The 72,089-nt window shown below is 35.0% G+C and overlaps 1 pseudogene; it reads right to left on the bottom strand.

Annotated features, from left to right (window-relative positions):
• Nucleotides 1–39,449: 39,449 nt before the first annotated feature.
• On the bottom strand, nucleotides 39,450–40,913 carry LOC147398279 (uncharacterized; annotated as a pseudogene).
• Between the last annotated feature and the right edge of the window lie 31,176 nt (nucleotides 40,914–72,089).

The following is a 72,089-nucleotide window of genomic DNA, read 5'->3' as shown; positions in this document are numbered from 1 at the left end:
CGTGAAGTTTCTTTTTGGTCTGCAAGATGATGATTTATATGTTTCTGGGGTCGTATTTTCCTAGCATAGCGTGGTTTCTAAGGTTTTGTCAATTCGAGATACCTCATCCGGATTTCTGAAACATATCTGATAACAAAATAAAGCAATGGAATACACATCCATCATTGGGAATCATTGCAATCGAATTGACGAGTTGATTAATCAGGCGAGTGTAAAAATGGGGTGTCTACAGATGCCCCTCTTTGGCAGAGGGTTGAAGCAAACTAGATAGCAAATCTATTTTGGTAGATAGTGCGATATCTGAATGCCAAAGCTAGTGACAGTTCATTTTGCAGCCTGATTTAGCAATTCGTCGGGGTGTTCGGATCCTTGAGGGTAAAGCTCTCCCCGAACTAAAAGGTTGTCAGGTCCTTGAGCGAGAGCTCTCACTGACAGTGTCAGATCCTTGAATTTTAGAGAATTCTCCCTGACTAAAAAGTGCAAGTGTGTGCACTGTGTGAAATTGAGTAAAATCTGAACAAAACTCGAGAAAATTTGAATGATATTAGAGACAAATCTGATCAAAAGTTGGGAGAAAGTTAAATGTCCTACTCTAGGTGAAAGAGTAATAAATTTATATTTTTTTGAGAGTCTTATTCTACCTACTCAGAGTGAAAGAGTAATGCACTAAATTTTTTTTGGGAAGTTCTACTCTACCTACCTGGAGTGAAAGAGTAATGAACTATTTTTGTTTTGTTTTTTATTTTTTTTTGGAAGTTCTACTCTACCTACTCGGAGTGAAAGAGTAATGAACTAAGCTTTTTAGAAGTCCTACTCTACCTGCCCAGGGTGAAAGAGTAATGAACTAATTTTTTAGGAGTCCTACTCTACCTGCCCAGGGTGAAAGAGTAATGAACTAATTTTTTTTTTGGAAAGTTCTACTCTACTCTACCTACTCGAAGTGAAAGAGTAATGAACTAAATTTTTTTTGGGAAGTTCTACTCTACCTACCCGGAGTGAAAGAGTAATGAACTAAGTTTTTTAGAAGTCCTACTCTACCTGCCCAGGGTGAAAGAGTAATGAACTAATTTTTTTGGGAAGTTCTACTCTACCTACTCGGAGTGAAAGAGTAATGAACTAATTTTTTAGGAGTCCTATTTACCTTCCCAGGGTGAAAGAGTAATGAACTAATTTTTTTTGGAAAGTTCTACTCTACCTACTCGGAGTGAAAGAGTAATGAACCAAGCTTTTTGAGAGTCCTACTTTACCTGCCCAGGGTGAAAGAGTAATGAACTAATTATTTTGGGAAGTTCTACTCTACCTACTCGGAGTGAAAGAGTAATGAACTAATTGTTTTGGGAATCCTACTCTACCTGCCCAGGGTGAAAGAGTAATGAATTAATTATTTTGGGAAGTTCTACTCTACCTACTCGGAGTGAAAGAGTAATGAACTAATTATTTTGGGAGTCCTACTCTACCTGCCCAGGGTGAAAGAGTAATGAACTAAAATTTTTTTTGGAAGTTCTACTCTACCTACTCGGAGTGAAAGAATAATGAACTAAGCTTTGAGGGAACAAACGGGGGATTAACCTCGCATTTGACTTTTTTTTAATAAAAAGTTGGATTTTATGAAGGTCTGGTAAATATTTTAACTCTCTTTGAATCTGAGGAGTTTTCAAAATTGCTATCAAGAGGGTAACCTTTAATGCAAAGTTAACCTTATCCTTTGGGGTTGAAATTGACCAGGCATCAGAACAAAAATTCCCCTAGTTTGACAAGGAACATTGCACTAGGGATAATTGAATATAATTTGAAAATAAATGCCCCTAGTGTAAGGGGGGAAACTGTACTCTTTAGAAAAAAGGAAGTGCCCTTGTTATGAAAGTTTGAAATCCTTGATTACCGCAAGCGCAATAAAGGTTTAACTTTTAATTTTGACTTTTTATATTGAAGATTTTGAGTCAGGCTCAAAGATATTGGAACAAAATATTTCTTTCTGAAATTCATCATAGAATTTGTTCTTTCTCCCCGTCGGTTCTCTTAGGGACATGAAACTCTTCAGATCAATCATAGACGAGATACTTGTATCCACTGAGTCTATATTTGGTTCAAACTGGGTATTGAAACTTGATCATTCGGACTTCTGATATTTCGGCTCGGGCTACCTTTTCAGCTTCTCAACTCAACGATGATTTTCTTTTATTTTTTGATAGCTCTAAGTTTTGCCTAGATTGCCTATCCAGGTTTTCAATCTAGCGAGCATGCTCTAGCTTTTGCCTAGATCGCCTTTTTAGGTTTTCGATCTAGCGAGCTTACAATTTTTTCTTTTTTCCTTGCTTTGATTGTTGCCAAGGTCATCCTTTCAGATCTTCAACCTTGCGAGCTTACCTTAATTTTTGCCTAAGCCGCCCTTTTTGGATTTTCAACTTAGCAGATTTTTTTCTTCTTCTTCCCTTTTGAACTTCTGGAGTTACTGTTTGATCATGCTTTGCTATCTTCCTTGACTTCTCGCACGGTACTTAGGAGGACTTTCATGGGTAAGCTTAGGACTAGGTATAAAAAGAAAGGGATTTTGAGGCTCAAAAACCCAAATGCCCTTTGTGTGACATTTCCTTTTAAATTATTTTCTTTTTCCTTGAATTTTCTTCCCCACTTTGACAATTTTTTTCTTTTTTTTAGATTTTTTCTTTGTCGGGGAATCTATTTTTATTTTTTTGATGTGGTCGGGCCTGAAGTAACTTCTCAGGTTGCCTACCTACCCCAGAATTTTGGGATCATACCAAAACGTAGTTCGAATATTTTTGCCTCCCTTAGGTTAGGTGATCGGGCTAAGAAAGAAGAAGGCATAATTTTTTTTCTTTTTGAAAAGGCTGCGAAAGGGTTGAGAAAGGATATATTGAACTGGGTAATAAGATAATTGATTCGGCCAAAGATGGCCTCCTTAAATGTAGTACCGTTTGATTTGGTCAAGGTTGGTTGATTCTGGTAATTCGATTCCATCATGATCTTGAAGTCTAACAGTTTTTCCAGATAATATTTCCTTAATGATTGAATCTCTCCAATTGAGTTCAAACTTTCTATGATCGAGAAGAATACTCAAAAAATTTTTTGGGTAGTTTGATGCTTAGATCTTTGACTTATAAGTGATGAACTTTGACTTTCTTGTCAAACATGCAAGTGACTCCTCTCCATTGACAGACCCAATCTGTTTCTAACAATTAACTTCTATCAAGACCTTGAGATACAGGATTTTCCCTTTTAACCGGTAAGATTGCTTCCATATCATACTAGAGTGACTCTAGTAGAAGACTGTATTGAAGTGTAATATGTCCATAATGCGAATGGTAACTTTTCTGGCCAATCCCGGTGTGATATGTGATTGACACATTTTCACGATGATTGTCTTGAGATTTTTACTGGCTGCTTCAACTATTCCATCGATTTTAAAATTCAGCACTGATACATTTTATAATCCCTCCTCTGACTATGTTAGTCAATTCTGATTTGTATATGTGGTGTTCTCATAGGATGGGTATATATTTCATGTTGAACAACACTCCAAATTTAACTGACATATCCTCATAGGACCATGTAAGCAAGTCTTTTGAATTTTCTGAATAAATTCATCATCTCTTTGTGATCCTCTGGGGATAAGTTAGTTCCAAATATGAATTTCTTGGGAATTATTTTTGTTCCAAGGTCAATGACCTTTAGTTCTTCGAGCAAGACATTTATCTTCTCATTCAAGAGGGGGTTCCTTATTAGAGGAATTTCTCTTTGAAGCCAGTTATTAGTTAACTCGTTAATGCGCTCAAGGTATTCAAAATTTTTTTTTCAATTAAATTTAGATGGGGCGACTGACACCATTGCAGACTCAACAAACTAACTTGACTAGAACAAAATAAGAAATAAAAAGACAGATTTGATTACTAACTTGATAGAAAGAACCGGACTCAAGACTCATAAACAACTAAAGACAATTACCCACAACGGGCTTGATTACAGACTGAGAATTCGAGAAACTATTTCCAAGCGGTTAGACTGAGTTTTCTTCTTCAGATTCTTTGCATTCTTCAGACTTACTTCTTCTCTCTTGGCCAAGACTGCATTTGGTGGTGAAAACCTCATTAAGGACCGTCACTTTGGTAAAAGGAGGGCTAGGAGGTTTATGATTGACTGATCGGATGAGAAGGATTGGGTCAAACAAGAGTTGAGTATTGGATACCATGTTCAAAGTCTGAGGAGGTTGGTAACTGGGTAGAGGGTTGGTAGTAACATTCGGTTGCTCAGGGGCAGGGACAGTAATTTTTTTGGCGTCGATGAGGTCTTGAACTGTATGACGAAGAGCGACACAACGATCAGTAAGATGACCGGGATTTTGGTGAAACTCACAAAATAGGTTGGGATTGTGAGAAGTGGGGAGTGGATTTGGTAAAGGTCGAGGTTGGAGAGGTGCAATGAGCCCTTTACTTAATAGTTTTTGAAGGACAATGCTCAAAGGCATCCCAAGATTGGTGAATTTCCTACGCGGTCGAGGTTGATTAGGGTTAACTTGGTTACTAGGCAAGATAGTAGATTGGACGGGTGTAGTAGACGTATTGGCTACATAGGCGTGATCAGTACTAGACTTAGAATTGGTAAAAGGCTTTTTGAACTTGTTGTCAGAAGGATTGGAAAGGATTCCGAAGCGAAAGCATCTTCCAATTGGCTACCAGCTTGCAATAGAGACTCGAATGTAGGAAGGTATTGGGAAACTAGATGTCGGGCATACCCTTGCGAGAGGTTTTTTAAGATAATAGCACTTGTTCTTTCTCTGAAGGTCTATCCCACATTTGTGCAGCCTTGGCCCTCCAGCGACCAATGAAATCAGTGAATGTCTCCCCATTTTTCTGTTTAGTTGCTTCCAAATCCCTTCTTGAGGTCTCAATCTCAGTACTGTATTTATACTGATGCCAGAAGGCCTTTGACATGTTTTCCCATGTACCCACAGTAACTGGATCTTGAGACATTAACCAACGTAGTGCTGATCCCGATAGAGTTCTTTGAAACAATAATGTCATTTGTTCGTCGCTGAGCCCCATAGTGCGCATGTTGGTAACATACACCTTAAGATGTGTTTTTGCACACCCTGTCCCACTGAACTTGTCCATTTCAGGCATCACAAACTTCTCTGGCAAATGGATTCTAGGGATGCGATTTAAAGCTTCAATGCCTGCTGCAATTTCATCAATACCCTTTATACTTTTCATCGCTAACTCCAATTGAGACATTCTATTAGATAATACGGATTCTCATCAACATATTCTTCATCTCCGTCGAGCTCGAAGACTTCACTTGGACGTTTCTCTTCAACCTTTTTCCCATTTAGGTCATCTAGGGGAATTCCCGTTGATTCCGAGGTCTGTTCTAATATTTCCACTTTGCCTTTTATATTGCTGATATCATTGGCAAAGGCTGCCAAGATCTTACGGATCTCTGTGAGCTCAGATTCTGAAGCCATCTCTGCTTGTTGACTTGGTACTGTGGTTCTTTCTAACCGACTGGACTTACGACTCTAACTAGGAGGTGGACGCTTGAGTTTGGGCGCAATGATAATCCTATATGACCCCATCAAAGGTAGATTTAGTCAATTTCGGTATTAACCCCTTGATAACATTTTTAAGAATCCTGAGATTTTATTGAATATATCATTTGTAAATCATTTTTCCTTCATTCTCTTTTCTTCTAGAAAACATTTTTTTTTTTAAAAATCTTGTTCTTATGGAAAACATTTTTTCTGAAAAATATATATATATTTTTTAGAGAACATTTCTTCTAGAAAATAGTTTCCTTTTGTAAACCATTTCTCTTCTTTAAAAATGGGTTGAAACCCGAATTTAGAAAAGAATTTGATTTCCATTTTGATCTAAATGGCCCGACCCATCATGATTATTGGATCGAGATGGAATGGGTCATTATAAATTATTGCAAAAAATGGATTCTTTATTGGGTCGGTGCACCCATTTTAATTTTCAAAAAGAAAATTTTTTATCCTTGAGGACAACTATACATTCTTGATCTCATCATTCACATCACTCACATACATTCATCAATCATATGCATTCATTCAATAAACAACCCGGGAACACCCACGATAAGTTCGAGTCGTGACCTACTGGGAAGGTTTCTAGACTCTAAGCTTACTACGTGCAATGCATTTTTATCTGGCCACCCTTGCCCAAGCACACCTATATACCTTTCGATACGTGGTGACTTGGTTTGATATACCGTATAGGTGATAATCTAAAACCTCAATTCACTTCTCTGAAGTGAAAAACAGTCAGTTTGATCTCCAGTTGAGAGGTGGCGCACAATGCTGAGCAATGGCCCACTTAAATACCTCTCGTCTAGAATAGACGTAGTCTATCCCCCTCGTACAGTAGGGTACAGCGGGGCAAGATCTTGCTTAGGCACCGGTTTTGACCAAGAAGTGCAATTGATATACTTAGACTATCTTTTATACCTACGGGTACGAGTCAAGAGTTGTAGCTTTCATAAATGGTTTGGCATCCCACGAGGGGACCGACCACGTACTAGTACTACGTTGGCAATCGGGACATGTGACTGTGTGGCTTACAATAGGTCAAAGGCTCAGGTCGTTCCAGCCTGGGTGCATCAACATACTTCTCAGAATCACCTGATCAGATGGTATTGATGCCCCCAGTTTGATATACCCTAAGGTACGTGACTGGAGTTGTGGGTTTCATGAATGACGTCGCATCTCCGAAGAGACCGGGCCACGCACTAGTGCCACGTTGGCTAAATGGGACGTGTAAGTGAGTAAAACAGTAAACGTGCATGTGGTGTGTGCAAAACAGGGTGGGGTGTGCCCGGGACCTTTTTCAAACAAATGGGCCCATGGATCCAATCAAACCAATCATACATTTAATCAAAACCAAAATCATTCAAATCATATGAATATTCAATTAAGATCACATTATTCCCATCACATAAGCACATTAACATTACGATCAACATCAATCATGTATTTCAAGCAAGATCATGGTAAATTAATCAATAAATATGGCATATGATAATGATCAAACAAACATTGCAATAGGCATAATTTTTATAATTTTTAAGGTCCAATCAATGATCACTTTTGGGTGATCCAAAATAAATCGAGATTCCAATAGGTGTTACATTGATGATAGAATGACAATGGTTGAGATGAGCTCACTCTCAAGAACATTAATTGTGCCAACATTAGATAAATTCAGATTTTCTGTGAATTAGAAAAATATAATCTGAACTTGCATCGATGATATCTAAGGCTCCCGATAACGAAATCGAGTGAACTCAAGTTCTAAATTAATCTACTCGATGAGATCTACATTTTATTAATAGGTGTCCAAACTTAGTTCTCAACAGAATGTTCTGTAAAAATTTTTTAACGTTGCTGTCCCAACTTTCATTCAGAAATAATTCCAGATTTACAGATTGAACTTGCATCGATGATATCTAAGGCTTCCGATAATGAAATTGAGTGAACTCAAATTCTAAATTAATCTACTCTACGAGATATATGTTTTATTAAGAGGCTCCCAGACTTAATTCTCACTAGAATATTCTCTAAAAAAGTTTTAACATTGCTGTCCCAACTTTCATTCAGAAATAATTCCAGATTTACAGATTGAACTTGCATCGATGATATCTAAGGCTTCCGATAACTAAATTGAGTGAACTCAGATTCTAAATTAATCTACTCGAAGAGATCTATGTTTTATTAAGAGGCTTCCAGACTTAATTCTCACGAAAATATTTTCTAAAAAAGTTTTAATATTTCTGTCCAACCTTCATCATTCCATCATTTTCATAGGTCAATTTGAATCTTTCATTATTTAGGGGTCATCAAAAAGTGATCCTTAATTGGAAAAAAAAATGCAATACCCAAAATCATCTACAATCAAGACAAAAAATAAATAAAATAAATCCAACTAAATAATAAAAAAATCTAGGTCATCTTGGCAATGCTCCCATACTTGGGGTTTTTCAAGTTTGATCCTCAATAGTCCCCAGTGGAGTCGCCACTGAAAGCGCCCTCGATCCGCGGGGTGCGCGGATCCGCTTTTGACTCTTGAGGTTTGGGAGTCGCCACCTAGTTATTGTGGTCTAGGAACCAAACTGACTCTAACATTGATAAAAAGAACTAATCTACAACAAAAAATCTGAATTCGGGGATCATGTTACGGGGTTGGAAGGTGTTAGGCACCAACCCCGCCCGGCCAAAGCCGGTCTCTACTAACTTCCCAAATATATCACATTGCTAAAAACCTAGATAAAAATAAAAAAATTACATACCTTTCCGATAGCAAGGATTTTGCTCCCTCAGATCTGACAAAAAGAGCTCCTTGTATTGTACTCCCTTGCTTCGTTCTGTCTCCGGATTTGACTTCGGATCTTCTAGATCAAGGTATCTCCTTATTTTTGGATCTGAACTCTTCAAGTTTGTTGCGGATTTGGGGGTGTTTTTGGAGGGATTTTAGGTGTTTTCTAGACTAAAATTGAAGGAGGGATGTTAGGTAAGGAGTTGGGGCTCCAAAACTAGGGTTTATGGGGGGCTAGGGGAGCTTCTAGACCTACTTCTCTTAGGGTTTATCATTTGATACGAAAATAGGGTGTGAGCACCTCTATTTATAGAATTTTTTTAAGGTTGATTTGGATAGAGTTAGTGTTTAATTAGAGATCTTTTAATTAGAGTTGTGTTTTAGTTAAAATTATTTTAGGTAGAAGTGTATTTTAATTAGAATTGTTTTAGGTAGAATTGTTTTTAGGTTAGAAGTCTATTAGATAGAGTTATTATTTAATTAGAATTCTATTATGACTTTTGGTCTTATTTGATTGACTTTTAATGTTTTGACTTTAGTCTTAATTGATTGACTTTTAATATTTTGACTTCAGTCTTGCTTAATTGACTTTAATTTTGACTTTAGTCTCACTTGATTGACTTTAATACTTTGACTACAGTCTTGCTTGATTGAATTTAATTTTGGAGAACCCCCTTCCATTATTTCTTTAATTCTTTGGACCCCCAAATGGAGGGGTCCTTAAAGAAATATCCCACGAACCCTCAACAATTTTACCCGAAAGTCCAATTGATCGATTTTTTAAATTCAAAATTTTAAATTAATTTCATCAATGTTTCACTTTAATTATTTAATATTTTATTTATTAATTTCGGAATTTTTTAATTATGAAAATTGTGAAATTACCGTTTTACCCCCAGAGAGGACTTTTCACGTTTTAAGTCGGTTTTTAATGTTCTACGATGTTTTAGAATCGGTTTTTCGTAAGGAATTCAATGAGAATGTTGGTTTGTGTCATTTATGAAAATTTTTTATGTGAAATGATTGTGAACTTTATGAGGGGCATTTTCGTAATTTTGTCAAATTCTGTTAAAATTGGTGAAATGATTTATTTGGTTCCGATTTGTTATTTTATGTGTTCGAGAGAGTTTTTCTAAGCGTAACGTAGGCTCTAGGGTTGTTTTGAGGTTAGGGGTATTTTGGTAATTTGATAATTTTTTAGTGATTTTTATCGTGAAGTTTCTTTTTGGTCTGCAAGATGATGATTTCTATGTTTCTGGGGTCGTATTTTCCTAGCGTAGCGTGGTTTCTAAGGTTTTGTCAATTCGAGATACCTCATCCGGATTTCTGAAACATATCTGGTAACAAAATAAAGCAATGGAATACACATCCATCATTGGGAATCATTGCAATCGGATTAACGAGTTGATTAATCAGGCGAGTGCAAAAATGGGGTGTCTACAGGTATTTGATCAAAATCCGAGAAATCCTCGGCGATATCTGAGCAAAATCCAAGAAAACCCTCGGTGGTGACATCTGACCAAAATCCGAGATAACCCTTGGCGGCATCTGAGTAAAATTCAAGAAAACCCTCGACGACAACTGATCAAAATCACAGAAAATCCTCGGCGGCATTAGAGAAAAATTCGAGATAGCCCTCGACGGCATCTGAGCAAAATCCGAGACAACCCTCGACACTATCTGGGAAAGAATGAATAAATCTGGGAAAGAATGGATGAATCTGATAAAGAATGAATAAATTTGGGAAAAGAATAGATGAATCTGAGAAACAATGAATAAATCTAGGAAGAAATCAATGGATTAGGAAAGAAAGAATGCCCTATCTCCTATTCTATGTGAAAAGGGTAATGAGTTAATCAATAGACAAAATCAAATATGAGATTAGAAACGCTTCTGTTTGAACCACAAAGTTTTTCAAAAATTTTATGAATTTTTTAACTTCTTTGTACCTCAGGGGTTTTCAACAAATTGCTATTAAGAGGGTAACCTTAAATTCGGGGTTCCCATTATCCTTTAGGATTAACATTGATCAAGCTTGAGAACAAAATGCCCCTAGTTTAATAGGAAACATTGTACTGAGATAACTGAACACAATTTTTTTTTTATAAAAATACCCCTAGTATAAGGGGGAAAATTACATACTATAAAAAAAATAGAAGTGCCCCTTGTTATGAAGGTTTGAAATATTTGATTACAACAAGCGCAATAACGATTTAACTTTTGATTTTGACTTTTATATCGAAGTTGTTGAGTCAGGCTCAAGAAAGAAAAATATTTCCTTTTGAAATTCATTAGAGAATCTACCCTTCTCCCTTTTGGTCACTTGGGGAAGCAAACATTTTCAGATCAATCATAAACAAGATACTCGTGACTTCCGAGTCTTTGCATGGTTTAAGCTGGGTACTTAGACTTGGTCATTCAGACTTTTGATGTTTCAACTTTTCAACTCAATGGAGATCCTTTTTTTTTGTCACTCTAACTTTTTCCTAGATCGCCTTTTCAAATTTTTGAGCTTTATATGTTTTATCTTTTACTCTGATTGTTGCCAAGGCCGTCCTTTCAGATTTTGAACATTGATCAAGCTTGAGAACAAAATGCCCCTAGTTTAATAGGAAACATTGTACTGAGATAACTGAACACAATTTTTTTTTATAAAAAATACCCCTAGTATAAGGGGAAAATTCATACTATAAAAAAAATAGAAGTGCCCCTTGTTATGAAGGTTTGAAATATTTGATTACAACAAGCGCAATAACGATTTAACTTTGATTTTGACTTTTATATCGAAGTTGAGTGCAGGCTCTAGAAAGAAATATGTTCCTTTTGAAATTCATTAGAGAATCTACCCTTCTCCCTTTTTGGTCACTTGGGGAAGCAAACATTTTCAGATCAATCATAAACAAGATACTCGTGACTTCCGAGTCTTTGCATGGTTTTAAGCTGGGGGTACTGGGACTTTGTCATTCAGACTTTTGATGTTTCAACTTTTCAACTCAACGGAGATCCTTTTTTTTTGTCACTCTAACTTTTTCCTAGATCGCCTTTTCAAATTTTTGAGCTTTATATGTTTTATATTTTGCTCTGATTGTTGCCAAGGCCGTCCTTTCAGATTTTTAACCTTGCGAGCTTACCTTAATTTTTACTTAAGTCATCCTTTTAGGTTTTCAACTTAGCAGGCTTTTCTCCTTTGCTCTAATTGTTGCCAAGACCATCCTTTCAGATTTTCAACCTTGCAAGCTTGCCTTAATTTTTGCATAAGTCGCCCTTTCGGATTTTCAACCTAGTAGGCCCCAATTTTATTTTTTTTCATTTTTAAATTTTTGGAGTTACTGTCTGATCATGATTTACTACCTTCCTTGAATTTTTCACACAGTACTTAGGAGGACTTTCATGGGTAAGCTTAGGGTTGGTCATAAAAAGAAAGAAATTTTGAAGCTCAAAACCCAAATGCCCCTTGTGTGGCATTATTTTCTTTTTCTTCAAATTTTCTTCCCCATTCTGATAATATTTCTTTTTCTTTTAAATTTTTTCTCTTTAGATTTTTTTTGGGTTTATTTTTTTATTTTGATGTGATCGGACTTAAAGTAACTTCTCAGGTTGCCTACGTACCCCAGAATTTTGGGATCAGACCAAAGTATAGTTCAAATTTTTCCTCCCCTGGGTTGGGTGATTGGGATGAGAAAGAAAACGATATTATTTTTTAAAAAAGGCTGCAAAAGGCTGAGAAATAAGATATTAAACTGGGTAACAGGAAATTGATTGGGCCGAAGATGGCATCCTTAAATGTAGTACCACTTTGATCTGGTCAAGGTTTATTGATTCTGGTAGTTCAATTCCATCATGATCTTGAAATCTGATAACTTTTCCAAGTAATATTTCTTTGATGATGAAAGGACCTCCCCAATTTGGTTTGAATTTCCATCTAGGGTCAAAAAAAGTGCTCGATTATCTCTGAGTACTAAATCCCTGATTTGCAAATAACGAGCTTTGATCTTTTTATCAAATGCACGAGTGACTCTTCTTTGATAAGCCTGTACATGGTACAGAGCTCTAAATCATTTTTTTCGATCAAATTTAGTTTTCATACCGTTGAAAAACTAAATCTGCTTCGAACAACTGACTTTCTATCAAAATCCTGAGTGACGGAATTTTCATTTCAGCTAGCAAGACTGCTTTCATACCATACATTAAGGAATAGGGAGTGTCCCTAGTAGAAGATGAAATTGAAATGTGATATGCCCATAGCATAAATGATAACTTCTCTAATCAATCCTGATGCGATTGACACCTTTTCCTGATGATTGTCTTGAGTTTTTTTTGTTGGCTGCTTCAACCTCTTCATTAGTCTGAAAATGTAGAGAGATGATTTGTGATGTTGGATCTTGAAATTTGAACACAGAGTAATTCTCGACTTTGAAATGTGACCCATCATCAGAGACTAATTCCAAAGGTACCTTGTATCGTCTTATGGCATTTGCTTTGATGAACTTTGTAACTTGAGATGCAGTGAGGACAACATTGACATGTTTTGTAACATATTCTTTGATTTTATTGGTATTTCCATTCTATCGAGTGAGTATCTATTCCATGTCAGATAACACCCAAGCTTGCACCTAACATATCTTCATCGGATCACATAAACATGTCTTTTGAAATTTCTGAATAAATTCATTATTCCCTCTTGTTCCTTTAGGGATAGGATGGTTTCTATTTGAATTTCTCTAGGAATTATTTTCTATTCTAAGGTCAATGACCTTTACTTTCTTGATTAAAAGTTGAGTCCGACTCTTATCTTCTTGTTTAGGAGAGAAATCTATCCTTGAAGCCAGATTAGTAGTTAATTCGTTAATGCGCTTGAAGTATTCAAAAATTTCATTTATTCAGATAGTACGATAGACGCAATTGTAAACTTGACAAACTAACTCAACTCAACAGAAAAAGAGTAGACTCGATCTAAAGAAAACATGACATTGATAAATTGATAAAAGAAAATTGGACTCGAACTAACCCAAATGACTCATGAAAACTCAAGATGAGTACCCACAACAGGCTTGATTAGGACTGAGGACTAACACATTGCTTATAACCGGCAAGACTAAGGCACTGTGATCTTTTGGGAATAACTGTGTAATTTTGAGAGATTTTGGGGTCAATTTTGACGATTTACTTGGTGTTGACATTCGTTCTAGCTGACCAGACTAGTGACCCTAGTAAAACGGTAAACGATTGAGCTTAGGTACAATGATAACCTTGTAATCCCATCAAAAGTGGATTACTAATTTCAGTGTTACCCCCTTAATAATATTTTAATGAAACCTAAGAATTTATTGAATTATGTGCACCAATCCATTAAAAAATTTATTTATACAATGATTATTCAGAAGGAAAATAATTTTATTGTATTCTTGAAAATTATTGACAAATAATGTTTTCATTGAATAAAAGCTTTCACAAATTTGAATATTTTTTGCAATCATTTTCCTAAATATTTGAAAAGTCCATTTCTAAAAAAACAACCCGGGAACACCCACGGTAAGTTTGAGTCGTGACCTATAGGGAGGTTTCTAGACTCTAGGTTTACTACGTGCAATGCAATTTATCTGGCCACCCTTGCCCAAGTACACTTATATACCTCTTGAACATACTCAATCAGACGGTACGTGGTGACTTGGTTTGATATACTGTATAGGTGATAATCTAAGACTCCAACTCAAATCTTTGAAGTCAAAAAGTAGCCAGTTTAATCCTTAGTTGAAAGGTGGTGCACGATACTGAGCAAGAACATTCTTAAGTCACCTCTTGTCTAGAATAGACGTAGTCTATCCCACTTGTACGGTAGTATATCTGGGTAGTATCTCGCTTAGGCACTGATTTTAACTAAGAAGTACAGTTGGTGACCCTAAGATACGTGACTGGAGTTGTGGTTTCAGAATGACGTATCTCCGAAGAGACCGGCCCACGCACTATTACCACGTTGGCTATAAGGGATATGCAAGCGTGCAATGCAATAAAGTAAACGTGCTAGTGGTGTGTTCCAAATAGGATGGGGTGTACCCGGGGCATATTTTCAGATAAATGGGCCCATGGGCCGGATCAAATCATCAATGTACCACAATCATAGTGAATACAAACATTAGAAAAAATCATAGCATGCTAATCAGAAGAAATTAAAATTAATCGATCGATCCAAGTCAACCAAATAATCAGAATCAAGCAATCAACATGTTAGACTTAAGGTTCCATCAATCAAGATATCCATAGGGTATGATCAATCAATCAGGTATCAAAAAGGAAACCATGCACTCTAATCTATCATATAACCTACTCAAACATGGACTTATTGCATTAATTCTTCTCATAGCATTCAACATCATACAACATGGAAAAATATCACATGGAAACATTAACATGAAGCATAAAAGGAATGCATCGAGAATAAATATTGAATTGCATGAGATCTATAATCCAACCGAGTCGACCCGACTCATCACATTCAAAATCGGGGTATTAAAGCAACGCATATTGTGAAAACACATAAAACAATATGTTAAGACCAAACTGCGCATATTGAGCACAAGTAGTATGTTGCATGATACAACACTAGTTCAACTGAGTTGTCTTGACCAATATTTTCCCCAATGGTTGATTTTCGAAATCCATCCCCCTATTTTTTATGGTCCAATCAAAGATCACTTTGGACGAACTCAAAATAATTTGAGATTTCAATGATCATTGAATTGAAAATAAAATGAAAGTTGTAGGGATAAGGAACAATGAACCATTTTTTTTAACATGAACAAAAGAAAAGGATTATTAATTTTTTTTATTTAAAAAAAAAATTTATTTTATTAAATCAAACCAAATACTTTTTTTTTTATTTTTTATAATGAAACAAAAATAGAAAAAATATCTTTTTTTTTTTTACGGGAACTCACATTTTACACCTCATTCAATTTCTCCCCTCTTAAAGTCCATCATATTCAGCTCAACCCAAGGCACACTTTTTATTTTAACTGACAACATGTCTCTTGACTGTAGTCTTCTATTTCACAACTTAGGAAGTAAATCACTAAAATGCCCTGGCCATTAAAACCCCAAGAAGAAGTGAAACTTCGTTAAAAAAAGAAAACTCTCTCTGTACACACCTTCCTGAGAGCGAAAATGTAAATAGAGACCCCCACCTCATACTAAAGTTGCCTGAGAGCGAAAATGTAAATAGAGACCCCCACCTCATACTAAAGTTGGAAGGATCAGCCATGATGGAAGTCGCGGGAAATTGTTTGTGATTGGGAGAGATGATTCTTGAAGTTAACAGTAGCAGCTTGGTAGACCTGATCATCAACAGATGGCTCGACTATGAGATGAAAGAGGCTACGCTTCCAAGGATCTCGCCAATGATTTGATTGTCTTAGATCACAACATCATGGCGGTAATTTCCAATTACAAAACCTCACTGATTCGAAATCTCTAGATCTTATTCTCGGACCATAGCTAGTTTGATTGAGAATCAAGATTAGGATATTTGAGGTTCCATGAATGGAACCCCATTTACAGTTGCAGGTTTGTTTAAATGTGGTTGATGGAGAATCGAAAATCAGGTATGGCCTCCCATGAAATTCTTGATTTATTTATTTTTCCATTCGCTGTTGCTACCAGCACACATTAAGGACCCATAAACGCTTTTCTCTCTTTCTTGTACGACAGCAAGGTCTTTAGGAGCTACTGCCACACATTTTTTTTATATTATTTATTGTTTCTTTTCTATTTTTTCCTTTCTCTTCTAATATCACGGCCAGCTAGCCCTCTACTCTCTTCTCTTTCTCTCTTATTTTTTCTTCCATGGATCTATGTCTCCAATAAATCTGATTTGAATCTCTGTTTCATGCTACTCAAAGAGGGATTTAAATTGAATTTTAGTTTCTCAAATAAATTTCTCTTCGAGAACAACTATTTGATCAATTTAGAGAGAGCGTAAGAGGTGTTTGGTGTGGAGAGAGAGAGAGAGGAAAGACGTTTCTCTCTCTTATTTTTTGTTGCTGTATTTTGTCATCTTCTTTCTCATTGGAAAAGAAGATAGAAATATGAAAAATACGTTTTCACTATTGGCACCCCGTGCAAAAAAAATATTTTTTTTTTTGAATTTTTTTTTGGAATCCTCTCCTCATCGAGAACAACATTAAAAAAAAGTAATTTTTTTTGTTTCTTAGCGCATCACTCACAAATAATTTATTTGAGAAAAAGATGAAAAATAAAAAATAATTTTCTACTAACGGCACACCACGCATAAAAATACTTTTTGTTTTATTTTTATTTTTTTACAATTTTTTTTCTTTGAATTCTCTCCTCATCACAAACAACATTAAAAAAACAATTTTTTATTATTTCTTAGCACATCAGTCACAAATAATTTATTTTCACAACTTAACCCACTTGAAATCCTGCATTATTTAGGATCATTCCGAGTGACCCTAGATTGAACCATAAAAAAAATGTGACAAAACAAAATATTCACCATTCAAACAAGTAATCAATAATCGAGCAAAAAAGAAATAAAAAATAAACAAAGAAACAAACAACTAAAAATAAAATAAAAAATTAAGTCGTTTTGACAATGCTTCCCATACTTGGGGCTTTTCAAGTCTGATCCTCAATAATCCCTAGTGGAGTCGCCACAGAAAGTGTCCTCGATCCCCAGGGTGTATGAATCTGTTTTTGATTTTCGAGATTTGGGAGTCGCCACCTAGTTATTACAATCTAGGAACCGAATATTGACTCTAACAGATAAAATGCTAATCTATAAAGAGAACAAGTTCGGGGATCATGTTACGAGGTTGGAAGGTGTTAGGCACCAACTCCTCCCGACAAATATTGGTCTCTACTTTTTTCCAAATAACACTGCATTGCAAAATAACCTAAAATTAATAAAAAAAAGAAATAAAAAATAATTACCGAGTGGATTACGATGGTTTTCTCAGTACTGGCGGAGAGTATCCTTGTATGAGTTTTCTTACTATTCCTTTGTTTCTGGATCTGTTTCTAATCTCTAAGTTGAAGTATATTTCTTCTAGATCTGACTATTTTTTATGTTTTCTAAAGCATTTGTACATGTTTTCGAAAGGTTTCTAGGAGTTTTGTGAACAAAAGCTAGGGTTTAGATGATAGGTAGGGAGTTAGGGCTTCAAAATTAAGATTTGGAGAAGGCTATGAGGACTTTTTGACCTATTTTTTTTAGGATTTATTTTGACATGTGAAATTTGATTGTGGATATTCGTATTCATAGATTTTTGTAGAAGAATTAGGGTTTGACTAGGTTTCCTTTTAGAGAAGGTGAATTAGGGTTTTGACTTAAGCTTTATTTGATTGACTAGGTTTCTTTAGATTAGGGTTTTAACTTAAGTCTTATGAGATTGACTTGGTCTTTTAAATTAGGTTTTCTAATCTTGCGTACAATGAAATAATATATTTTTAAGTTTTGTGGAGAACCCCCTAATTATAACTTTAATTATTTGGACCCCCAAATGGAAGGGTCTTTTAATAAATATCATGGGGTTCCATTTAAATAAGTGGGCAACCATCAACAATTTTGCATGAAGGCTTGATTGATTAATTTTCTTGGTTCAAATTTTTAAATTAATTTTATTAAGGTTTCACTTTACGTTAATGAATGTTTTATTTATTAATTTCAAAATTTTAAATTGTTAAAATTGAAAAATTACCGTTTTACCTCTAAAGAGAACTTTTGCGTTTCAAGTCGTTTTTCAATGTTCTGGATATTTTGGAATCAGTTTTTTGTAAGGAATTCAATGGGATTATGGGTTTGTGTTATTTACAAAAAAATTTCATGAAACAATTGTGAACCCTATGAGGGGTATTTTCATAATTTTCTCAAATTTGGTGAAAATTTGCGGAATGATTTATTTGATTTCAATTTATTATTTTATGTATTCGAAAGATTTTCCTAAGCGTAAGGAGGCTCTAAGGATGTTTTGATGTTAGGGGTATTTTGATAATTTGATCATTTTTAGTGATTTTTATCGTAAAACTTCTTTTTCTCTACAAAATGATAATTTCTATGTTTTTCGGGTTATATTTTCCTAGCGTAACGTGGTTTCTACAGTTTTGTTAGTTTGAGATACCTCATCCGAATTTCTGAAACATATCTAGTAATAAATAAAATCATTGAAATATTCATCCATCATTGGGAACCGTTGCGATCGAGTTGATGAGTTGATTAATAAGGCGAGTGCAAAAATGGGGTATCTATAGATGGCTGTGAGGATGGCTAATAGGATGGTTGATAGAATAGCAGTATTGATGGAAAATAGATCATTCCTTAGAAGAGACGTTCCAAGTTATATGAATGCCGATGAACCACAATGCAATAAAGGTCTTCTATAAAGAGAAAGACTAAGTATTTTATTAAACTTTATAAAATACATTCCGATCTAATGTCAAAGGGGGCTTTTTGATATTGTATATAATACATTATGAGCTAATGTCAGAATGAGCCTTTTGACATTGAATGATATAGATTCTGAACTAATGTCAAAATGATCCTTCTAACATTGTTTAATTGTTCGATAAATTACTTCAAATTTATATTGCCTCACCAATTTTTTCTCAAACTTATCATAAATTTTTTTGGAATATTTGATTATAAAAATCTTGTTTAATTTAATTTGGCTCTTGTTTAATTTAATTTGGCCACAATTTTAAAAGAAAACTTAAATCTCTCAAAACTTTGTTGTAGATAGTTGTGTGGATGGCTGATAGGATGGCTGTGTCGATTAATTTATACATTTGATCTTATAGACACTTGATTACAATGAAAAAACTCGATGTCAGAAGACTCCTTCTGACATTGTATGAAATTATGATCTAATGTTATGATAGGACTATTGTTGTTTTTCCCATCGGAGTTAATATTAATCTTACTTTCACCTTACTTGTGGGGCAAGTAGCGGATCGAACCCAAGAGAAAGGAGGAGTAGAGTTAAGTTAAGAGGATAAAATTCGAATTAACCAAAAGAAATTAAAACTGTTTTTCTTTGTATTTTTGAATTTATCAAAAAGATTTAAAGTTGCTAGAAAATTGACCAAAGTAAATGAAGTTAAAAAACAAGAAAACTTATGAAATTAAAGCACCCACTAGAGGTGGATTTACCTAGAACATGTTAATGAGCAATTCCTAGTCTCTAGCCTTTTTATAAATTAATCTTACTTTCACCTTACTTGTGGGGCAAGTAGCGGATCGAACCCAAGAGAAAGGAGGAGTAGAGTTAAGTTAAGAGGATAAAATTCGAATTAACCAAAAGAAATTAAAACTGTTTTTCTTTGTATTTTTGAATTTATCAAAAAGATTTAAAGTTGCTAGAAAATTGACCAAAGTAAATGAAGTTAAAAACAAGAAAACTTATGAAATTAAAGCACCAATAGAGGTGGATTTACCTAGAACATGTTAATGAGCAATTCCTAGTCTCTAGCCTTTTTATAACTCAATCGTAAGGGCTTGGTGTTAGCTCCTTAGATTGAAAAGTTTAACAAATGAGGGAATAAAATAAAGTAGAATTCCTTGAACTTCCTACTATCAATTATCTAGTTTGAACATACTTTATCTTGATCTAATCTAAGCATAAAATATTTATATTAAGAATAAAAAGTGCAAGAAATGTTAAAAAGATCTCACGAGCATTTTAGATGAAAGAAAGGCATGAAATTAGAAACAACACAAAAACTTGCTCTAAGCTTTTCCACTCTCTAATGGAAGGGAGTTTAGCCTAATGTCATTGCAAGAAAGGAAAGATAAGAGATGAAAGAACTTTTTTTCATTTCATGGAGAAGCTTACAAATTCTTCTTCTTCTACTTCTTACAAGACTATTTAGCTAAAAAGAAAATAACTAGAAGATTAAAATACAAAAAGTAAGAGAATAGGCTAAGTGTCTTAGATTAAAGGAGTCTTGGATAAGAGAACCAAGAGGGAGGAAGAGCTTCTCTAGAGATTGAAGCTCTATTTATAGAGAAAAATGTGTGTAGAAGAGTCTAAAAGTAGCTTCCACTTTTCTTTGTACAAAAAGACAAAAGATTAGAACATGAGTTAAGGATTAGGGCATTTCAAAGTGGGCCCAAATGCTTTTGCCTTGAGATTTTGATTCCAAAATATTGATTTTCTGCACAAGAAACACACGTAATTAGATTTATCTAGTAAATGAATTTATGTATGTGTAATTAAGCTTAATTAACATGCAACATGATGTTTTGAGGCTTATCATGATTATTACCTTAATACGGAGAAATAGGGACAATAATAAAGATGAATGTCAGGGAAATGTGCATATAATTTAGTATTTTGAGACACTCATCGCACCCCCAACTTACCTTTTTTCTAGTCCCTAGAAAATAAAACTGTCACTTTTGCAGGCACCTCGACTGTATTTAGCGAATGCAACAAGCCCTTGAACCGCTGGATTATCCCTAATGGACGAGTTTGACTCGTCAAGGTCTACAGAGAATATACCCACAAAATTCCAACACTTTATAGAAATATCAAAATCAAAATCAAAATATGTATGGCGAACGTAATGATATTCTACAAATCAGTCAAAAGTCATTTACATTTGAACAAAGTTCTAAATTTTTATTCCTTATTTTAGAAAAAATTCAAAGATAACTTGAGTGTCTGTGTGATTTTTTGACTTTTTTCTTTTTAAAATAACATCTTTTTTAGAAACAAGATTTTACCTCCTAATTGTTAATAATGGTCAGTTAGACCTAAGTTTTAAATCGAAACTACGCATATTGTCTGGGATTATAAGAGGTGTGGATGGATGTTCACTTTAATATCTCTAAGGGGCTTTATCTATGATATTCCAATTTACTCACATTTTTAACATTGACGGCTTTCACCCTACTAAACTAATTGGTCTCATTGGATTCTTTTAATTTTTGTATTTTTTCAGGTCTAATATTTTTGCTTTACTTTGGTCTTTCTCACATCTTTCTACTTTTTATTTTCTCAACTTTTTCATACTTCACCACTTTCTGGTGTTCTTTTTACAAAAAACAAGCAGCCCTTTTCACGGTATCCAGTCTAATCTTATGGTTGCTGTCCAAGTCATATGAACCCCAGTTTTATTTTTCTTTTAACCAGCCAACCAAAGGACAAAGAAGTCATAGTTAACTAGACCTGGTTTCCCCTAACACTCTAGACAAAAAAGAGGGTCAACTCTTATTCCACAAAATCTTATTTTTTCAAGTACTTAATCAAAAGTAAAATTTTCAAATTAATTTTTTTCATTATTTTTTTAATAAGGAACAACCAAAAAGAACTTATGATCAAAAGTTAGGACATGAGCCAGATATTTGAAATTCATATGTAAAAAGTACATACAAAGATTTTGAAGAAAATATTTTGAAAGTGTTAAATATTTTTGAATTTTTTTTCCTGAAAACATGAAACTAAGGTAGAATGAAACATGAAACTAAACTAGAATGTTATGTAATGCAATTGTGAGCTAATTTAATACCCCCAAACCTAAATGAAATACTATCCTCAATATACACGTAGTAAGGAAAGAGAGAAAAATGTTAGATCACACCTGAAACAGATTGGGCATTAATATGCAAAATCTTGTTACAACTTATATGAAAAAATTGAAAGTTATAACAATTATAAATTATGAAATAGTTTTATATAAATAAAATCCGACCTAAGAATTAAGAAGCAACCTAAAAACGTCCTAATCTAAAAATGAAATCCATCATAATCTGAATTTGAATTTTCAGTGACCTGTGCCTTCTTCTCCTCAATATAAGCCAACATCTATCTGCTATTACTCAATACTCAACAACAATTGTTTTGACCAGTCTGTAGTTCTATTACGACTTCTTACCCCAAATGATAGGCAGACAAATTTTTACCATCATTAGGACATAAAAATAATTTTTTTAAATGATCATCATTCCTCGTTTATCCTTAATTCTTAGTATCATTACCTTTTCGAAATAGTTCTCAACCATTGTATTTCCTAAGATAATGGAAGTTGTAAGATAGGCAGGGTCTTTACAATCTTGTGAAAGGATATGCTGGATGGGGTACAAGGTTAGATCAGTAGTGGTCGAAATTGGTGTGACTAAGAAATTAAAATTCATCCTTGGTTTTTCCTGAACAACAGTTTTCTCTGATGGTGGATCAGTTTTCTTAGTCAAATTTGTATAATTGGTTAGCTCATTGGAAATTTAAAACATTGGTTGGCTCTTGGGGGTTATCTCATTTGAAAATTGATCATTCTTTTTTTCTTTTAAGGGCATAGTAAGCTGACCTAGTTGGACTTCCATCATTGTTTCGATTGGAACTGTAACCTCATTGGTTTGAATTTGAACTTCAATTGAGACGGGGTTATCAATTATTGATGAACAATCATCGAAATCTTCAAAAGAGTAAAAGTTGTCACTAAGGTTATTTTGAAAGAATGATGAATTTTCTTGGATGGAGATATCCTCATTTTTGAATTTATCAAAATTTGTTTCTTCTAAAGATAGCGTAAGGTGACTCAATTGAGTTCCTATGCTGGCTAAGGCTTGACCTATGTCCTGTTGTTGTTGGTGGATGAACTGTTGTTGATTTAACAACTCAATCATAGAGGACTCTAATGATGAAGTTGGAGGAGAGGAAAAAAATGAGTCATTGAATGTTGACTCTAGCTCTATGTCCATAGAAATGTTGAGAATCATAAGATTGTTGGGGAGTTATAGTTGAATTCATCATCGAGGTGTTGTGCATATAAAAATCCTCATGATTACCAAAATGACTACCTTGAGTAAACTCGTTCTACCACGGTATGGTATCCAATGGAAACCAATTATCTATGTGGTATACTTGGTTCGAACGAACTAGATGCCGGCATCCAATAAGAATTTGGAGAATGATGCATATTTGCTTTCGTAGCACGAAACATTGGTAGACTCGGACAACACTCGGGAGGAAGACCATAATTATCACATAGGACGCATGGGATCCAAGATTCTCTCCTAAACTTTATAACAATGTAAATCTGCTCGAGGTTCTATATCTATATATTGTTCGATATCAGGATCAAATGGTTCTAATACGTTGCTCTGTGAAGCAAATCACACAGCCGATCAAACAATCACGAAAAGAAAAGACTGGACCTAGATAGGTTGCCTAAAGCTAGACAACTCCTAATGGGGTAGAAATAGCGCAACTAGTCTTCCAACTCGGCTCTATGAAGTCAATTTTAAATCATTCGGATCTCCAAATCGAAGGTGGCGCATAATGCAAAGTAAGGGCACTCTTAAATCACCTTCCTTTCTTGAATAGATTGAGTCTACCCCCTCAAAGGGCAAGATCTTACTAGATATAAAAGATGACCAAGAACACAATTGGCACAACTTGAAGTGGAATTTCTCTTATTGAGCTCGTAGCCCTATAGTCAAGTCTAATAGATTTTATTTAATTTGATTAGATGACTAGTGAGTTGATTATCCTAATTAGAGCAACAAATTGGTAATGACTTCTAATCCTTATCTTATCATGCCATCTCTAGGATAGGGGTGCTCTTTACTACTTAATTAACTATTCCAAGTGTGTGCAAATTGGAAAAATAACACACAAAGGCAAGGAGTAACCCATTGGCATAGAGAGGCGTGGGTGTTTCGGGATTACCTCCCATGCTAGACGGGGTAGGGGTGAAGACGGTTTGAGTCGACTTAGGCTACCAATTCCAATTTTGATGTGCGAACCTAAGGAGTCGTGATGGTATTGTCCACCCGTCGTCCTTCCTTAGTCTATTACAATCCAAGCCTTCTTGGATAACTAAAAAAAGTTACAAGGAATCCTATACAAGAGTTTTTAAAATAGAAAAATAAACCTAGCTAAAGATTAAAGGAAATTGAAAGAAAAGAAGAAAAAAAAATATTCACCTACAAGGAGCAAAACAGAAATATTAGTAGAAATGATAGTAAACGGACTCAAAAATAGAATCTGACTTTTCAAAATCTTACTAACTAGGTCACATTTTATAGAAAATTTTATTCTACCCCAAATCGATATACTATAATAGTTAATCGGAGATCGGAGCAGAAAGTTACAGTTAGTTTAAGTTCTACTTTCTAGGGTGCAAAAAATGGGAATGACTTTTTTTTCCAATTTTTTCTCTTCTTTTTTCTCTCTTAAACCTTTAAAAACATTTGAACTTACAGCAAGAAACCAAAAGAGATAAAAAAAAATTGAAAAAACTGAATTTTAATTGATTTTATTCTACCCCCAATCGATATACTATAATAGTTAATCGGAGATCGGAGCAAAAGTTACAGTTAGTTTAAGTTCTACTTTCTAGGGTGCAAAAAATGGGAATGACTTTTTTTTCCAATTTTTTCTCTTCTTTTTTCTCTCTTAAACCTTTAAAAACATTTGAACTTACAGCAAGAAACCAAAAGAGATAAAAAAAATTGAAAAAACTGAATTTTAATTGAAAACTTACCACACTACCTTTACCTTTCCCCGGCAGCGGCGCCAAAATTCTGATGGGACTATTGTTGTTCTTCCCACTGGAGTTAATATTAATCTTACCTTTACCTTACTTATTGGGCAAGTAGGGGATTGAACCCAAGAGAAAGAAAGAGTAGAGTTAAGTTAAGTAGATAAAATTCGAATTAACCAAAAGAAATTAAAATTATTTTTCTTTGTATTTTTGAATTTATTAAGAAGATTTAAAGTTGCTAGAAAATTAACCAAAGTAAATGAAGTTAAAAACAAGTAAACTTATGAAATTAAAGAACCATTTGAGGTGGACCTACCTAGAATATGTTGATGAGCAATTCCTAGTCTCTAACCTTTTTATAACTCAATCGTAAAGGGTTGGTGTTAGCTCCTTAGATCGAAAAGTTTAACAAATGAGGGAATAAAAACAAAGTAGAATTCTTTGAACTTCCTATTACCAATTATCTAGTTTAATCATACTTTATCTTGATCTAATCTTAGCATAAAGTATCTATATTAAGAATAAAAAGTGCAAGAAATATTAAACAGAACTCATGACCATTTTAGATAAAAGAAATGCATGAAATTAGAAACAATACAAGAACTTGCTCTAAGCTTTTCCACTCTCCAATAGAGGGGAGGTTAGCCTAATGTCATTGTAAGAAAGGGAAGATAAGAGATGAAATAACTTTTTTTCATTTCATGGAGAAACTTACAAATTCTTTTTCTACTACTTCTTATAAGACTATTTAACCAAAAATAAAATAACTAGAAGATAAAAATACAAAAAATAAGAGAATAGACTAAGAACCTTAGATTAAAGGAGTCTTGGATGAGATAACCAAGAGGGAGGAAGAGCTTCTCTAGAGATTGAAGCTCTATTTATAGATAAAATTGTGTGTAGAAGAGTCTAAAAGTAGCCTACACTTTTCTTTGCACAAAAAGACAAAAGATAAGAACATGAGTTAAGGATTAGGGCATTCCAAAGTGGGTCCAAATACTTTTGCCTTGAGATTTTGATTCCAAAATGTTTATTTTCTTCACAAGAAACACACGTAATTAGATTTATCTAGTAAATAAATTTATGTATATATAATTAAGCCTAATTAACAATGCCACATGATGTTTTGAGGCTTATCCTTATTATTACCTTAATACGGAGAAATAGGGACAAAAATAAAGATAAATGTCCACGAAATGTGCATATAATTCAGTGTTTTGAAACACTCACCATGTTAGAAGGATGCTTATGACATTGTTTAATTATTCTGAAAATCACTTTACATGATTGATTATCGAAAGTTTTATCAAATTTCTTCATGCTTTAGGTGCATGTTAAAAGCACCGTGAATAGTGCACGGCGACATATGGTAGCACCGTGACAGGAGCATGGTGGCACTGTTAGAACATTGGAAATTCACGAATTTTTCTATATTTTTCTTCGTTTTTCACTCGTTTTGGATTCTAATAACCCACCCATGGATCCAATAATTAAATCACGATAGAATACATCAAATACCTTAGGTCTAGCATGAATTTGAAGCAACTACAACAACATTCTATGATTTTTAAAACACAACAAAAGTTTTGGAAAGATCCCTAAATGCAATTTTTTCGAAATCTATGGTTATTAATAAGAGTTGAGAGTCCCCTACTTGGTTTATGGTTGCCAATGACGATGAAATAATACAAATGGTCAATTTTCGGTGGCTCGAAGTTCCGATAGTGGTTGAATTCGGGTGCCAATGGTCGAGTTGATTCTAAAACCCTCTTTGAAGGTGTTCTTCCCCTTTTCAATGATGATGAACAACTCTCCTTTGGTTTTGATGAGACTCTAAGTGGGTATAGATGAACCTACTTGTTGATTTTTGTGAGAGAACAAGAGAAAGAAAGGAAAATGAAGGTTAAACGGGTTGAAGACGTCAAGTTCGTCGATGCTGACAACTTTCTCTTCTTCGCCGATGATCAACTCGGGTCGCTTGCGATATAACTTGATGGGAAGGGTTGAAACCCTAGGGTTGGAGAATGGGCTGATTCTTTGTGAGTTGGAGAGGAGAAAATGAATAAAAGAATTTTCGGTGGCTCGAAGTTCCGATAGTGGTTGAATTCGGGTGCCAATGGTCGAGTTGATTCTAAAACCCTCTTGAAGGTGTTCTTCCCCTTTTCAATGATGATGAACAATCCTTTGGTTTTGATGAGACTCTAAGTGGGTATAGATGAACCTACTTGTTGATTTTTGTGAGAGAACAAGAGAAAGAAAGGAAAATGAAGGTTAAACGGGTTGAAGACGTCAAGTTCGTCGATGCTGACAACTTTCTCTTCTTCGCCGATGATCAACTCGGGTCGCTTGCGATATAACTTGATGGGAAGGGTTGAAACCCTAGGGTTGGAGAATGGGCTGATTCTTTGTGAGTTGGAGAGGAGAAAATGAATAAAAGAATAAGTTGGTTCTTTTTATAATAAAAGTTGATGGCATTTTTGTATTTTTCTTTTATTTATATTTTCGACAAAATCTTGACCATTCGAACTCGAAAAATGACATATGAGTATTCCATCTTGAATAATTTTTCGTTGTGGACCTCATGGTGTGGTTAAAATTTTTTTGATTCTTTATTTATCAAAAATTCACTATTTTGAGTCCCACTTAATACGGAATTCAAAAATTTTATAGCTTTCTCATCCAAACTCGAATTTGAACGTTCTTACAGGCTAAAGTATATATTTCGATCATTTTAAACCTAATGGTGAAGTCAAAATTCATTAAAAATAAATAAAATAAAATTTGAATATTCTACTAAAAATGCCCTCGATCCGCGGGCTACTCGGATCCACTTTTGACCCTTGAGGTTTGGGAGCCGCCACCTAGTTATTACGGTCTAGGAACAGAATATAGACTCGAACAGATAAAAATGACTAATCTACTAATGAAAAACTGAGTCCGGGGATCACATTACAGGGTTGGAAGGTGTTAGGCACCAACTCCGCCCGGCCAATGCCGGTCTCTACTTATCCAAAATAATACTACATTGCTAACAAAAAACCTAGATAAAATAAAAGAAATTTTACCTTCAAACGCAACGATTCTATTCCCTTAGACCTGATAAAACCGCTCATTATACCGTACTCCTTGCTTCGTTCTGTCTCCAGATCTGATTTCTGATCTCCGAGGTAAGGTATCTCTTTCTTAGATCTGGATTCTTCAAATTTTTTTTATAGATTTTGGGTGATTTTGAAGGGCTTTTAGGTATTTTTCAAGCTAAAATAGAAGTATGGGTGTTAGGTAAGGAGTTGGGACTTCGAAATTAGGGTTTATGGGAGGTTAGGGAAGCTTTTTGACCTACTTCTCTTAGGATTTATCATTTGATACGAAAATAGGGTGTGAGGAGTCCTATTTATAGATTTTTTTTAAGGGTTTGTTTAGATAGAGTTAGTGTTTGATTATAATTCTTTTAGTTAGAGATATATTTTAATTAGAATTGTTTTAGGTATAGTTATATTTTAGTTAAAATTCTATTAAATAGAGTTATTATTTAATTAGGATTGTTAAATAGAATTATTATTTAAGTAGAACTCTATTAGGGTTTTGACTTTTGGTCTTATTTGATTGACTTTAGTCTTACTTGGTTGACTTTTAATATCTTGACTTTAGTCTTACTTGATTGACTTTAATTTTGACTTTAGTCTTACTTGATTGACTTTAATATCTTGAACTTAGTCTTACTTGATTGACTTTAAGTTTTTGGAGAACCCCCCTCTATTATATCTTTAATTCTTTGGACCACCAAATGGAGGGGTCTTTGAATAAATATCTTGGCAACCATCAACAATTTTGCCTAAGAGCCTAATTGATCGATTTTTTTGGATCAAATTTTTAAATTAATTTTATTAATGTTTCACTTTAATTATTTAATATTTTATTTATTAATTTCAAAATTTTTAATTATAAAAATTGTAAAATTACCGTTTTGCCCTCAAAAACTACTTTTTGTGTTTCAAGTCGATTTTTGATATTCTAGGATGTTTTAGAATCGATTTTTCATAAGGAATTTAATGAAAATATTGGTTTTTGTAATTTATGAAATTTTTTGTGTGGAATGGTCGTGAACTTCATGAGGGGCATTTTCGTAATTTTGTTGAATTTTGTGAAAATTGGCAAAGTGATTTATTTTGTTTCGATTTATTATTTTATGGGTTTGAATAGGTTTTCCTAAGCGTAACGTAGGCTTTAGGGATATTTTAAGGTTAGGGGTATTTCGGTAATTTGGTCATTTTTAGTGATTTTTATCGTGAAGCTTTTTTTTGTCTGAAAAATGATGATTTCTAAGCTTTTAGGGTTATATTTTCCTAGCGTAGCGTGGTTTCTATAGTTTTGTCAATTCGAGATACCTCATCCGGATTTCTGAAACATTTCGAGTAACAAAATAAAGCTTTGGGATAAACATCCATCATTGGGAATCGTTGCGATCGGGCTGACGAGTTGATTAATCAGGCAGATGCAAAAATGGGGTGTCTACAGATGCCCCTCTTTGGCAGAGGGTTGAAGTAAACTAGATAGCAAATTTATTTTGATAGATAGTGCGATATCCGAATGCCAAAGCTAGTGACAGTTCATTTTGCTGCCTGATTTAGTAATTCGTCGGGATGTTCAGATCCTTGAGCGTAAAACTCTCCCCGAATTAAAAGGTTGTCTGGTCATCGAGCGAGAACTCTCACTGATAGTGTCAAATCCTTGAATTTTAGAAAATTCTCCTTGACTAATTTAACAACTGTGCAAGTGTGTGCACTTAAAATCTGAGATAAATTTCAAAGAGTTTAAGTTGGAACTGAGTAAAATCTGAGCACAAAGTGAATATAAATTGAGCATAAACTGAGCATAATTTGAGCATAATCTGAGCATAGACTGAGCATAAACTGATCATAACTGAGCATAATCTGAGCATAATTTGAGCATATTTTGAGCATAAATTGAGCATAATTCTAAGAAAATCCTCGGCGGTAACTGAACATAATTTCGAGAATACCCTCGACGATTACTGAGCATAATTCCCTGAAAACCCTCAGCCGTAATTGAGCATAATTCTGAGAAACCCTCAGCGGTAACTGAGCATAATTTCGAGAAAACCCTCTGCGGTAACTGAGCATAATTTCGAGAAAGCCCTCGGCGGCATCTGAGCATAGTTCCGAGAAAACCCTCGACGGCATCTGAGCATAGTTTCGAGAAAGTCCTCGGCGGCAACTGAGCATAATTTCGAGAAAGCCCTCGGCGACAACTAAGCATAATTCTGAGAAAATCCTCGACAGCAACTGAGCATAATTTCAAGAAAGCCCTCGACGGCAACTGAGCATAATTCCAAGAAAACCCTCGGCGGCATCTGAGCATAGTTTCGAGAAAGCCCTCGGTGGTATCTGAGCATAGTTTCGAGAAAGGCCTCGGCGGCATCTGAGCATAATTCCGAGAAAGCCCTCGGCGGCAACTGAGCATAATTCCGAGAAAGCCCTCGGCGGCAACTGAACATAATTCTGAGAAAGCCCTCTGTGATATCTGACTGAGTAAAACTGAGAACGAAGGAATAAATTTGGGAAAGAATGATTGAAAATGAATCTAGAAAAAAGTGGTTGAATCTGGGAATGAATAGATCTGGGACAGAATGAATGCCCTATCTCCTATGTGAGATCCAAAATACGTTTGTTTGAACCTCAAGGTTTTATCCAAAAGTTTTATGAATTTGAAACCTGAGTTTTTATTTCTTTTGAACCTCAAGGGTTTTTCGAAAAACTGCTATCAAGAGGGTAACCTTAAGTTTGGGGTTCCCATTATCTTTTAGGATTAACATTGCTTAAAAATAAAATGCCCCTAGTTTGACAATAAACATGGCATTGAAGATAATTGAACACATCATGCAAAAATTAAAAAAAAAATTCCCCTAGTATAAGGGGGGAAACTACATATTTAGAGGAAAAATAAAATGCCCCTTGTATGAAGGTTTGAAATATTTGATTACTTCAAGCGCAGTGAAGATCCAACTTTTAATTTTGATTAATTTTATTGAAGATTTTGAGTCAAGCTCTAGAGAACAAAATATTTCCTTCTGAGGTTCATTGTAGAATCTACCATTTTCCCTCTTGGTTCACTTGAGAAAGTAAAAAAATTTCAGATCAATCATAGACAAGATACTTGTGGCTTCTGAGTCTATGCCTGGTTTAAGCTAAATATTGGACTTGATTATTCAGACTTCAAATGTTTCGACTCGAACCTCCTGAGATTTTCTTATGTTTTTTTTTTGTTTATCTAACTTTTGCTTAGATTGCCTTTTCAGGTTTTCAATCTAGCGAGGTGGCTCTAACTTTTGCCTAGATTGTTTTTTCAGGTTTTCAATCTATCGAGCTTTTTTCTTTTTTTTTCTTTGCTCTGATTGTTGCCAAGACCGTCATTTCGGATTTTCAACCTTGCGAGCTTGCCTTAGTTTTTGCCTAAGTCGCCCTTTTCAGGTTTTCAACTTAGTAGGCTTCGTTTTTTTTCTTTCTTTCTGAACTTCTGGAGTTACTCTCTGATCATGCTTTCTTACTTTCATTGACTTTTTTCACACGGTACTTAGGAGGACTTTTATAGATAGGCTTAGGACTGGGTATAAAAAGAAAGGAATTTTGAGGCTCAAAAAACCCAAATGCCTCTTGTGTGGCATTTCTTTCTAAATTGTTTTCTTTTTCCTTGAATTTTCTTCCCCATTTTAAATGAAATTTTTTTTCTTTCCTTTTTTTTTTTTTGAATTTTTTTTTCTTTTTAGATTTTTTTCTTTGTTAGAGAATTTATTTTTTATTTTCATGTGGTCGGGCCTAAAGTAACTTCTCAAGTTGCCTACGTACCCCAGAATTTTGGGATCAGACCTAGACATAGTTCGAATTCTTCCCTCCCTTAGGTTAGGTAATCAGGCTGAGAAATAAAAAGGCATAAATTATTATTTTTTTTTTAAGGCTGCAAGGGGTTGAGAAAGGATATATTGAACTGGGTAATAGGAGAATTGACTCGGCCAAAGATAGCCTCCTTAAATGTAGTATCATTTGATTTGGTCAAGGTTGGTTGGTTCTGGTAATTCGATTCCATCATGATCTTGAAGTCTGATGGCTTTTCCAAGAATATTTTCTTTGATAATGAACGGACCTCCCCAATTAGGTTTAAACTTCCCTCTGGGGTCAAAGATAAAAGATAAGTGCTCGGTTCTCTTCGAGTACCAAATCCCCGACTTGTAAGTGATGAACCGTAACCTTCTTATCAAACGTGAGAGTGACTCTTCTTTAATAAGTTTGCACGTGGCACAAAACTCTAAGTTATTTTCTTTTCAATCTGGTTTAGCTCTTCATACCCAATGACGAGCCTAATCTGTTTCTAGCAATTGACTTTCCATCAAAACCTTGAGATATGGGATTTCTATTTCAATTGGTAAGACTGTTTCAGATCATATACTATAGAGTAAGAAATAGTTCCAGTGGAAGACTATATTTGAAGTACGACACCCCCATATTGTGAATGGTAGCTTTTCTAACTAATCTTGGTACGATTGACACATTTTCACGATAATTATCTTGAGACTACGAGCTGCTTCAACCACTCCATTGATCTGAGGACGGTAGAGAGATAATGTGATGTTGAACCTCGAACTTTGAACACAGAGTGATAACCTAAGCTTTGATGTACGACCCATTATCAGAGATCAATATCGCTTCAACTATTTCATTAATTTGAGAATGGTAATCTATTCTGGGAGCTCTACCATTTTGAGAAGTGTAGTACTAATACATTTTGTAACATCTTCCTTGATCTCATTTTCTCAAGCCAATATCTATTCTGTGTCAGACAACACCTAAGCTTGCATTTAACATATCCTCATAGGCCCACACAAACAAGTCTTTTGAAATTTTTGAGAAAATTCATTATCCCCTTGTGTTCCCCTAGGGATAGGAGGGTTTCTATTTGAATCTCTTTAGGAATTATTTTCTATTCTGAGGTCAATGACCTTTGTTTTCTCGATTAAAGGTTGAGCTTGACTCTTATCTTCTTGCTCAGGAAATAAATCTATCCTTGAAGCCAGATTAGTAGTTAATTCGTTAATGCGCTCGAGGTATTTAAAAATTTTCTTTATCCAATCAAATTCAAATGGGACGAAAAATACCTCTATGACTCAACAAACTAACTTGACTCAACAGAAAAAAGAGTCGACTCGAAAAGAAGACATGATCTTGCTGAAAGAAAGGGACTCGAACTAACCCAAATGACTCATGAAAATTCAAGACTACCTACAACGGGCTTGATTAGGACTGAGGACTGAGACATTGCTTACAACCGGTATGACTGAGGCACTGTGATCTTCAAATAACAACTGGGAAATGTTGAGATATTCTAAAGGATTTTTGAAGATTGATTTGGCGTTGACGTTCGTTCTAATTGATTGGACTAGTAACCCTAACAAAACGGTGAACGATAACCTTGAGACCCCATCAAATGTGAATCTGATCAATTTCAGTATTACTCCCTTGATAACATTTTAAATGAACCCTAAGGTTTTATTTAATTCTGTGCACCAATCCATTAAATAATTCATTCATGTAGAAAGGAAAATAATTTTATTGCACTCTTGAAAATTATCGACATATAATGTTTTCATTGAATAAAAAAATCTTCACAAATTTGATTATTTTTTGCAGTAATTTTCTTTGTAGAAAAATACATTTTAATAATTTTTCAAGGTTCATGCAAAAATAGATTTTTGGTAAAAAGCATATTTCAAAAATTTTCCATGCAAAATTAGATCTTTTGTAAATCATTTTTCCTTCATTTTCTTTTCTTTTGGAAAGTATTTTATTTTGGAAAATATTTTTCCTGAAAAATACTTTCCTTTTGTAAATAATTTTTCTTCTTTGAAGATGGGTTGAACCCTGAATTTAGCAAATAATTTTATTTCCATTTTGATCTAAATGACCCAGCCCATTATGATTGTTGGATCGAGATGGACTAGGTCATTATGGATTATTACAAGAAATGGATTATTTATTAGGTCGGTGCACCCATTTTAATTTCCAAAAGAAAAATTTTTTATCCTTGAGGACAACCATACATTTTGATCTCATATATCATTCACATACATTCATCAATCACAAAGTCTCATTCAATGAACAACCTGGGAACACCCACGATAAGTTTGAGTCGTGACCTATAGGGAAGGTTTCTAGACTCTAAGCTTATTACGTGCAATGCATCTTTATCTGGCCACCCTTGCCCAAGTACACCTATATACCTCTCGAGCGTACTCAATCTGACGGTACGTGGTGACTTGGTTTGATATACCTTATAAGTGATAATCTAAAACTCCAACTGACTTCTCTGAAGTAAAAAACAACCAGTTTGATCCCTAGTTGAGAGATGACGCACGATGCTGAGCAATCTAGAATAGACGTAGTCTATCCCCCTCGTACAGTAAGGTACAGCGGGGTAGGATCTCACTTAGGCACTAGTTTTGACCAAGAAGTGCAATTGATGTACTTGGATTATCTTTTATATACCTACAGGTACGAGTCAAGAGTTGTAGCGTTCATAAATGATTTGGCATCCCACGAGGGGATTGACCACGTACTAGTACTACGTTGGCAAATGGACATGTGACTGTATGGCTTACAATATGTCAAGGGCTCAGGTCACCCCAGCCTGGGTGCATCGATATACCTTTCAGAGTCACCTGATCAGATGGTACTGATGCCCCAGTTTGATATACTCTAAGGTACGTGACTAGAGTTGTGGTTTTCATGAATGACGTCGCATCTCCAAAGAGACCGGGCCACGCACTAGTGCCACGTTGGCTATATGGGACGTGCAAAAGTGCAAAACAGTAAACGTGCATGTGGTGTGTGTAGTACATGGTGGGGTGTGCCCAGGGCATTTTTCAGATAAATAGCCCCATAGGCCAAATCAAAGCATCAAAATATGGATATTAGAAAATGTGTTCACAAAACATAACAATATCCATAACATCAATCAAGATCCATTCATGCACATCGAAGATTCATATCAATTAAGATCATGGCATATCAGACAGGCAATCAATCAAGATAATGCAAAAGGGGACCAAAATGATCAATCAATCAAGATAACACCAAATAATATCAATCACCAATCAAACAAGAGGACAAGAACAACCAACAACCTTTTTTTTCTTTTTGGAATTTTTTTTTCTTTTGGCATTTTTGAATTTATGACTCAACAAATTTCTCAATGAGAACTTAGGTTATCTTGACTAACACATTAAGATTTCAAAATTACTAAGGGTCATTAGGCCACGTGGCTCCCTCATTGATAATCTAATTCTATGGTCTATACAATTTTGATTAGAAAATATTTGGATCCGAAAATAAAATTCACTTTATTTTTAGATCTGAAATTTTGAAAATGGGTGACATTGAAATTTCAAATTTAAAAATCAAAGTTCGAAAAAAAGAAAAATTTTGAAAATTTTCCTTTAAAGTTTTTCAGAATTTCTTCCGCCACAAGCACGCGGCGTTGGATCATCTTTTCGGAGTGCCACTTAGTGAAATCAATGACTCTTAGTAAGAAAGGAATCTTACTAAGTTAGTAAAACTAACCCATTTTTTTTTGTTGATATTTCATGTTGCTGCCATCCCAAAGACAATTAGTTTTTTTATGCAACTTGTAGCACACAAAAAGCTAACTCATTTTTTTCATTGTTATGTTGCTGCCACAACATGCTACCAATACTAACAACTCAACTTTTTTTTCATTTGTTTCATTTATATGTTGTTGCCAGCACCTCAACTCACACATCCCTTTTTCTTTTTCTTTTTTTTTTATAAATTTTTTTTTTTTTTTAAATTTTATGTTGCTGCCAGCACCTTCCACAATAATGCACTCTTGTGTTTTACTTCTGCCAGCACAACACAGCACTCAACACTTCTTACGTTGGCTGCCACCAATATGCACACTCAACACCTTTTTTGTATGTTTTGTATATTGCTGCAAGCAAGATACACAACGCCCAACTCAACTCACAACTTCTTTTTATTATTATTATGTTGCTGCCAACAACACACACTCGTAACACTCTTGTTTCTTTTTTCACAAAAAATAAAAACTAAATTAAAATAATCCTTGAAAGTTACTATTAGATAAACCTATGAAACATCTATGTACCACAAACCTTTTTATCAACAATTTGCAGGTGGAATAGCCTTCATTAGAGAAAACACAGATGATAATAACCGCACCTTCTTATGTTGCTGAAGGAGATCCTCCAACAGTGGATTGAACTTATTTAATACTCTCTTTATGGAGACAAAGTCGTGGAGGAAACTCAAAAGGAAAAGAACCAGCAAGTCTTGAAGGCGTTAGAAGCCCTAAAACAGGCTTCTCATGATCTTCAAAACAAACCCAAATCCGGAAAAAACGATTCCAACTTATCTTTCATTAACGGTCTGTTAGAACTCGAAATCTTTCAGAGATTCAATCAAGAAATAAAGATCTCTATAAATAAAGATCTCAAAAACCAAATAAATTCTGCAATTTCTGGAGGTCGAGGTAAGTTGAGATCAAAATCAAGAACTCTTTTCACCAAGAGATGATTGTGACTATTGTGAAAATCAATGATGAAAGATGAATCGGAATCGCTATGGACTTTACTTACATTGAACGCAGTAGCGACTGGATGAAAGCCACGTCAATGATAAAGATGATTCCCTTTTGATCGTGTGATCGAGTCAAAGTAAAATTGAAGATGTTGACGGAAGGGAAATCGAACGGTGGAAGAGATAACACTACAGTAGATAAGATCAAGATCGAATGGCGGAGTAAAGGACAATAATGAGATGTCATGACTATCCGGAAATTGTTGTGAAACAGATCAAGGCCGCCAGGATGTATTACTTCTTTGCCTCGTCACTGTAATGCCTAAATTCTCAAATCTAAAATGTCCAAAACCTTCCATTATATAAAAATTGAACTTCCACCACAGGACCAATGGTGTGACTGATCTTTTGAAGATGACAAAAGAACCACATTGAAGTTGAGGATTCTAACAACATGGTCGATAATCACGAGGGATTTCCAATACTCAATTCAGCATAAAGAGAGTCAAAAGAAAAGAGGAAAAAAAAAAGCATAACATAAAGAAGAAAGAGAGAAGTGAGATTCTCTTTATTTATTGCCCTTTCAGCACACATGGGGAAGAAGATATTAAAAAATGTTTTTTTTTTGCTAACAACACACCACGCACGATGGTGCTGTTTTTTTTTTCTTTTCTTTTGAATACCCTCCTCATCACGCACAACAATAAAAAAATAATTTTTTTTTAATTTCTTAGCACATCACATACAAATAATTTATTTTCATAACTCGGCACACATGCATAGTAACATGCTAAAATAATTTCTAAAATAAAAAATAAAATCCATGACTCTCATCCCAACCACTATCATTCTATCCTCACTTCATATGTTACTTTGACTCTTTCATTATTTAGGGATCATCAAAAAGTGACCCTTAATTAGATAAAAAATAAAAATAAATAAATAAATAAAACAATACCCAAAATCCATATAAACGATCCACAATCAAGCCAAAATAATAAAAAAATAAACAAATAAATAAATAAAATAAAAAAACTAAGTCGTTTTGGCAATGCTCCCATACTTGGGGCTTTTCAAGTTTGATCCTCAATAATCCCCAGTGGAGTTGCCACTAAAAGCGAACTCGATCCGCGACGTGCGCTGATCCGCTTTTGACCTTTGAGGTTTGGGAGTCGCCACCTAGTTATTACGATCTAGGAACCGAATATAGACTTGAAACGGATAAAAACGACTAATCTACTAAAGAAAAACTGAGTCTGGGGATCACATTACGGGGTTGGAAAGTGTTAGGCACCAACCCCGCCCGGCGAATGTCGGTCTCTACTTATCCCAAATAAGACTACATTGCTAACAAAAAACCTAGATAAAATAAAAGAAATTTTACCTTCGACCGCAACGATTCTATTTCCTCAGACTTGATAAAATCGTTCCTTGTATCGTACTCCTTGCTTCGTTCTGTCTCCGGATTTGATTTCTGGTCTTCGAGGCAAGGTATCTCTTTCTTAGATCTGAATTCTTCGAATTTTTTTTTATGAATTTTGGGGTGATTCTAAAGAGCTTCTAGGTATTTTTCAAGCTAAAATCGAAGTATGGGTGTTAGGTAAAGAGTTGGGGCTTCGAAATTAGGGTTTATGGGAGGCTAGGAAAGCTTTTTGACCTACTTCTCTTAGGATTTATCATTTGATACGAAAATAGGGTGTGAGGAGCCCTATTTATAAATTTTTTTAAGGGTTTGTTTAGATAGAATTAGTGTTTGATTATAATTCTTTTACTTAGAGTTATATTTTAACTAGAATTGTTTTAAGTAGAGTTATATTTTAGTTAGAATTCTATTAAATTGAGTTATTATTTAATTAGGATTGTTAAATAGAATTATTATTTAAGTAGAACTCTATTAGGGTTTTGACTTTCGGTCTTATTTGATTGACTTTAAGATTTTAACTTTAGTCTTACTTGGTTGACTTTTAATATCTTGACTTTAGTCTTACTTGATTAACTTTAATTTTGACTTTAATCTTAGTTGATTAACTTTAATATCTTGAATTTAGTCTTACTTGATTGACTTTAATTTTTTGAAGAACCCCCCTCTATTATTTCTTTAATTCTTTGGACCCCCAAATGGAGGGGTCCTTGAATAAATATCTTGGCAACCATCAACAATTTTGCCTGAGAGCCTAATTGATCGATTTTTTTGGTTCAAATTTTTAAAATAATTTTATTAATATTTCACTTTAATTATTTAATATTTTATTTATTAATTTCAAAATTTTTAATTATAAAAATTGTAAAATTACCATTTTACCCTCGAAGACGATTTTTTGTGTTTCAAGTCAGTTTTTGATGTTTTAGGATGTTTTAGAATCCATTTTTTGTAAGAAATTCAATGGAAATATTGATTTGTGTCATTTATGAAATTTTTTGTGTGGAATGGTCGTGCACTTTATGAGGGGCATTTTCGTAATTTTGTCAAATTTTGTGAAAATTGGCGAAGTGATTTATTTGGTTTCGATTTGTTATTTTATGGGTTTGAATGGGTTTTCCTAACGTAACGTAGGCTCTAAGAATATTTTAAGGTTAGGGGTATTTTGATAATTTGATCATTTTTTAGTGATTTTTATCGTGAAGCTTCTTTTTGTCTGAAAAATGATGATTTCTAAGCTTTTAGGATTATATTTTCCTAGCATAGCGTGGTTTCTATAGTTTTGTCAGTTCGAGATACCTCATCCGGATTTCTGAAACATATCGAATAACAAAATAAAGCATTGGGATAAACATCCATCATTGGGAATCGTTGCTATCAGGCTGACGAGTTGATTAATCAAGCGGATGCAAAAATGGGGTGTCTATATCTACCCTAAGTCCTTCTTTTAGAATTTTATCGAAATTCACAATTAGATTTCCTCGAGATATAAATTAAAAACTCGGGGTGTTACATTCTCCCCCCCTAATATAATTTCGTCCTCGAAATTGAAATCATACCTTATTCTCGGAATAGTTCTGGATACTTAGCCTGCATCTCAACCTCTTTTTCCCACGTGGCTTCTTCTACGTTGTGGTGCCTCCACAATACTTTGACTAGAGGGATAGATTTTGATCTTAGTTGCTTTATCCTCCTATTTAGTATCTGTACTGCACCTTCCTTGTAGGATATGTCTTCATCTACCTCTAAATTCTGTTAGTCAACCACGTGTCAAGGGTCTGGTAAGTACTTCTTCAGCATGGACACGTGGAACACATTGTGAACTTGCTGAAGCTGTGGGGGTAGAATTAATCGATACGCCACTAGACTTATTCGCTCAACTATCTCAAATGGTCCTACAAATCACGGCTTTAATTTGCCCTTAACGCCAAATCTGGAGATCCCTCTTCGAGGCGATACCTTCAAGAATACTTGATCCCCAACTTGAAATTCCAAAGGTCTGCGCCGCTTGTCTGCATAGCTTTTCTGTCTACTCTGAGCAGCTTTTAGTCTGTCCTGAATAATGCGTACTATCTCAGTAGTTTCCTCAACTATCTCGGGCCCTAATACCGTGGCATCTCCTGTTTCTGCCCAACATATTGGTGATTGACACGGCCTGCCGTATAAAGCCTCGAATGGTGCCATGCCAATACTAGCTTGGAAGCTATTATTATAGGAGAATTCCACCATTGGTAAGTAACGCTTCCAACTCCCTCCAAAATCCAAAACACATGCCTGCAACATGTCTTCCAAAATCTGGATTACTTGTTCAGACTATCCATCAGACTGTGGGTGGAGTGCTAGACTGAAGTTCAACTGACTACCCATTGCTTTGTGCAGACTTTCCTAGAATCGGGAAGTAAATCTAGGATCCCTGTCTAACACGATAGAAACTGGCACTCCATGTAGTCGTACTATCTCAGCTATATATATCTGGCTCAGTCTATCGACGGTGAATGAGACTCGGATTGGGATGAAATGCGCTGATTTCGTCAGTTTATCCACAATTACCCATATGGCATCCGACCTGTCACTAGCTCTCGGTAATCCTACTACAAAGTCCATGGTCACGTGTTCCCATTTTCATTCCACTATGGGTAATGGTTGGAACAAGCTTGCTGGGTTACGGTGTTCTGCCTTGACTTGCTAGCAAGTTAGGCATCTACCTACATATTCTGCAATTACCTTCTTCATACCCGGAAACCAGAAATTCCTTCGTAGGTCTCTATACATCTTCGTACCTCCTGGGTGAATCGAATATCGAGAACGGTGTGCCTCGCCTAATATGTCGGACCTCAATAGCAAGTCTTGCGGTACCCACATCCTATCTCGAAATTTGATAACCTCATCTGATCCTTTCGACCAATCTAGGTCAATCAGGTCCTTAGCTCTCAGCTCATATTCCCCCACATCTTCATCTACTTTCTGGGCATCTTTAATTCGTGCTATCAACTCATTTTCAATTCTCAATGTACCCAGATACATGTGCGGTCTAAAATTTTCCCTTGGAGTCTCAAATACTATTTCTGCAACTTGTTCAAGTAATTGCCATTATTTCAACATCATATGAGCTACGGTGTTTCTACTCAACGCGTTGGCAACCCCATTAGCTTTCCCCGGGTGATATTCAAGGGTAAAGTCGTAGTCCTTGAGGTATTCCATCCAATGTCGTTGCCTCATATTTAATTCTCGCTGCGAGAATATGTACTTGAGGCTCTTATGATCAGAGAACACTTCAAACTTCTTCCCGTATAGATAGTATCTCCAAATGCGTAGTGCAAATGCTATAGCGGCTAACTCAAGATCATGGACTGGATAATTCTTCTCGTGATTCTTCAACTTCCAAGATGCATATACCACTACTTTCCCAAATTGCATCAATACGGCTCCCAAACCAATCCCAAAAGCATCAGTGAAGATCGTCAAGCCTTCACCCGGAATCAGAGATACTAAAATTGGAGCGGTCGTCAATCTTTTCTTTAATTCTTGAAATGCAGTCTCATACTCGTCATCCCACTCAAACCGGACATTTTTCTACATCAGTCTCGTCAATGATGCTGCAAGAGTGGAGAATCTCTCAATAAATCTTCTATAGTAGCCTGCCATCCCAATAAAACTTCTAATATCTATCACCGTCTTAGGCTGTTTCCACGTCAATATGGCTTCCACCTTGGAGGGGTCTACTGCTATTCCTTCATTGGAGACCACGTGTCCTAGGAATTTCACTTTCTAGAGCCAGAATTCATACTTGCTGAACTTGGCATATAGCTTATGCTCACGTAATATCTGTAATGTGATTCTGAGGTATCTCTCATGATCCTCCCTCGATTTAGAGTAAATTAAGATGTCATCTATGAACACAATGACAAACTTGTCAAGGTGCTTCCAAAGTACCCGGTGCATCAGATCCATGAATGTTGTCGGTGCATTCGTCAGACCGAAAGGCATCACTAGATACTCAAAGTGTCCTATCCTGGTCCGAAATGCAATCTTCGGAATATCCGCCTCCCGAATCCTCCACTGGTGGTACCCAGATCGCAAATCAATCTTAGAGAAGTATTGGCACCCTACAGTTGGTCAAATAAATCATCGATGTACGGAAGGGGGTACTTATTCTTGATGGTCAATTGATTTAACCTCCGATAGTCGATACATAATCGAAGTGATCTATCCTTCTTCTTGACAAACAAAACGGGTGCTCCCCACGGTGAGGAACTCAATCAAATAAACCCCAAGTTAGTAAGCTCATCAATCTGCGCTTTTAACTCTCGGGTTTCTACAGGGGCCATTCGGTATGGTGCGATGGAGATAGGTCCTGTGCCCGGTACCAAATCGATAGAAAACTCTATCTCACGACTTGGAGGCAAACTTGGTAATTCATCTGGAAAAACATCTCCAAATTCCTTGACTACCTCTACCATATCTGGTGATGTCTCTAGCTTTGCTGCGCTAGAATTTCCCAACTGGTTATACATAGTGTAGACACCCCATTTTTGCATCCGTCTGATTAATCAACTCGTCAGCCCGATCGCAATGATTCCCAATGATGGATGTGTATTCCATTGCTTTATTTTGTTATCCGATATGTTTCAGAAATCCGGATGAGGTATCTCGAATTGACAAAACCTTAGAAACCACACTACGTTAGGAAAATACGACCCCAGAAATATAGAAATCATCATCTTGCAGACCAAAAAGAAGTTTCACGATAAAAATCACTAAAAATTGACCAAATTACCTAAATACCCCTAACCTCAAAATAACCCTAGAGCCTACGTTACGCTTAGGAAAACTCTCTCGAACACATAAAATAACAAATCGAAACCAAATAAATCATTTTGCCAATTTTCACAGAATTCGACAAAATTACGAAAATGCCCCTCATAAAGTTCACGACCATTTCACACAAAAAATTTCATAAATAACACAAAATAATATTTCCATTGAATTCCTTACGAAAAATCGATTCTAAAACATCCTAGAACATTAAAAACCGACTTAAAACGTGAAAAGTCCTCTCTGGGGGCAAAACGGTAATTTCACAATTTTCATAATTAAAAAATTCAAAATTAATAAATAAAACATTAAATAATTAAAGTGAAACATTAATGAAATTAATTTAAAATTTTGAACCTAAAAAATCGATTAATCGGACTCTCAGGCAAAATTGTTGAGGGTTCGTGGGATATTTCTTTAAGGACCCCTCCATTTGGGGGTCCAAAGAATTAAAGAAATAATGGAAGGGGGTTCTCCAAAAATTTAAAGTCAATCAAGCAAGACTGTAGTCAAAGTATTAAAGTCAATCAAGTGAGACTAAAGTCAAAAATTAAAGTCAATTAAGCAAGACTGAAGTCAAGATATTAAAAGTCAATCAATTAAGACTAAAGTCAAAACATTAAAAGTCAATCAAATAAGACCAAAAGTCATAATAGAATTCTAATTAAATAATAACTCTATCTAATAGAGTTCTAACTTAAAAACAATTCTACCTAAAACAATTCTAATTAAAACATAATTCTACCTAAAACAATTTTAAGTAAAACACAACTCTAATTAAAAGATCTCTAATTAAACACTAACTCTATCCACATCAACCCCTAAAAACATCTATAAATAGAGGTGCTCACACCCTATTTTCGTATCAAATCATAAACCCTAGGAGAAGTAGGTCTAGAAGCTGCCCTAGCCCCCCATAAACCCTAGTTTTGGAGCCCCAACTCCTTACCTAACATCCCTCCTTCAATTTTAGTCTAGAAAACACCTAAAATCCCTCCAAAAACACCCCCAAATCCGTAACAAACTTGAAGAGTTCAGATCCAAAAATAAGGAGATACCTTGATCTAGGAGATCCGAAGTCAAATCCGGAGACAGAACGAAGCAAGGGAGTACAGTACAAGGAGCTCTTTTTGTCAGATCTGAGGGAGCAAAATCTTTGCTATCGGAAAGGTATGAAATTTTTATTTTTGTTTTTATCTAGGTTTTTAGCAATGTGATATATTTGGGAAGTTAGTAGAGACCGGCTTTGGCCGGGCGGGGTTGGTGCCTAACACCTTCCAACCCCGTAACATGATCCCCGAATTCAGATTTTTTATGGTAGATTAGTTCTTTTTATCCATGTTAGAGTCAGTTTGGTTCCTAGACCACAATAACTAGGTGGCGACTCCCAAACCTCAAGGGTCAAAAGCGGATCCGCGCACCCCGCGGATCGAGGGCGCTTTCACATAGGACCATCTCTTCTATATCTAGATCCTCGAACCTTGACTTCCAGATATCCGGGACTTCTAAAATCTACTGACCTCGTGGAAAAATCCACGTGGGCATGGTTCTGCACTAGCCAATCCATCCCCAATATGACATCAAAGTCGCAACTATCTAATGTCATAAATTCGGTACTCATCTCCTGGTCCTCTATCCTAATTATACAGTTTCGACACAATCTCTGGGCTATTTGTCGATCTCCTAACGGTATGGATAGTTTCATTACTCGACCCGTGTCAGAAATCTCAAAGTCTAACAACTATGCAATCTCGGTGGAAATATATGATCTAGAAGAACCGGTATCAAACAAAACTCGAATCTTAACATTGAAAATCAAAATTGTACCTTCTACCACCTCGTCTGAAATTGGTATCTCCTCCTGAGTCAGATGGTACACCCTGACCTGGGGTCTAGGAATCACTCCTGACTGTCACTGTGTTGAAGGGCAGTTCCTCCTGATATGTCTCGTCTGCCTGCACCCAAAGCATGCCAAAGGTCCCGTCTGTATAGGTTTCTATGGGGCAGGTGGTCTCGGAATCTGTCTGGTTGGTCCCCTTGGCCCTGTTGGCCCCACTGGAACCCCAACTGGTCCATAACTCGACGGCGTAGGAGCTCGATACTACGGATATGTGGGTTTTGAAGCACTCGGTCTCAAAAGCATCGTCCTCTTGGCCGGATCAGCCCTAGGAGGAAAAGAAGTCTAGGGTCGACTAACCTGTCCCCTCGAAGTCCGTAGCTCCATCTCCTCTCGCTCAACCCTCTGAGCCCGGCTCACTGTGTCTCGATAGCTAGTGGTCTCAATTACTGACATCCTGGCCCTTAGGTAGGGTCGTAGTCCTCTGAAAAATCTATGAGGCTTCTGTAGATCGATCGGAATGAACTCGGGTGCATATCGTGATAATCTAGTAAATCTCAGCTCGTAATTCGTAACGGATATACTACCTTGCACCAAACCTGAAAATTCCTGATGCTTGATCTCTTGGGTCGTCTCAGATATGAATCTTTCCAAGAACATCCTCTCAAAATCGGCTTACTCGAAGGGTCCCTCTCCCAAAACATTCCTCTCGAAACGCCACCAATAGCTGCTATCCCCGTCAAACTGAAAGGCAGCCACCGCTACCCACTGGTCTCTCGGACACTACATGGTGCTCAGAATCTCTCGGGCCCTCAAAATCTACTCCTCGACCTCTACCGGGTCGGAAGAACTTCCAAACCTAGGTGGGCGTAATCGCTGGAAGTTCTGTAGCCATATCCCCGGATATGTCTGAGTCTGGGATGGGGGAGTCCTCGTGGCTCTCAGCGGCACAACCTGTGGCCGTGGCTACTGTGGTGGCTCCTGAGGTGGAATAGGGTTGGCTTCCTGTGAAGAAGCCTGGCGTTCCCTCAACTAAGCCACTTCCTCGACTAGTATAGCCTGTGACTCAAGCATCTCCTCCCTAAACTTGTTCTGGGACTCAGCCATCTATCTCATAAACGACATTAGCTATGCTATCAGATTGGTGGTCAGATTCGATGCTTGTCCCATCTCTAGTGTGTTTAGGCCTCTCCCTCGGCCTCTACCTCTGCATCTGCCTCGCCTGTTCATTTTGTTTCTGTTCATCAATAGCAAGGCATTTATTATCATCATGCTAAAATCGTTCTTATGAAAGAATTAATGAATATCTTGAATAGGAATTTAGTAATGAACATCATTTTCATTATTAACAGAATGAACCTAAAATCCTATCTTAGTCTTTGTAGGTTCTATGGACTCTAGACACGGAAGAGCTTGAAATTCGAATACGAAACTACTAATGAGCTCTGATACCATCTGTGACGCCCTGCCAAACGCTAACACAAATCCCGAGGTCGAACCTTGAAACTTGGACAATTTTCTCCATTTTTTGTTAGCATTTTACGGAACTCAAAACAAAGAAAAACAGATAACCAACAGATCCTGCATATGACAATGAACCAAAGTATACAAAGTACGGAAGACAGTAAACTGTGAATATCGTAGAATTTGATCAGAGTTGCACAAAAAGAAGAAAATATACAGGATTACAAAAATTTCCTCACTCTAACATAGACCTAGCACTCGGCCCCAAAAAGAACATATACCGCTCCTAAGACAAACGAACTCCTAGTAGAAGTAGTCATGGTGTTCACCGGGTAACTGATGTGAACCTTCTTGAATTAAGACCTTCTCTTGATGATCTCTTCTAGTCTTCAAACGTTCTAGATGGTTTTAAAACAAATTAAAATGTTGATCCGACTAAAACCCCAAGGAAACTAAGTCCTTGAAACCTCAATCTAACGACACCACAAGGATTGATCACTTCCTTGATAAGTCGAAGAGTCATGTCTTTTCTTCAAGAACTCGAATGAAAACTCATAAAGAACCCATAAAGAAAGCATGAATCAAAGCTAAAGTTTCTTTGAGTAAACTTCAAAATCTCATAAGATGTAAATTATCAATTGTGTCTTAATTACAAAATGAGGTGCCCTTTTATAGACAAATTAGATCAAGATTAATTCTAATTAGTCCTTGGAAAAAATAAAGAAAGTCTAATTAGTCCTTAGGAAATAAAGAATTCAAAACTAAGGACAATTAGAACATAACAATTCCCAATTAACCCTGGCATTCAAATTGATCTCTTGCATAAAAAGATAGTTGACCATCCTTGATGAAACTTTGATATCTCCAAAATTAGCCTTAGAATCTTCTAGAATAGCCTCTTTGTGTTGGACTTCCACAATCAAGCCTTGCAATGCCTCTTCCATCTTCTTTGTCCTTGTCCTAGTCATCGGACCGCCAATTCCTTACAATGGTTCTTGAGAAGACTTGGAAACAGTAACTCGATCTCCATTATTCTCCCCCTCTTCGAAAAGATTCGTCCTCGAATCACCTACATTAAACAAGGATAAATCAGCAACATTAAAAGTTGCACTAACATTACCATAATCACTTGGCAAATCAACTTTGTAGGCGTTATCATTGATCCGTTCCAAGACTTGAAATGGACCATCTCCTCGAGGTTGCAATTTTGATTTCCTTTGGGTAGGAAACCGCTCTTTACTCAAGTGCACCCAAACCCAATCTCCAGGGTGGAAGATAACTTTCAAACGACCCTTATTGGCTTACTTAGCATATTGCTCATTCTTCCTATCAATGTTAGCTCGAACTTTGGCATGTAAATCTTTCACAAAGTCTGCCTTTTTCTTACCATCAAGATTAGCATGTTCATTAGTAGGCAAAGGTAAAATATCCACAGGCGTTAAAGGATTAAAACCATAAACAATCTCAAATGGAGAAAATGAAGTAGTTGAATGAATAGTCCTATTATATGCGAACTCAATATGTGGTAAACACTTTTTCCATTATTTTAAATTTTTTTGAATGATAGCACGCAACAAGGTAGTAAGTGTCCTATTAACTACTTCAGTTTGGCCATCCGTTTGAGGATGTGCAACAGTAGAAAATAGAAGTTTAGTTCCTAATTTACTCCATAAAGTACGCCAAAAATAACTAAGGAACTTAACATCTCTGTCACTAACAATTGATTTAGGTAGCCCATGCAATCGAACTACCTCCTTGAAAAACAAGTCAGCAATATGTGTTGCGTCATTGGTTTTAGTACATGCAATAAAATGGGCCATCTTACTAAACCTATCAACAACAACAAATATACTATCTTTACCATTTTGAGTCCTTGGCAATCCTAAAACAAAATCCATAGAAATATCAGTCCAAGGCTGATTAGGTACAGGCAAAGGGGTATACAAGCCATGCGGTCGAATTTTAGACTTTGCTTGCCTACATGTAATGCACTTGTCACAAACAGATTGAACATCATGCTTTATATGGGGCCAATAAAAATGCTCACGTAAGATATCTAAAGTTTTTAGGACACCAAAGTGACCCATTAAACCTCCCCTATGACTTTCACTTACAAGTAATTCACGAACAGAACAATTTGGCACGCACAATTTATCTTTCTTGAAAAGAAATCCCTCATGCCTATAAAAGTCACCAAATGCACACTTAGCACATGCATTCCGTACTTGGCTGAAATCAGAATCATTGGCATACAAATCTTTAATTAATTCAAAATCAAGTAGTTTAGTTTGCAATGAAGTAAGTAATACGTACCTTCTTGATAATGCATCGGCCACAACATTTTCCTTCCCACGTTTATATTTAATTACATAAGGAAATGTTTCTATAAACTCCAACCATTTAGCATGTCTTTTATTAAGCTTACCTTGGGTCTTCAGGAATTTCAAGCTTTCATGATCAGAATGAATGATAAATTCCCTTGGCCATAAATAATGTTGCCATGTTCGAAGAGTTCTCACTAGTGCATAAAGCTCTTTGTCATAAGTAGGATAATTCAATGCTGCCCCACTCAGCTTTTCACTAAAATAAGCTATTGGCTTAGAATCCTGCATCAAAACAGCTCCTACTCCAATCCCGGATGCATCACACTCTATTTCAAAAGCTTTATCAAAGTTAGGCAAACACAACAAAGGTGCATTAGTTAACTTATCTTTCAAAGTTTGGAAAGCCTGATCATGCACATTAACCCAATTAAAAACAACATTCTTTTTAACAAGTTCATTCAAAGGTGCAGCAATAGAACTAAAATCTTTAACAAACCTTTGATAAAAACTTGCTAAACCATGAAAACTTCTTACCTCGTTCGCATTCTTAGGTGTAGGCCAATCCTTTATTGCCCTTACCTTTTTCTCATCAACGCTAATTCCCTGCGAACTAACAACAAATCCAATAAACACAACAGATTCCATACAAAATGTGCATTTCTTAAGATTAACATATAATTGATGTTATCTTAACACACTAAACACAGCATGCAAATGCTTCACATGGTCATCAACATTTTTGCTATAGACTAAAATATCATCAAAGTAAACTACCACAAATTTTCCCATGAAAGCACGCAAGACATGGTTCATTAATCTCATAAATGTACTAGGGGCGTTAGTTAAATCGAAGGGCATTACTAACCATTCATACAACCCATATCTAGTTTTAAATGCAGTTTTCCATTCATCTCCCTCTTTCATGCGAATTTGATAATACCCATTCTTTAGATCAATTTTAGAAAACAAACGAGAGCCATGCAATTCGTCAAACATATCATCTAACCTAGGGATAGGATGCCTATATTTTACCGTTATTTTATTAATAGCTCGACAATCCACACACATGCGCCATGTTCCATCTTTCTTTGGTACTAAGAGAACAGGAACCGAACATGGGCTGAGACTTTCCCTTACAAATCCCTTCTGCAACAGTTCATCCACTTGCCTCTGTATTTCCTTTGTTTCCTCGGGATTAGCTCTATAAGCAGGTCTATTTGGTATAGCAGAATCAGGTATGAAGTCTATTTGGTGCTCAATTCCTCTTAAAGGAGGTAAACCATGTGGAATCTCCTGGGGAAAAAAATCCTCAAAATCCTGCAATAAAGACAAGACAACACTAGGCAAAGATGAGTTAAGATCATCAGTAGAAAAGTAAACATCTTTGTACATAAGAACTAAAACTTGTGGCCTTGCTATCATTACATTTTTAACATCATATTTGTCAGCAAGTACACTCAGTACTTTATTCTTCTCTCTAGGTTGCTCACTTTGCTCTCCTTTTTGCTCACACCTTTGTTTCTCTCTCTTTTTGCACTCACTTGCTATCCTAATCTGGTCCTCATAAGCTTGCAAAGGTTTGAGAGGGGCCAATACAATTTTTCGATTGTTCATTACAAAAGAATAACGATTTTTATACCCATCATGCGACACTCTCCTATCAAATTGCCACGGTCGACCGAGCAATATATGACCGGCATGCATCGGTGCCACATCACAAATAATCTCATCCACATACTTGCCTATTGAGAAAGGAACCTGAACTTGCTTGTTTACGTTCACTTCTCCACAATCATTCAACCATTGAAGCTTATACGGTTTAGGATGTTTCTGCCATTTCAAATTCAACTTCTCTACCAACAAGGTACTAGCGACATTGGTACAACTCCCACTATCAATAATCAATGTACAGACTTTATCCTTCACGTGGCATCGTGTGTGAAAAATATGCTCACGTTGCTCCTCATCTCCTTCATCCTTAGGCTGTATACTCAAAGCTCTCCTGGTGACAAGTAAATCACTATGCACAGGCTCTTCTACTTCAATATCAGAACAATCCTCTAATGGAGGCATCTCGTTGTCACTTGAACTAGCACTTTCAATGTCTCCGTTTGCCAATACAACCATAACCCTTTTGTTTGGGCATTCAGAAGCAATATGTCCAAACCCTTGGCACCTAAAACACTTAATCTGACGTGACTTAATAAGAGGCTTTGTTTCAGGTCTATCTTTAGGAATAGAAACCAAAGGCTTCGACTTTGCTTCTTCTTTTGGTTTGAAAGGAATTTTGTTGTCCTTCCAATTTGGTCTCCACGGATTATTAGAAGATGATCCAGATCTGAACCTTCTAGACTTTATTTGCTTTTCCACTTTAATGGCTTTGTGCAGTAACTCTTCCATCTCCACATAATGGTGCAACTCAACCACATCAGCAATCTCTTTGTTCAATCCGACAATGAATCTAGCCATGGTTGCTTCTCTATCTTCCTCTATGCTTGCTCTAATCATGGCAATCTCCATTTCTTTATAATAATCCTCTACACTCATGGAACCTTGAACCAACCCTTGCAATTTAATATACAAATCTCGATAGTAATGGCTAGGAATAAATCTTTTACGCATCATTGACTTCATCTCATCCCATGATCGAATAGGTCTCTCACCATTTCTACAACTATTGATCACCAATTGATCCCACCATATACTGGCATAGTTTGTAAATTCCACTGCGGCTAGCTTTATTTTTTTATCCTCAGAATAATTATGACAATCAAAAACGTGCTCAACTTTTCTTTTCCACTCCAAATATAATTCAGGATCATTCTTTCCGTGAAAGGTCGGAATCGTCATCTTTATGCTACCCAAATTGTTATCTTCTTTGAAATCTACTTTCTTATCCCGTCGATAATGTACTCTCTCTGCTTCGGAATGAATATCTTCTTCTCCGTCGAACTCATGTCTTCGATATGGTTTAGATTCATTAGAGGATTCCATATTGTCCAACCTTGAATTCAACAATTTAAATTGATCATGAACGGCCTTGATGAATAATTTTAAATCGGTCTCATGTGGTTCTCCCCCTTCCTTACTCATGGTTGATATCCTGTAAGTTAAAATAATGAAAACAACAAAAAAAATATACAACAATCTTGTAAGTCCCGAAAAGTGATGAAAATGATGGAATTGAAGGTCGAAACAGTATGGAACGAGGCTATGCCTCGTTCAACTTGTAGATCTCGAAAAGAGCTTCGATTTGATATGCACTAATAGTCGTTCCGATACCCGGATCAAAGGTTATGGCCGTTTGAAGTTAACAGCTCTAATTTATCAATTTTCAGCAACTACAAACAGCGAATAGCCATCCCTTTTTTTTTTTTCTTTCTTTCTTTCTTTGAAGATAGAACAATTTTAAAATGAACCAAGAATTCAATTCAGCAAGTAAGGTCGAGAAGCAAATATATATATATGTAGGTATATATAGACACGTTGTAGTAGAAAAATCAGCAAAAACAATAAGTGTTTTTGTTTCGATAAGGTCGTGATACACAACAAGTCAAATATACATGTACAAATATATATACGTTGTGGCTGAAATTCAGCAAAAGAAATCAATGTTTGAACAGATATTCAGCAACAGAAAATAACGTTTTGAATGTAACACATCAAAGATAGGACACATTCAACAGTTGAAATACACAAATTGTTGTGGTGTTTTAGCGTTTGGGAGTTTTCTGCTGTTAGTATTTCAGGCGAACATGCCAATTCAGTGGCTATCTAGTGAGAGCTACAACATCAAAGGTGAGGTCATACAAGACTGAAACACAATTAAAAGAAACCAAAGAGAGCTTCTTGGACCACGTTTCAATTTTATTTCAAATGTGGATTTTGAACCAGTGAGAGATATATGTCTTGTGAGGTCATTTGTTGGAAAGATTTTTATTTTTTTTATTTTTTTTATTTTTTTATTTTTTTTTAAAGAGTGGTTGTTGTGGCAAACTCAGAGAAACCTCAAACAAATACAGCAATAAAAGGTGTAATTAAAGAATAGCAACTTCAATGGTTCTTGTGTTCTTGTTTGGTGATCCAATTGCAAAAGAAAATATTTGGAAGATATGTGCTTCTCTTCTGAAATTTCAGCAAGAAAGAATGTGTGAAAGAAATGTTTCACCAATTTTTTTCTTTAAAATTTTTTTTTTTTTAAACTTGCGAAACATAAGTTTTCTAAAGTATCTATGTTTGAAGCTGATGGCACACTTGACAGATCCGAAAATAAGTGAATTCCAATATGTTGAAAGCAAATTCCAACAAATGATTCTGTTGTTTTTTTTTTTTTACATCTTTTGATCAGATCGGATATTCAACAAGAATTCAACAACGTGGTTTGTTTGAATGGTAATCCAATGTTCAAAGGGAAACGTGTTTTTTTTTTTTTTTTTGAAGAAATGTTTTCATTTTATGAATTTTAAACAAATACAAACAGCAAGAACTTTTTATTTTCAGAAAAACTCAAGTATATCAAGAACAAGAACACATGAAAATATTTGAATTTTCCTTTGTTCTTATCTCTTTTAATGGCAGAAAAGATAGTTGCCCACTAACTGAATTTACAGCAAGAAATTTAGTAAGAAATTAAAATGATAACATCAATTTGTAATTCAGCAAGACAGAAAAAAAAAGAAAAAAAAAAAACAAATATCACGTGGTGAAGGAATTCGAAGATGAAAAATCAGTAGATGTTTTGATACCAAATGATTCTAGCAGTTCATTTGTTATTCATTTGAATATTCATTAAAAGAACACAAGAACCAGAAATTATAAATATAAATGGGTAATTTGTATTTTTAACAAACATAGATCGTTAACACATGATCGGTTACCATTTCAATGGTTTGTTGGTATTTGATAAATATATATATATATATATATATATATATATATATATAGATAAGAACGAAAATTTCAATGAATGTTCATGTATTTCCAATCAAGAACGTATCAAGAATGATTTTTAGAATAAGAAAAACCTGATTTCTAGGCACCGTTGGCTTTGAATTGATTTGAAATTTTGTTGGGGAGCAAATTCTACCACGTTTGATCTCCAATTTGAATGTCACCCGAACCAAATCTTCGAAGGATTACTTCATTCTTGATGTATTTTCCAGCAATCTTGATGTATTTTTCCAGCAATCTTAAAGCTCTGATACCAAATGATGTGAACCTTCTTGAATTAAGACCTTCTCTTGATGATCTCTTCTAGTCTTCAAACGTTCTAGATGGTTTTAAAACAAATTAAAATGTTGATCCGACTAAAACCCCAAGGAAACTAAGTCCTTGAAACCTCAATCTAACGACACCACAAGGATTGATCACTTCCTTGGTAAGTCGAAGAGTCATGTCTTTTCTTCAAGAACTCGAATGAAAACTCATAAAGAACCCATAAAGAAAGCATGAATCAAAGCTAAAGTTTCTTTGAATAAACTTCAAAATCTCATAAGATGTAAATTATCAATTGTGTCTTAATTACAAAATGAGGTGCCCTTTTATAGACAAATTAGATCAAGATTAATTCTAATTAGTCCTTGGAAAAACTAAAGAAAGTCTAATTAGTCCTTAGGAAATAAAGAATTCAAAACTAAGGACAATTAGAACATAACAATTCCCAATTAACCCTGGCATTCAAATTGATCTCTTGCATAAAAAGATAGTTGACCATCCTTGATGAAACTTTGATATCTCCAAAGTTAGCCTTAGAATCTTCTAGAATAGCCTCTTTGTGTTGGACTTCCACAATCAAGCCTTGCAATGCCTCTTCCATCTTCTTTGTCCTTGCCCTAGTCATCGGACCGCCAATTCCTTACAATGGTTCTTGAGAAGACTTGGAAATAGCAACTCGATCTCCATTAGTAACGGACTCTGGTCGTCAATATGACCCACCAAGTATTCCTCGCTAAACGGCTCTACGATTTCCTCTCCGGCTGCAGGCTCTGAAACTAAAGAAAAGGGAAGTAAAGGGTGAGTAATAATAGTTACCCAGTAGGTCCACAAACAGCCCCTACTAATAACCTCACCTATTATGTACGAATAAGCATATTGAAATATGTCAATACATGCAAGTTTTACTATTACAACTACGGTTAACTGGTACGTATAGCCAGGGATGAGCAACTAAATAGTTTTAAAGGTTCACATGACATAAATCATCAGTATTCACTATACATTATCATTTTATACAAATAATTTGACAACATTAAAATGACAAGCATGCTTTGCAGTTTATAATTCAAAATATAACAACATATATATAATACAAAATGGTGGAGTAGTGGAATTAGAGAGTTGGGATTCACGACTGGATCGCTCCCAGTTGAGACATGATGTTACAACATAAATCTGGCTTTTAGTTCCTGATTTTGTGAACGGTCGTTGCTCTTACCACACTGGTGACCATTTATCCGGTTTAGGCGGGCCGTTTGACGTGACCGTAAACAATGGGTCTCTTTTTATGTGTCAGAACGTTCGACTACTACTAGATTGTTAGTGATCACTGACCAATCATCTTCGTCTATGCCTATCAGGCATGCATGTGATTCCCAAAATAAGCACTCCATTCGGATACGACCACCTTTACAATACACGTTCACTGGTAAAGATAGAAGGGAATGGACCCGAATTCCAGTTGTGACTCCACTCTCATACGCATCCCATACCACGTATGAGCTTGGTGGTTCCTACCGTAGATCCCAATATAGTACACCACTCCGGATGACATGCTGCACTATCTCTTTAGGCATTCACAGACTCTTTAACAGCTCACAAGATAGCTATGTATATATATATATATATATATATATATTTTTATTTAAAAACAATAGAGAAATTAATAGAACATGGTTAGGAGTGGATATCCAGTTTCCTACCATGCAACTGTGGCCACCCGGCTTAAAATAAACAACAGTACTCGGAGCCTCTAAGCCAACATAAATTTAAATAAACATACAATCCTTTCATTTATCCCTAGATATCCCTTTAACAACCTACACCCAATATATAACGTAAAATGCAGACATCACCCCTTGGTGTGATTCTGACATTCTACCGATTCATCCCTTTCCCATTCTACCGTGTTTTTACTTCTCGACTTTTCAAATCAAATATTTCTTTTTCAAGCTTGCAAATACACTTTGATCATTCGATCGAAAAACGATCCAATTTTTGTTAAAACAGGGTCCCAATAGGTATACGAAGGCAAACTGTCAAAACTGGAAAAATCGGTGAAAATTTGGCTAAGTGTCGGAAACTCGATTTTTCAAAGTTGTCGAAATTGAAAATGGATTTTTGTAAATGAAGGCCCTAGATAATATAAGAAGAGCCACGTAATTTTGTAACCTAATTCAAAGAAATGCAAATGATATCACGCGAGTACTTAAAACATTCCCGTCGTGATGAAAATTTGTTTATTTTTTTCCCGCTTCATTTGAAGGAGTTATGGGGGCCATAAGTAGTCGATTTCCAAAAAAAGATCAGAAATTTTTCTCGGGAATTCTTTGGTTTTCACGGTAGCACCGTGAATAGTGTACGACGGCACACGGTAGCACCGTGACTAGAGCACAGTGGCACCGTCAGAACGTTGGAAATTCACGAATATTTCAATTTTTTTCTTCATTTTTCACTCATTTTTTATTCTAATAACCTACCCACGGATCAAATAATTAAATCACGATAGAATACATCAAATACCTTAGGTCTAGCATGAATTTGAAGCAACTACAACAACATTCTATGATTTTTAAAACACAACAAAAGTTTCGAAAGATCCCTAAATGTAATTTTTCTGAAATCTACGGTTATTAATAAGAGTTGAGAGTCCCCTACTTGGTTTGTAGTTGCCAATGGCGATGAACCAAAATAAATGGTCAATGTTCGACGGCTCGAAGTTCCGATAGTGATTGAACTCGAGTGCCAATGGTCGAGTTGATTCCAAAACCCTCTTTGAAGGTGTTATTCCCCTTTTCAATGATGATGGATAACTCTCCCTTGCTTTTGATGAGACTCTAAGTGGGTATAGATGAACCTACTTACTGATTTTTATGAGAGAACAAGAGAAAGAAAGGAAAATGAAGGTTAAACGAGTTGAAGGCGTGGAGTTCGTAGATGCCGACAACTTTCTCTCCTTCGTCGATGATCAACTCGGGCTCGCTTGCGATAGATCTTGATGGAAAGGGTTGAAACCCTAGGATTGGAGAATGGGCTGATTCTTTGTGAGTTGGAGAGGAGAAAATGAATAAAATAATAAATTGGTTCTTTTTATAATAAAAGTTGAGGGCATTTTTGTATTTTTCTTTCATTTTTATTTTTGACAAAATCGTGACCATTCGAACTCGAAAAATGACATATGAGTATTCCATCTTGAATAATTTTTCGTTGTGGACCTCATGGTGTGGTTAAATTTTTTTGATTCTTCCTCTATCGAAAATTTACTATTTTAGGTTCCACTCAACACGAAATTCGAGGATTTTATAGCTTTCTCATCCGAACTCGAATTTGAACGTTCTTACAGGCTAAAGTATATATTTTAATCATTTTAAACCTAATGGAGATGTTAAAATTCATTAAAAATAAATGGAATAAAATTTGAATATTTTACCCTAAGTCCTTTTAGAATTTTATCGAAATTCACAATTAGATTTTCTCGAGATATAAATTAAAAACTCGGGGTGTGACATAAACAGCGACCAACCACAAAATCAAGAACTAATACTTTATTATGAAACATCATGTCCCAACTGAGAGCCATTTAGTCGTGATTCCCAACTCTCTAATTCCACTACTCCACCATTGTGTATTATGTATCTATTACCTTATTTTGATATATAAAATGAATTGCATGTTTAATGTTTCCATTTGGTCAATTAGATTTGTATAAAAAGAAAATGCTATAGTAGTTACTGTAGATTGATGTAATGTGAGTTTTAAATGTTTAGGTTCTCATCCCTGACTATATGTACCAGTTAATCATAGTTTCTTTTGTAAAACTTTGTATATTTTAAAATGATTCAGTATGTTTATTCATTCATGTTAGGAGAGGTTATTGGTAGAAATTATTTGCTTTCCTACTGATTAACCATTGTTATTCACCATTTCCTTCTCTATTTTTTTTGGTTTTAGATTCAAAGCTTGGCGAGACAGGTATAGAGTACGAGTGAGGATCATCTGGTGGATAAGATAAACAACCAGAGTTCGTCACCTAGTGAGTATTAGGGCTATACCCCCTAGGGGTGTCGATTTGTCCAGGAGTATTTTAGATTTTTTACTGAACGTTAGGACTTTTGTTAGAGTGAGGAATTTTTGTATAATCTTGTATATAAACTTCTTCTTCCGCACTCTGATTTTCGTATGTTATTAGATGTATATAGGTTTTTGCTAGTATTATATTTTGTATGTATATATGCAGAATTATGTATGTCGCCTATTAGGTGCAGGTTAAACGCCTTGGATTGCTAACATAAATAGAAGAGTCCATGCCGAAATTTCTAGATGCCACCTAGTTCCTCGAGATCTGACATAAGATTTTGTGTTAGCGTTTGCGGGATGTTGTAGACACCCCATTTTCGCACTCGCCTGATTAATTAACTCGTCAACCCAATCGCGACGATTCCCAATGATGGATGATTATTCTAATGCTTTATTTGTTACTAGATATTTTTTAAAAATTCAGATGAGGTATCTCAAACTAACAAAACTGTAGAAACCACGCTACGCTAAATATAACTCCAAAAACATAGAAATCATCATCTTGCAGACAAAAAGAAGCTTTACGATAAAAATCACTGAAAAATGATCAAATTACCAAAACACCCTTAACCTCAAAACATCCCTAAAGCCTACATTACGCTTAGAAAAATCCTTTCAAACACTTAAAATAACAAATCAAAATCAAATAAATCATTTCATCAATTTTCATAAAATTTGACAAAATTACGAAAATGACCCTCATAAAGTTCACGACCACTTCGCACAAAAAATTTCATAAATGACGCAAACCAATATTCCCATTGAAGTCCGTACAAAAAATCTATTCCAAAACATCCTAGATCATTGAAAAATGACTTTAAATGCAAAAAGTCCTCTTTGGGGGCAAAACGATAATTTTACAATTTTAATAATTAAAAATTCTTAAATTAATAATTAAAATATTAATTAATGTAAAGTGAAATCCTAATTAAAATTAAAGTCAATCAAGTAAGACTTAAGTCAAAATCCTAAAATCTAGTCAATCAAGAAAGACTTGAGTCAAAATCCTAAATTCTAGTCAATCAAGTGAGACTTAAGTCAAAATCCTAATCAATTTAATAAGACCAAAGTCAAACCTTAACTCTAATAGAATTTTATTTAAACTCTAAAACTACCTAAAAGAATCCTAATTAAACAATAAAACTATGTAATGTAATTCTAATTAAACACTAACTCTATCTAAAAATAATTCCAATTAAACACTAACTCTATTTAAAATAATTCTACTTAAACACTAACTCTATCTAAAAAATACTTTAAAAAAATCTATAAATAAGAGTCTCTACAACCTATTTTCGTATCAAAAGAAAAATCCTAGAAAAAGTAGGTCAAGAAGCCTCCCAAACCTTTCCAAAATCCTAATTTTAAAGCCCTAACTCTTTACCTAACATCTATACCCCAACTTTAGGTCAAAAAATACCCAAAAACCCTTCTAAAACACCTTGAAATCCATAAAAAATCAGAAAACTCACAGATCTAAGAAGAAGATACCTCAACTTGGATATCAGAAATCAGATTCGGTGACGAGCGAATAGTAAGGAAGTACATACGAGGATACTCTCCGTCAGTGCTGAGGGAATCATTGTAATCCACGAGATAATTTTCTTTTATTCTTTATATTTTTTTATTATTTGTTATATTTTGGCCTATTGTGCAATGTAATCATTTTTGGGAATTTGTAGAGACCGGCGTTTGTCGGGTTGGATTGGTGCCTAACACCTTCCAACCCACCCCGTAATCTGATCCCTGGATTCAGTATTTTTTTAAGTAGATTAGTTATTTTTTTATCCATTTCGAGTCGATGTTTGGTTCCTAAACCGTAATAACTAGATGGCGACTCTCAAATCTCAAAGGTCAAAAGCGGATCTGCGCACCCCGCGGATCGAGGGCGCTTTCAGTGGTGACTCCACTAGGGATTATTGAGGATCAAACTTGAAAAGCCCCAAGTATGGGAGCATTGCCAAAATGACCTAGTTATTTTTAGTTGGTTTTTTACTTTTAGCTATTTAATTATCTATTTTTTTTTTTTTATTCTTGGCTCAATTATTGATCATTTGTTTGGACTTTAAATACTTGGTTTTGGCATGTTATTTTCTATGGTTCAATCGGGTTCACTTGGATGACCATAAATAATTAAAAAGATTAGTTTCATTGAGGATGGAATAATGTTGAATTGATATTAGAAGTTTTCTTTTTGGATGTGTTTTTTGTGGTCCCAATCAAAGGGTTGAGACTCCAACATAATCTAACATTTTTCAAAAGAAAATAAGGAGGTGGGCATGCAACTGATGAGATACGAGGTGCTTTTAGGTTTTTTTTTTTTTTAAATTGTAAAAAAAAATAAAAAAAAAAAAAAAAAATTTAAGACGTGTTGTTGGCAACAACAACAAATTGTGATGTTGGGTTCTTTGTTTTTTTTAAAAAAAGGAAAATTGCAAAAAAAAAATTGCTAAAAAAATCAAAAGGAAAAAAAATACTTGTACATGTGGTGTGTCCATAGTAAAAAAATGATTTTTACTTTTTTTATCTTCTTCTCAAATAAGAAGAGAAGAAGACAACAAGAGAGAGACGCCTCTCTCTCTCTCTCTCGCTTTGTGATGGGTCCTCTCGACACACCCAGGTCTCTCCAGCAGGAACTCAAACCCTTTTCTTGATTTTCTTTAACTCAAAGAATGATTTCTATAGATCTCATTGAAGATCACCTTCTTAAATCAGATTTGAAAGCGTTTTAAACCAGCCGTTGGTGTTGCTTGTCGTGAAGGAGTAAACGAGTTTTTACCATCTCTCTTTTATACGTTTGCCATGATTCCTCTTGAAATCATGTGTTGCAGCCGAGTTGCTACACTTTAGAAGGTTTGAAAACGGCTTTTGTTATTGCTGTTGAGCCTTTTCGTTGGTTGAAACATCGATCTGGTGATGAGGACAGCAAGGTTGTTCATGGTGAGGGTGAGTTGCAGCGAAGAAAATAAGAAGAGAGGGAAATAATTTCTTTTCTCTTTTTTGACTCCTTCCTGACTCTATCTATCGGTTTTCATCATAAAAATCGATTGGGTTGATCTAACGATGAAGATTACGATGATGTTTTGCCCATCAGGACCTTAACATTTTTTCTCTTTCTTTCAACAATACTTCAATTAATTAAACCTTCAAGAAAATTCTTTTGTGACTCTAATCTTAGACATCAGACTTGTAACCCATTTGGTGTTAGTTCGATTTGGGGATCACTCGAACGGGGAGACTATGGGTTTAGACCCTTTCGAATTTTTTTTGAAATTTCTGAGAATCAAAACCAGTGGATCAAACAAGAAACCATGGCTGAATGAGCACTTTTTTATGTAATTTTCGCTTAATTTAATTGGTGAAAGTTGTGGTTATTCGGTTCATATCATTATGAGCTTCTATTAACATACCAACTTTTACTTGTAACAAACCGATGTACATATAACCTACTATTTATGTTCGAATGAATTGGTGTGTTGTAAGTAAGAAATGGGTGTGCCAAGAATATTGTTGTAAAGAACCTGATGGCAGCCCCCTACTTGTTGCAATAGTGTTAAGGAGAGAATTTTTCTATGGTCACACCAGTTTTTATCTATAACACACCATAGGTGTTTGTTAATTCTTTATTTGATTGCAAACGAGTTGGAGTGCACGTATGTGCAATGGTGTGATGCTTACTGAGTAAAAGTGTGTCAGGTCATAGAGATCTTCTCTCACTGACAATAATGATTCAAATCAAAATGCATTTTATGAAATGAAAACAATCATACGATATTGTAGGAACTTCATTAAATTCTTTTTTCAGAGTTTGAAGAGTTTGAGTCTTGTTTCTCGGACTCATGCTTACGAAAACCACACTTCTTGGGCTGAGGTTTGCAGGAACTTAAACAATCCTGTTAATTCAATGTATAATTCAAACAAAGCTGGCGTATCATTTCTTGGATTCGGGCTAAGGTTTACCAGAACTTAAACAATCCTATTAAAATTGGAGTCTCGTTTCTTGGACTCGAAGTAAGGTTTATAGGAACTTAAACAATGCTGTTAATTGTTTATATGATTCAAATAAGTTGGAGTCTCATTTCTCGGACTCTGGCTAGGGTTTACGGGAACTTAAACAATCCTGTTAATTCATTATATGATTCAAACAAAGCTAGAGTCTCGTTTCTCGGACTCTAGCTGGGGTTTACGGGAACTTAAACAATCCTGTTAAAGTTGGAATTTCGCTTCTCGGACTCTGGCTAAGGTTTACAGGAACTTAAACAATCCTGTTAATTCATTATATGATTAAAACAAAGCTGGAGTCTCATTTCTCGGACTCTGGCTGAGGTTTATTGGAACTTAAACAATCCTGTTAATTCATTATATGATTCAAACAAAGCTGGAGTCTCGCTTCTCAAACTCTGGCTAAGGTTTACAAGAACTTAAACAATCCTGTTAATTCATTATATGATTCAAACAAAGTTGGAGTCTCATTTCTCGGACTTTGACTGAGCTTTACAGGAACTTAAACAATCCTCTTAATTCATTATATGATTCAAACAAAGTTGGAGTATCGTTTCTTGGACTCTGACTGAGGTTTATAGGAACTTAAACAATCCTGTTAAAGTTGGAGTCTCGCTTCTCAGACTCTGGCTAAGGTTTACAGGAACTTAAACAATCGTGTTAATTCATTCTATGGTTCAAACAAAGTTGGAGTCTCGTTTCTCAGACTCGAACTTACTAAGCCACGTTTCTCGGGTTCAGATTTATAAGAACTTAAACAATCCTGTTAATTCATTCTATGATTCAAAAAAAAATTGGAGTCTCGTTTCTCGGAATCGAACTTACTAAGCCATGTTTTTCAGGCTCAAATTTATAGGAACTTAAACAATCGTATTAATTCATTCTATGATTCAAAATCGAGCTCAAAGTTTTGAAAAATCGGGCCTTTATTGGCTTATCATGCATCTGGATTCATAATTATCATTTGACTTCATCGGACTCTTAAGTAAGATTTTACTTTTTATCATGTGAGTAAAAACAAAACTTTAGAATTAAATGACTTTCAAAAATGCCCTTAGTTTCAAGGTTGGTTTTAATTGGAACTTGAACTTGACTACGAAACTGATGGAATGGATTGTACTAGTAGCTATGGACTTTGATATATGACAGACAGAAGATTCGGCATTCCTTTAAATTTTCAAGACTCTTAAGATTATCATATGTGCAATTAGGAATTTGATCATTTTCTTTTGAGAAATGTTTAAGCTGAACTTAAAATCTTGATAATTATTAGAATAGATGATCTTTCTCTTCAAAGTGATCGACGGTTTTACATTTTCCTTTGACGAACACTTGAACAAGTAAACATACTCTTAAATATTCTACAATGTTCAAAATGTATTCTGAGTTTCTTTGACTTCAACATTATTTTCATCGAATGTTGTGGCTTGAATAGTTCTGCATTCCCTAGTTTCTGCACAAACTTCATTCTGAATTTTTCTTTTTGATGAGACCTTTCCTCTAATTTGATGATGCCCTAATTTTTGTTTAGATCGCCTCTTCAGATTTTCAATCTAGCGGGCTTTGTTTTTCTTTTTCTGATGATGCCTTGATTTTTGCCTAGGTCGCCTTTTCAAGTTTTCAATCTAGCAAGTCTTTGTTTTTATGGTTATGCCCTAATTTTTGCCAAAGTCGCCCTTTTGGGTTTTCAACTTAGCGGCCTTTCTTTCTTCTTGATGATCTTGAATAACCAACTCGACAACTTCTTGGTTCCCTGCACCTTAACCGAGTCAATTAACATTCAGGAGGACTTAATAGGTGGGCTTAGGGTATGGTTTAGAAAGAAAAGATATAAGGTTCAACTTTCCAAAATGCCCCTAGTTTGATATTCACTCTTCTTTGTCAATTATTTTGATTTTTTCTAAATGCCCCTAGTTTGGGATTCTTTTCTTTTTATCAATTCTTTTGATTCTTTTTTCTAATGCCCCTAGTTTGTCATTCTTTTCTTTTAAACTTTTCAATAGGGGATTTTCCTTTTAGATGACACTTCTTTAAGAGAATACACATATTCTTTGCGTAACCAGACCTGAAGTAACTTCTCAGGTTGCCTACGTACCCCAAATATTTCTTTTTTTTTTTACTTTTGGGATCAGGTCAAACGTAGTTCATACCTAGACTTCCCTCCCGAGGTTGGTTGGTATTGTTTAGAAAGAAGAGGGTATTGATTTTTTTTAAAGCTGTGAGGGGCTTAAAGAAGGTTTTTTTTTTTTGGGTCAGACAGAAAAATGGTTCGATCAAAGAAGGCCTCATTTAGTGAAATACTATTTGACTTGGTCAAAGTTTCACGAATTTGATATCTGGATTGTTCTGTCGAGTAAGGTCTTCTTTTGAGAAGGAGTAACTTCAGTTTTCTTTTGAGAATGAGTAATCTTCAGTCTTCTTTTACGAAATTGAGTATGATTGAGATCTTTGTGTTTAAATGTTCAACTTTTCTAGAACTTCTAGAAAATCTTTTATTCTTTTGTGAATGAGAACTCTCTCTCTTTCGAGTGATAAACATGATGGATCCCTTTTTATGGGTCTTAGCACATTTGTCGATGATTTCAACTGCATCATTCTTGATCGATGAACTTTGACTTTGAAAATCATCATTGACTTTTTATCCTCATGAGACTATGTAGGAACGTTGTTGAGCTTCTCAAGTAAGTTTATTATTCTTTCATATTCCTCTGAGGATAATGTAGTACCATTTGCACTTTTTTGAATGTACTATTTAATTCTAAATTTATCAAATTTGATTAGTGAGCTTTGAGGCATTCCTCATATCCAATTTTATGTTCATATCATTATTCCACGCATGATAATCAAAAACTTCTATATTTTATTGGAATTGAAAAATATAGATTGACAAACTCAACTAAAACTTGAAACTTGAAGAAAGACTAACGTAACTGAAACAACTAACTGGATTTAAAGACTGACGAAAACTGGATTGAAACTCAAAGAAAACTCAGGGATAATTATCTACAAAGTGAGAAGGTCCTTCTGGGTGGATGGACTACTTGGACTTGGCATTGGTACTTTTACTAGATGACTTTTTTGACGGACTCAAAATGACACAGATGAGGGTTTAAAAAGTTTAGGGGCACCTAAGGTTAACCATCGATTTTGAAAGTTTGACTTTTAACCACATGATTAAAATTTTGATATAAATTAGCCCTCCGGTGGGAAATATCGAATCCAAATACACTATAAGTCTATAGTGACTAAGAATGTGAAAAAGATTAGTCATGGGTCTACCCCTGATTAGGATAGAACCTTTAATCAAACAAATTAATTTGACCCTAAGATCGAACCTTTTTGGTATAAAATAGTTTGAATATTCGAAAGTAAAACCAATTGATCCAACCGGTTTGATATTGATCAATTTGATCCATTTATTGATTGGGCCAATTGATTTACATTTCACACATTGGGTCGGACTGATATTGCGGGTCTAGTTTGAACGGTCTGGATCAGTCAACCCACTTACCTGTTGGTTGGATTGATTAGAGCAACCCGGGAACACCCATAGTCGATTTGGGTCGTGACCTATAGGAAGGTTCCTAGACTATAATTTTACTACATGCAATGAAATTTATTTAGGCACCTTTGCCCAAGTACACCTATATACCTCTTGAGCGTACTCAATCAGACAGTACGTGGTGACTTGGTTTGATATGCCGTATAGGTGATAATCTAAAACTCTAACCCACTTCTCTGAAGTCAAAAGCAGTCAGTTTAATCCCCAATTGAGAAGTGGGGCACGATGCTTAGCAAGGGCCCTCATAAATACCTTTCGTCTAAAATAGAAGTAGTCTATCCCCCTCGTACAATAGGGTACAGTGGGGCAGGATCTTTCTTAGGCTCTAATTTTGACCAAGAAGTGCAATTGATGAACTTGGATTATGTTTGATATATCGTATAGGTACGAGTATAGGGTTGTAACTTTCATAAATGGTTTAGAATCCCACAAGGGGACCGACCACGTACTAGTACTACGTTGGCAATCGGGACATGTGACTGTGCAACTTACAATAGGACAAAGGATTCAGGTCGCCCCAGCATAGGTGCATCGATATATCTTTCAGAGTCACCTGATCAAACGGTACTAATGCCCCAATTTTATATACCCTAAGGTACATGACTGGAGTTGTGGTTTTCATAAATGACGTCACATTTCCGAGGAGACCGGGCCACGTACTAGTACCACGTTGGTTATAAGGGACATGCAACGTGCAATGCAATAAACTAAATGTGCTAGTGGTGTGTGCAAAATAGTGTAGGGTGTGCCCGGGGCCTTTTTAAGATAAATGGGCCCGTGGGCCAAATCAAATCATTACAATATAGATATTAGAGAAACATGATCATAAAGCATAAATATCCAAAGCATCAAGATCGAGATTTAAGGCATGCACATCAAATATATATATCAATCACGATCATGGTATGTTAGATAAGCGATTAATCAATATAGCACAAGGAATAATCAATCAGATCCAATATTAAAATAGGCACAAAATTTTTATTTTTTTATTTTTTTAATTTTTTTTGTTTTTATATATGGTTCATCAAGGATCACTTTAGGTGATCCAACATAAATTAAGATTATAACAAATATTAAATTGATGATAGAATGATGGTTGTAGGGATAAGGAGCGATTAACTTTTTTTCTTAAATTATAATAAAAAATTAGAAACACATCCCAAAAGAAAATCAAAGAGAAAGATCCTAGTGCCAAATGAGCTCGTTCTTACAAAATAAATCAGGAACATTAACTATGCTAACACAGATAATTAAGATTTTCTATGAATTAGGAAAATACAATCCGAACTTGCATCGATGATATCTAAGGCTCCCGATAATAAAATCGAGTGAATTTAGGTTCTAAATTAATTTACTCGATGGGATCTACGTTTTATTAATAGGTGCCCAGAGTTAGTTCTGACTAGAATGTTACGTAAAAACGTTTTAACATTGCTGTCCCAACCCTCTTTTAGCAACAATTCCAGATTTACTGATTAATCCGAACTTGCATCGATGATATCCAAGGCTCCTGATAACCAAATTGAGTAAATTCAGGTTCGAAATTAATCTGCTCGATGAGATCTACGTTTTATTAATAAGTGCCTAGACTTAATTCTCATTAGAATGTTCTATAAAAATGTTTTAATATTACTGTCTCAACCTTCATTCAGCAACAATTCTAGATTTACATATTAATCCGAACTTGCATCGATGATATCCAAGGCTCCCGATAACGAAATCGAGTAAATTTAGGTTCTAAATTAATTTACTCAATGGGATCTACGTTTTATTAATAGGTGCCCAGACCTAGTTCTGACTAGAATGTTACGTAAAAACATTTTAACATTGTTGTCCCAACCCTCTTTTAACAACAATTCCAGATTTACTGATTAATCCGAACTTGCATCGATGATATCCAAGGCTCTCAAAAATGAAATTGAGTGAATTAAGATTCTAAATTAATTTACTCGATGAGATCTACGTTTTATTAATAGGTTCCCAGACTTAATTATCTCTAGAATGTTCTATAAAAACGTTTTAACATTGCTGTCCCAACCTTCATTCAGCAACAATTCAGATTTATAGATTAATCCGAACTTGCATCGATGATATCCAAGGCTCCCGAAAATGAAATTAAGTGAATTCAGATTCTAAATTAATCTACTCGATGAGATCTATGTTTTATTACTAGGTACCCAGACTTAATTCTCTCTAGAATATTCTGTAAAAATGTTTTAACATTAATGTCCCAAATTTCATTCAACAACAATTCTAGATTTACAGATTGGTATTCTAGGTAAATCTTATGAGATGCTTTGACGCCATTGTTGAGATTATTAAAATCCAAATTAGAATTCTCAAAATCGCCATTAACGAGAGTCGATAAAAAGGGAGAGAGGAGAGAGAAGCGTCTATCTTTGTTATCCCTTTCAGCACACATATGAAGAAGAAGATAGAAAGAGAGAAAAAAAAAACGTTTTCACTATTGGAGCACCATGCTTAAGTGCTATTTTTTTGTTTAAAGAAAAACATTCTTCTCATCTCTACCACCATCATTCCATCATTTTCTCATTAATCTTCGAAATCTTGAATTATTTAATATCATCGCAAGTGACCCTTGATTGGATCATACAAACAAAGTAGAATACTCAAAAATCAAACAAATGATTTACAATCAAGGCAAACTAACTAAATAAATAAACCAAAATAAAATACAATAAAAACTTAGTCGATTTGGCATTACTCTCATACTTGGGGTTTTTCAATTTTGATCCTCAATAGTCTCCAGTGGAGTCACCGCTGAAAATGCCCTCAATCCACGGGGTGCGCGGATCCGCTTTTGACTTTTGAGGTTTGGGAGTCGCTGCCTAGTTATTACGGTCTAGGAACCTAGCATTGACTCTAAAAAGGTAAATAACACTAATCTACGAAAAAAACTCTAGGCCTGGGGATCACGTTACAGGGTTGGAAGGTGTTAGGCACCAACCCTGCCTGGCAAATACCGGTTTCTACTATTTTCCAAGAAGACTACATTGCTAAAAAGACCTAAACAATAAAAAAATAAAAAATATTTATCTTTACAAACGCAACGATTTTGTTTCCCTCAGATCTGGCGGAGAGATCCCTTGATTAATATTCCTTGCTTCGTTCTGTCATCGAATTCGCTTCACATCTCTAAGACGAAGTACCTCCTTCTTAGATCTGAATTTCTCTGATTTGTTTATGGACTTCTGGGTGTTTTTGAAGGGTTTCTAAGTATTTTTTTGAGTTAAAGTTGAGGTATGGATATTAGGTAAGGAGTTAGGACTTCAAAATTAGGGTTTAGGGGAGGCTAAGGAAGTTTTTTGACCTACTTTTCTTAGGGTTTATTTTGACCTACGAAATTAGGTTGTGGAGGCTCTCTATTTATAGAAATTTTTTAGGTACTTTTTTAGATAGAGTTAGTGTTTAATTAGAATTATTTTAGATGGAGTTAGTATTTAATTAGAATTATTTTAGATAGTTTTAGAGTTTCATTAGAATTCTATTAGGGTTAGGATTTGATTTTGGTTTTATTAGATTGATTAGGATTTTGACTTAACTCTGACTTGATTGACTAGAATTTAGGATTTTGACTTAAGTCTTACTTGATTGACTTGACTTTAGGATTTTGACTTAAGTCTTACTTGATTGACTTTAATTTTAATTAGGATTTTACTTTACATTAATTACTGTTTTTATTATTAATTTCAAAATTTTTAATTATTAAAATTGTAAAATTATCGTTTTGCCTTTGGAGAGGACTTTTTGCATTTGAAGTCATTTTTCAATGTTCCAGGATGTTTTGGAATCGATTTTTCGTAAGAAATTCAATGAGAATATTAGTTTGTGTCATTTATGAAAATTTTTGTGTGAAATAGTCGTGAACTTTATGAGGAGTACTTTCGTAATTTGTGAAAATTGGCGAAATGGTTTATTTGGTTTCGATTTATTATTTTATGTGTTTAAAAAGGTTTTCCTAAGCATATTGTAGGCTCTAAGGATGTTTTAAGATTAGGGGTATTTTGATCATTTGATCATTTTTTAGTGATTTTTATCGTAAAGCTTCTTTTTGTCTGCAAGATGATGATTTTTATATTTTTTAGGTTATATTTTCCTAACGTAGCGTGGTTTCTATAGTTTTGTTAGTTTGAGATACCTCATCTGAATTTCTGAAACATATCTAGTAATAAATAAAGCATTGAAAGAAAGATCCATCATTGGGAACCGTTGCAATCGGATTGACGAGTTGATTAATCAGGCGAGTATAAAAATGGGGTGTCTACAATATGTTTCACTTCATAGTGTTATTATCTATGCTTGTTCTTTCAGGTATGTGTATGTTTTCCACACACCTTGAGATTCTAACTGATGAGTCACCGTGATTCGTGTTGGGATTTTGGGGCGTGACATAAGAATTAACCAACGAATCGAATTGAATTAAATTAAATTAAAATAAAATTGATCAATCAAATCAAAAATTAAAATTCAATCGATCAATTAAATAGAGCAATCAAATTAAAATTAAGGTTCAAATAACCAATCAAATGAAAATTAAGTGAAGACCATCAAAGTACGAATACCATGGGATCACCACTCCCATTCTTTTAAGAAGGAAGAAAAATAAAAAGAGGAAGAAAACAAACGTGGAAACCAAAAAATATAGAAGTTTTGTTTCTATAAAACGTGCATTATCTCTTTCACATTTTGCCTTCTCTGTTTTAAGCTACTCTTCTACGTTTCTCTAGCTCCCCAAATCTTCCTCTCTTAGACAACTTTTTTCTCCATGTCTCTCTCTCATAAGGGCAACTAGATGGCAACTCCTTCTCTCCACATTTTTTCTAGTCTTCCTTTCCCTGAATTTACAGGATGAGACATCTATTTCTCTCTATTGCACGTCTCCCCCTTTCTCCCATTCTTCAAACCTTACACCCCACAATTCAGCCATTGAGATATACCACAACAAAAATAGAAATCGAGGAGGAAGAACAAGATCGAAAGACAAAAAAATAAAAAATTTCTTTCAGCGTCATTCTCTCAATCACGTTTGTAGTAGCTAAAGGATATCGAACACTTTCTTAAATTCTTTTTCACAACAACAAAAAAACAAACAAAGGAAAAAAAAAGATTGAAACTAAGAAGAAGACCTCACAACTCCATCACCTTCAGTAGCCTTCATCATTTATCGAACACAACACAGCACACCCCCCACTCTCTCAGTTCAAACCGCATAGCATCATATTCCCCTTACCTTTCACTCATTCTCACTCTCTCAGTTTAGATCCCATTGCAACCATCACCCCTTTCCCTCTTTCCTTTCAAAGCCCCAACTGCATCCTCACACCATAACACATCTCCTCTATCTTGTTCAACACCCGTCAGCACCGTAGTCTTTATCCTTTTTCTTTTGTCTTCATCATCCACAACAACAAGCTGCAGCCATACCTTCTTTCATCTCTTCTTCTCAACGTCTTAGCAGCTGTATCTTCACTCTTATCCATCGACAACCTACCAGCGGCACCTTCATTTGTATTTCTTCTCTATTAAAGTCTCCAACAGTGAAATCAAGATTTCCTTCTATTCTATTTTGCTACTTCTCTCAAGCTATTGTCAAATCGAGCCTGAAGGAAAGCACAATAGCCACCATTCATTCATAAAAGTAAGTCAAGTTTTTTTTTTCTTTTCATTAATTCATTCTTTTTTTCTTTCATCAATCATTGTGTAGTTTATGACAAAAGTATATTTCATTAATTCATTTTTATTTTTATTTTTATTTTTATTCTCTCTTGTTTTGTTCAAGATCATCATGTTTACATCGAGTTTTTAAGGTTGTTTGAAATTTTGATCCAAATCGTTTTAGTTACTTTTGTATTTTGAAACAAAATCTGTTTGATTCGATGAATTTTGGTTTGCAAGGCATTGAGTGATGATTTGGAGATTTATACAATGCGATGAGATATTTTTTAAATCGATAAATATTCAAAATGACTATTTTGAAAATTTAGAAATTGGCATGTATCTCTTTTTTGTTGATTTTGGAATTTCGCTTATGTGCATAACTTATCGATTTAGAAAATTTCATGATAATGATTTGATAATTCAGAAATTCATAAATTGTATGTGTTTTAAAATTTTCTTTTCATATTTATAATATTCTATTTTGAAAATTCCATGTTCATATTTTCTATTTTCTATTTTGAAAATTTTGAATTCATATTTTTTATTGTGAAAAATTCAAATTTAGAACTTTCTAATATGAAAATTTCATAATTTTCTATTTTGGAAAAACACATATTCATAAATTTATAATTTGGATATTTCACATTTTAGTAATTTTCTTATTTAGAATTTTTGCATTTTCTTATTTAAAAATTTCATGTTCATGGAAATTCTGATTTTCTAATTCGAAAATTTTATACTTTTTGAAACTTTCTATTTTGAAGAATTCATCTTTTGTAAATTTCTTATTTGAGAATTCATCTTACTTGTAATTTTCTATTTTGGAAATTTGCTTCTAATTTTAGAATTCATCATATATTTATAAATTCCTAAGTTAGGAAATTTCAAACTTCTAATTTAGAAACTTCACAAGTTACCATTTTAGAAATTTCATATTCCTAATTCTCTAATTTGGAAAATTTTCACAAATTCCCATTGTTGTTAATTTAGAAAAAAATTTCATATGTGGATTGCTAACTGACTTTATATCATGGGACATAATTTTTTCATAAGTTTTTCCTTTTAATACAAAATTCGAGGCATAATCTAAATAATTGGAGAATCTTAGTCGTAAGATTTGTTTAGCAAATCCGATAAACTTGATGATGATTGGACCCTAGTTTGGCTTTAGTCTTTGTATGTTGACCATAGGATAATTTTGGATCGTAGTAGAGATCAATCAT

The sequence above is a fragment of the Akebia trifoliata genome, chromosome 7 (assembly GCF_017979445.1).
Source record: "Akebia trifoliata isolate Shusen 1 chromosome 7, ASM1797944v1, whole genome shotgun sequence".
NCBI lineage: Eukaryota > Viridiplantae > Streptophyta > Magnoliopsida > Ranunculales > Lardizabalaceae > Akebia > Akebia trifoliata.
Note: the sequence above shows the minus strand (reverse complement) of the source record. Positions and strands in the feature narration are given on the sequence as shown.